General features: G+C 41.0%; 4 protein-coding genes and 1 pseudogene across 5 annotated transcripts in view; 3 read left to right on the top strand and 2 right to left on the bottom strand.

The window, feature by feature from the left end:
- Positions 1-1,653, top strand: part of ostn (osteocrin) — a 7,722-nt gene extending 6,069 nt beyond the window's left edge. The window contains exon 3 of the mRNA XM_030067739.1: positions 1,569-1,653. Within this exon, the coding sequence (XP_029923599.1) occupies positions 1,569-1,653 (85 nt within the window). The remainder of the gene's footprint in view (positions 1-1,568) is intronic.
- Positions 1,654-19,785: 18,132 nt separating this feature from the next.
- LOC115369824 (flotillin-2) lies at positions 19,786-32,439 on the top strand. The gene is made up of 11 exons (XM_030066497.1): positions 19,786-19,986; positions 22,160-22,241; positions 23,326-23,416; positions 23,813-23,936; positions 25,212-25,330; positions 26,902-27,015; positions 27,109-27,228; positions 27,668-27,882; positions 28,210-28,393; positions 29,015-29,164; positions 30,586-32,439. The coding sequence occupies exons 1-11, from the start codon at positions 19,938-19,940 to the stop codon at positions 30,622-30,624; spliced, it is 1,287 nt and encodes a 428-aa protein (XP_029922357.1). The 5' UTR covers positions 19,786-19,937; the 3' UTR covers positions 30,625-32,439.
- Positions 32,440-33,613: 1,174 nt separating this feature from the next.
- LOC115369823 (protein FAM222B-like) lies at positions 33,614-38,831 on the top strand. Of its 2 annotated transcripts, none has more exons than XM_030066494.1 (3): positions 33,614-33,739; positions 35,793-35,920; positions 36,037-38,831. In XM_030066494.1, exons 2-3 carry the CDS (start codon positions 35,839-35,841, stop codon positions 38,088-38,090), a joined length of 2,136 nt encoding a protein of 711 aa, XP_029922354.1. In that variant the 5' UTR covers positions 33,614-33,739; positions 35,793-35,838; the 3' UTR covers positions 38,091-38,831. The 2 variants fall into 2 exon arrangements, with proteins under 2 accessions (XP_029922354.1, XP_029922355.1); XM_030066495.1 differs by lacking the exon at positions 33,614-33,739 and adding an exon at positions 33,961-34,151.
- An 8,972-nt stretch (positions 38,832-47,803) lies between these two features.
- LOC115370152 (transient receptor potential cation channel subfamily V member 1-like) lies at positions 47,804-61,338 on the bottom strand. The gene is made up of 15 exons (XM_030067037.1): positions 61,065-61,338; positions 60,516-60,670; positions 58,064-58,216; positions 56,211-56,348; positions 54,744-55,048; positions 53,027-53,203; positions 52,188-52,343; positions 51,978-52,073; positions 51,770-51,840; positions 50,244-50,409; positions 50,056-50,122; positions 49,247-49,551; positions 48,595-48,719; positions 48,068-48,180; positions 47,804-47,951 (listed from the first exon to the last, which is right to left on the bottom strand). The coding sequence occupies exons 1-15, from the start codon at positions 61,238-61,240 to the stop codon at positions 47,872-47,874; spliced, it is 2,283 nt and encodes a 760-aa protein (XP_029922897.1). The 5' UTR covers positions 61,241-61,338; the 3' UTR covers positions 47,804-47,871.
- A 10,149-nt stretch (positions 61,339-71,487) lies between these two features.
- LOC115370461 (uncharacterized) overlaps positions 71,488-71,567 on the bottom strand; it is a 5,611-nt pseudogene continuing 5,531 nt past the window's right edge.

The following is a 71,567-nucleotide window of genomic DNA, read 5'->3' as shown; positions in this document are numbered from 1 at the left end:
GGAAATCAGCTTGAAGAGCGGCAGTTTTGCAGGGAAATCCCTCTCGTAGCTCCCATGTACCGTTTTAAAATGCCGCTCCAGATTCCCTTTCTTTGCCAATGCCACCGTTGCATTGCAGATCAAACAAACAGGCTTTGAATGAGAATAAACAAAAAAATAATCTTCCTCCCATTCAGGGTGAAAATGGTAGGTCTTGGCTTGTTTTCCCTCAGCCATGTTAACGTTTAGGAGTGCGTAACCGCTCTGATCGCTAGCTGCTAGCTACTGTTGACAGCTGTCAACTTTCTGTCATGCATGTCACGCGCTACGATAGGTTAAATGTGACCTACTTTTTTCTTTTTCTCTTTTTTTAATACTTTTTTTTGTGGACGTGTTTAAGAGACTGATAGGGTGCGCAGGCAAGGACTCATGATAGGCTGTAGTGTACATTTAATACAAAATATAACACACACACACACACCCAAAAAAACACTTTTTTTTATATACAGAACACAAAACAACATATATTTAACAACATAAAACTTCAACAAAGACAATACATATCCTAACAACAAAAACTTGTTAAAACAATAAAACCACACATATCCAACAACATAGCACAAAACAAAACATATCCAGCGACGCATAACTACAACAAAACAAAACATACAGTCAGACAAAATTACTCCCTTGCGCCCTTCCCTGCCGTGGACCGCCATCCAGGTGCCTCGGCCCCGCAGGGACCCTGAACAAATCTGATCATCATTTCAATAACTGCAAATAGAGCAAAAAAAAAAACAAACAAACAAACAAACAAACAAACAAAAAAAAACAATTTCTTGTAAGATATAGTTTTTTGCTCATTTTTTTCCTCTAATTTTTGTGAATTATTTTATTGCAACTTTTCTTTTTTCTTTTCTTTTTTAATTTTTGGTTGGCATTTATTTTTTAAATCATGTTCCAGTAGTAATTTAAATAATTAGTGAGTTTTGTAAGAAGTTTTGCTCATTTTAATCTTTTTTTTCTAATGGTCTTGAATTCTTTTCTTCTGTTCTTGTTTGCTTTTTTGTTTGTTCATTTTTTTTGTTGTTTTTGTTGGGTTTTTTGTGGTTGGCATTTATTTTCTAACTAATGTTCTAGTAAATTTTTTTTAAGATTTTTTTTTTTTTTTTTTTTTTGGCATTTTTGCTTTATTTGACAGTCACGGTAGAGATGGACAGGAAAGGCAGGGGAGAGAGAGGGGATGACCTGCAGCAAAGGACCTGAGGTCAGATTTGAACCCCAGTCGCTGCAATTGGGACTAAGCCCTGGTATGCACTCTTAGGCGTTGTGCCACCAGGGCCCCATGTTCTAGTAATTACTGATCCAGCATCACTGATCTGACCTTTCAGTGTATATAATTAGAAATATAGTTTTCGTGCAAGTTTAAAAAAAAAAAAAGTTTTTTTGCTCACTTATTACTTATTTATTTATTTTTGCTTGACATTTATGCATTGAAAATGTTCTGGTTAAAAAAAAAAAATCAGAGTTGGACCATGTGACACAAACACAGCAAGTGAATGTGACTCGGGGTGTGTTTGTGTGTGCAGGAAGGCAGCGGAGATGCCGCGGCGACGGGTCAGTCCACCCATCGACAGGATCGGTGTCAGTCGTCTACCCGGCAGCCAAGGATAGGCCCCGCCCCCTCCTCCCAACAGCCCACCCCCCCACACACAGCACCTCCTCTTGGCAGGTACTGGACTGCAGACACACACTTGGGGGAGGGGATGGCCACAGCGCCCCCTATTTGCTTTTTTTAGAGATTTTCACCATCAGCCATCTGCTGCTGCATGAAAGCTGAAAGTCCACAGATCGGCCGGTCAATGTCTGACGACCTGTTTATGTGAAGTAACTTTCAAAATTATTGAATTATTGCTGCTGCTGTCTGCAAAACAGATTATTCTGATATGAAGCCAATCTTTATCGTTAAACAATGTGTTCATTATCAGAAATAAACAAAGCAAATGCCCTGGAAACGGGGGACGAGCTGAGGTCTGACCTGGGGACGGACGTCCTACCTCTGTAAATAGACAGGCATTAGGGGGGTGGAGCTACAGCGGCAGGAAGGACAGCAGGCAGACAGACAGACAGGTCAGTCAGAGAGACAGACAGACAGGTCAGACAGGCAGACAGACAGGTCGTACAGAGAGACAGGTCAGACAGACAGACAGAGGCAGGGCTACAGTGGCAGTTGAGAAAGCAGACAGATAGCAAAGAGATAAAATGCAGCTGGTAAACAAGTTTTATTCTGTAGAGGAAACACATCACCTCGTTTTTTTAAGTTCTGTCTCTGCAGTGGGACGACTTACTACACACACATACGCATACACACACACACACACACACACACACGAGCCTGAATCCAAAGAGGAAGTTCAGTGGCCCAGACCACTATGTAACCTGACAGGTGGGTGCGTTGAACACAGACTTCTGCGGCATTACGCTGCCGTCCAAGAAATGACAAGACATGACCACAAGATGCATGGTATTATAAGAAAAATGATGTTAAAGAAACCAAAAAGCTTAAAGCTACTCTGTAAAAAACAAACTTAATGAAAGTAAAATGTGATTCTGGCAGTAAAAGAAGAAGACAGTTTCATTTAACTGAGATAATTAGAAAGGCCCATTTTTCCCCCAAAGAAATTGCCCAATAGTAAGTGAATATCCTGAATATTAAGAGATATTAAAGTGAAAATCCACCCGTAATGCTCACCATGTGCTGCCTTCACCTCTCAAGCCTTCATTTTGGGTGAAGTGCTCCTTTAGGTCCTGATCCTGTTTGTGTTTTTCTGTTCTCTGCAGAGGAATCACTTGCAGTCGCTTGGAAACGCACAGCAGCAGCTACCAATCACCAGCCACCTGCCGAGCCCCACCCACCAACTGCCAATCACCTGCCTGCACCTTGCCAAGCCGCCTCCCATCACACCCAGCGCACACAGACACACACACACACACAGACACACAGAGGGGTGCATGCTGGTCCTCAGACAGGTCAGAGCCGTGCACGTGAGCAGGAGACGGGACATTCAAGCTTTAAGATTTTAGGAAAAGAAAATTGTTAACATGAATCTGACTCATATTTTTGCTGATTACAAAGTCCAGTGTGAAAACCTCCAACATACATGCATTCCTCCTACACACCATGACTTTTTTTTTTTTTTTCTTGATCCAAAAGTCTGGAAAATGCAAACAAACAAACAAAAAAATCCAAATGCTGCTGTCAAGGCCGTTAAACGGCAGCAGCAGTCGCCTCCAGCGTCCAGCAGCACAGAGGCTCGCCTTGCCTGGCAGAATGAGCATCTTCAGCTTTGGTCACTCCCCAAAAACAAGACACTGGCCCCCGACAGTGGGCAAGAAAAACTTCACTAAAAAAACAACATGATAACAGTCGACAAAGTGACTTCTCTAAATGTGTTATAAAACACCTGAGAAATTAGCTACAGCAAATTAGCAGGCATTGTCACCCTTCAAAGTCTGAAGTTGGGACGTCCCGTGTGCAGTCTCTGCTCACATGTGCGGCCCTCACCTGCATGGTTTCATCCTTCATCATCATGTGTCACGTGCACCTGGAGCTGCTCCATGTTCTCACCTCGCTGACGGGAGGCCACCGCCTCGACGCTCACGCTCAGTCTGACACGACTTGACTTGAGTTTTTGCCCTGTAGCTTTTCTGTTAGTGAAGCGGGTCAGAGTTTACACCAGGACGGAGCATCCAGACGGGGGTTCCACTGCACCAAAGATGGCCTAGCCCAGGGGTCACCAATCATGTGCCATGGAAGGCCGAGAGGCTGCAGGTTTTCATTCCAACCAAGACCTCCACCAGGTGACTTCACTGATTAGCTCCTCCTTTCTGATACAAGGTGAGGTGATCAGTGAAATCACCTGGTGGAGGTCTTGGTTGGAATGAAAACCTGCAGCCTCTCGGCCCTCCATGGCACATGATTGGTGACCCCTGGCCTAGCCCGACCCAACCCGGCCCAGCCCAGCCCAGTGTGGCCTGGCCTGGCCTGGTCTGGACTGGCCCAGTCTGGCCTGGCCCGGTCTGCTGTAGCTGAACATGAACTGAGCATGAACTGAGCTGAACTTGAGACCTGAGCAGATTAATTTTACTTCTCTCAAAGCCATGGGCAAAAGGCAATGAGCAGCTTAACCCTCCTATTACCTTTTGGATATTTCATTATTTTTCCTAATTGAATGGGGTCAGGTGGGTAAATATGAAATGAACATGATGTTTTCATTGTCCCTGGCACATTTTATACCCACAGTGTTTCTTTCAGTTTGATCTCCAGGCTGTTTCAGCTGCATAAGAAATGTCAAGACTTTACACACATTTGTTTTAAGTGTTTTGGACACTGAGGAGCGAGAACATAACATTTATAATCTGCAAAAAACTTCCCTCTGCTTTAGAGCCCTCACCTGACACAACACTTGTGTAGAGACACAACACACCTGTTACATTTTATTCAAAGGGCTGTTTAGGTCATCAACATGACAGATCAAGTATCTGACCCTTAATCTTTTTTTTTTTTTTTTTTTTTTTTATTGTAATCATTTTCTGGAGGTTGACCCCAATTGATTAAAAAAAAAAGTTAGTTAATTTGAGGGTAGCAGCAGGCTTAACAAGAAATGACTCCAAAATTAGCAAGAAATTTGCAAGTTACAAGAAAATAATCTGAAAATTTAAACATATAATTATAATTGTGAATATAGTTTTCTTGACATTTCCCCCTGTGTGTTTTTTTTTCTTTTTGATAATCCTCTAATAATTTTCTTTCCCTCTGTCTCTCTCTGCTCTCTGTTGTTCCCTTTTAACTCGTTACTAATTCCTTGACAATTTTCAGGTCATTTCTTACTGAGTTGCTCGGTGCCTCTGTGCTCATGTTTTTGAAGGCAGTCAGGTCAGTCCGTTCAGGTTTGAAAGGGTTAAATGCCAGAGGCAGAGGTCTGGCCAGGGCTCGGTGATGGGACGGCCGCTGTCCTGGAGGAGGTGTGGGACAGAGCACGGTGGGTTCAGTCTGCGTGGCTCCTGTGGTGTGAACTCAGTCCTGTTCGTGGTTGTTTTCAGATGCTTGTTACTGCCTGAACTGAGACTCACATTAAAGAGTAGAAGCGCTCACCGTGTGGAAGCTTTCATTTTGTCCTGACACAAAGCTCAAAACTGTGCAGCAGCAGCCGGTGTTTGTCCACAGAGTCCAGCTGGAGAAAAACTGTCAACCACCCGAGCACCGACACCACCAACAAAACAACAATAAAACAAAAAACAAAAACAAATCAGAGGAAATGTAATTATGCAGTTAGTGTCTGCACAAGTCTGATGTAAAGCCACTTCATCAACATCATGTGAGTGTTTAAGCTTCAGCCTGATAAAGATGAGCTGAAAACATGAAGAACAAAAGAAAGAAAGAAAGAAAGAAAAAAGAAAGAAAGAAAGAAAGAAAAGAAAAAAGGAAGGTAGAAAAAAGAACAAAAGAAAAACAAAGTGAAAGGAACAATGACAGAGTGTTCAGTGGGACGTCAGGCAGAGCAGAGCCAGAGCTGCTCGGCTCTGTGGCTGAAGTGATGGGCGAGGAGCTGAAAGGTGTTTGCTGCAGTTTCAGTGGCCGAGGCTGCAGCTGGTGCCCAGACAGACGGCAGGCCAGTGAGGCTCAGCGATGCTCGACTTACTGTCTGTCTGAGACTGTAGAGCAGGGGTGTCAAACTCGTGCCATGGAGGGCCAAGAGGCTGCAGGTTTTCATTCCCACCAACAACTCCACCAGGTGATTTCACTGATTAGTCCCGCCTCTCTGTTTGGAGGTAGGGTGATCAGTGAAATCACCTGGTGGAGCTTTTGGTGGGAATGACAACCTTCAGCCTCTTGGCCCTCCATGGCACGAGTTTGACACCCCTGCTGTAGAGGCTCAGTTCCACAGTTTTAGAGTCCAGGTCCTGCTGTCATCTGAAATGAAACAACCTCATCAACTGATGTCCAACATGTCATGCTAGGTTGTCGCCAAGCACATTAAACTTCCCTCCAAAGTTCAGCTAAATTTTGTTGAGGGTAAAAACTTTCATGTCTGTTTCCAGCAAGGTCCCTTGACCTCTGACCTCCAGATGTGTGAAAGAAAATGGGTTCTCTGGGCAGCCACAGCTCTCCCCTTTGCAGACATGCCCACCTTCTGCTAATCCCATGCAGTTTGGGCCACAAACCCTGCAGTCCACGTGTTCTTGTGGCCTGTTGTAAAATGGTGTGTTTGTGCAGACTGGGGCCTAAACAGTCTTGGAGTTGTATCAGTTGGCTTTGACTGGAAAGCTGAGACTCTTGTGGATTCAATGAGCCACATTTGATTCATGTGTGATGATGTTTGCCCCCATTTCACTGCAGGCACAGCATTTTGTCAAAATAGACCTCACTGTATAAAATGACCTCTTGTGACCCCTAGGAGAATCACAGCCTCATCAAACTTTACAGACACAAACTAGAGAGCGAGGCCGTTCAAAGGATGTCTGGTTTTCCAGGTCAACTGACAATAAGAGCCAGTTTCTGACACATTTACACAACACAACGCTCAACATCCAATCACTGGGAAAAAAAATGCAGTTCTTACAGAAATCTCCAAATATCAAACGTTTTTGACACCAAATCAAAGCCTGAATTTTTCTGTGGTGTTCCTCAAGGTCTTGGTGTCCTAATGTGGGATTTTGGAGGGATTTTGACCATTTTGTATTAATTCTCCAGTAGCCTGGACCACTCAAAATTTAGTTTTGAAGAGTAGTGTGAGAGCTTTTTTTAGGTGACTGTTTTCTATTGGAGGCTCTTTGAAGTGCTTTTGTGTTCTTGGTCAGTGAGGTGGTTCACCGTGTCTGTTGCCTTCCTGTGTCACACATACTACACGTCACCAAACAGCAACTGAAAGGGACCCAGGTCTGATCTTCGGACAATCAGTGTATTATGAAACAGATGTGAGCACGCTCAGTTGGAAGAAAACCACATGAAGCATCTCTCTGCTGGATTGGAGAGTCCACACTGCAGACTGGAGGCTCTCAGGTCAGGATTCCTCAACCTGCTCAACACATGACCAGTTAAATCCTGATTTACATGCAGCTTCATGTCACTGAACAGATTCCTAACCTGTGTAGGTTTCTGTGAAAACACAAAGCAGATGATGTGGTGGACTGATTGTGTTTGTGATGGTGTGCAGGCTGTCAGGTTGTCTGCTCACACAGGAAGGCTGTGCTTCTCTGGCCTCAGATCTCAGCTTCAACCCCTCCCATCTGAGAGAGCTGGACCTGAGCTACAATCATCCAGGAGACTCAGGAGTGAAGCTGCTCTCTGCTGGACTGGAGGATCTAACCTGGAGACTGGAGGCTCTCAGGTATGGAGAGTAGGGGTGTAGAAAAAAATTGATTCAAATACGAGTTGCGATTTTCATTCACTATGATTCAGAATTGATATAAAATTTACAAATATCGATTTTATAACAGAAGTAAAAAACAGCTCCACTGACTGTTGTCCTCCGTTTCCATAAACCAGCTTGGGCATCGTGACGTCACCACGCAGCATGTATGGAGGGGGGCGTCCGCAGTAAGCACATGAAGGTAAACAACAAACATGGAGGAGAAATAGATTCAGCCTGTCCCGTCGTCTTTGAAGGGAAAAATATGGACTCACTTTGGCTTTAACAAACTAGATGGGAAGACGGAGCTTGACATGAGTTAGTCGGTGTGCAAAGTTTTCAAAATGAGAGTGAGGTACTTTGGGAACACCACAAATGCCCGGTTTTTGATGTCACTGGCCTGGCTTGTTCGTGGCTTAACTCATACTTATCTGAAAGAACACAGTGTGTCTTCTACAACAATACTACATCTAAATTTTCCAATGTTAAATACGGTGTACCTCAGGGCTCAGTTCTTGGTCCTCTTATTTTCTCCCTGTACATTTCGCCACTTGGACAAATTATACGTCTAGTCATGGTATTAATTTCCATTGTTCCATGCAGATGATACTCAGCTATATTTGCCTATAAGGGCTGATGTTCCCACACAGATCTCTAGATTAGAGGTCTGTCTGGCTGCTGTGAAAAAATTGGGTGTCACTAAACTTCCTGCTATTAAATTCAGATAAAACTGAATTTTTACCCCAATTCTTGCCTTCCTTCATTGGCTTCCTGTCCATATTAGATCAGACTTTAAGGTGCTTCTGTTAACTTATAAAATCTTAAATGGGCTTGCCCCATCATACCTTTCAGATCTCCTTAAACCTTATATTCCATCTTGGGCTCTCCTCTCTCAAAATGCAGGGCTCCTATGCCTACCCAGAGGAGTCAGCAGGTGGCCGGGCCTTTTCCTATCATGCCCCGCTGCTATGAAATAAATCCAGACTAAAAACTCATCTCTTCTGCTTAATTTATGGTTAGACAATAAGTGGTATGGTGGGCTGGTTCTCACCTGCCGATGAGATTATTGATCACTCAGAACCAATTATCGATCAGTCTTGTCTTTCATATAACTAATGTTCCCCCTTGTCTCTGTGTGTGTGTGTGAATGGTTGATGTGAGTTTTCCAAATGCTTGTTTAGTCTTTTATTGATCCAGGTCTCCATGGTGTTGGTGGTTGTGGGGCTCAGGTTCCAGGCTGCTCCAGTACATCTGGCTCCTCTCGGCATCCTCGTCTCATACGCCAACTGTGTACACTACTACTCTTATATTATAATTTTTGTTGTACTGTTGCTGTGCATGCCCTATGTTATCTGTGTTTTTGATTTCTGTGCTTACAACATTCATTGCACGTCTGTCCATCCTGGGGAGGGATCCCTCCTCTGTTGCTCCCCTGAGGTTTCTTGCTATTTTTCTCCCTGTTAAAGGGTTTTTTTAGGGAATTGTTCCTCATCCGATGTGAGGGTGCAAGGACAGAGGATCTTGTATTTCTTTTAAAGCCCTTTGCGACAAATTTGTAATTTGTGATTCTGGGCTATATAAATAAATAAAATTGAATTGAACTGAAATTTTGTGTTTATTGGTCATAGGGTTAGGGTTAGTACCATAAAGGTGGCTTACTTTTTATCGGGCTACGTTGCCGTGGTAACATACGCTGAACACCTAACCTGCTCCGGAGCAGGTTAAGTTCAGGATAAGAGCTCAGCAGGTAGAAAAGCACCACCTACTGACCAATCAGTTCTCTTGGAAAATGGCCTGCCCGTTGGCTGAGAACCCAGTGGATCTAGGTACACAACTTGTCAGTGTTAATTCCGTTGGCTATTTTTCAATTTAGTTTAGTCTGAGTCTTGTGTCAAATGCCCTTATTAGTTTTAGTCATATTTAGTCAACTTGTATTCTTTTTTGTGTAGTCACATTTTAGTCAACGAACAGTCTTGGCATTTTAGTCTAGTTTTAGTCAACTAAATTACAAAGTATTTTAGTCTAGTTTTAGTCAATAGTCTTTTTTAGTCTTTGGCCTGCATCATGTTGGCTTTTTTTAATTTAACAATATGTTAAATTATTATTATTATTTGAAAATGTAAAGTACTTATCAAACAGACCTAACAATTCAGCTACAAATGAAATGAGCAGTAGTATGCATGTGATAACATAGATTGAAAAATAAGTCGAAGTGACACCTCTTCTCTGAATAGACAAGCTAAGCCAGTGTGCTGCTGTTAGCCAGTGAAAATAGAGCAGAGTGGCAACTCTTCGCTTTGTTACACAATCTATGTCAGTGCGCTGCTGTTTTAACTTCGTTCTCGCCGCGCTATGCTTCAGACAGCGCCGGTGGGTGTGTGCTCCTCAGTTGTACACACACACACACACACGCACACGCACACGCACACGCACACGCACACGCACACACACACACACACACACACACACACAAAGAAGACTGAGCTGCACTCCCTTCTCTGGGGTGCAACTCCATCATTCATCATCATCATCATCATCATCATCGGCATCAGTAGGGAGTTTAAGCAACGACGGATTTTGCGGCGGCTACGGCAACCGGAAATGGATCTCTCCCGACGCTCTTGCCGTAGCCGTCAAATCCACAGTAATCATTAAGCAAACTGCCGCGACAGCTGTCAGAACAGGTCAGCTGAGCGCTAACCACGTGACAGTATGAGAGTGTAAAAAGAGGGAGGTGGGATACCTCATCCTTTCCACGATGTCGTTTAAAAGAGCCAGGGATGAGCTGCTTCATGCGCTTGATGAAAAAATAATCGTAGAGGAGGAGTTTTTACTACTTTATGATATGCACACATCCACAAACTTGGATCTACCCAGCAAAACCCACCCGCGTTTCAGCCTTGAAGAAATGCAAGAGGATGAATGTCTTGCTGAGTTCCGAGTCAGAAAGAACGACCTTCAGCTGCTGGCAGATGTCCTCGGGATCCCCGAAAAATTCGTGTGTGAGCAAAGAAGTGTCGTGGGAGGGATGGAGGGTCTGTGCATGCTCCTGAGAAGGCTGGCGTATCCATGTCGATACAGCGACATGATGACGCGATTCGGTCAGCTGCAGGTGCCCGTCCTAAGCATGGCTACAAACACCGTGCTTGATTACATCTATGACCGACATCATCATCGTATCACAACCTGGAACAACACCATACTTAACCCTGCAGCCCTGCAACTCTATGCTGACCGCATCCACCACAAAGGAGCCCCCCTAGACAACTGTTTCGGGTTCATAGATGGTACCGTGCGACCCATTGCCAGGCCCGGAACCGATCAACGGACCCTGTACAACGGCCACAAGCGTGTCCACAGTCTGAAATTCCAGGCCATCGCACTGCCCAATGGATTAATAGGCAACATCTATGGTCCAGTAGGTAAGTCATAATGGTGACTTATACATGATAAAGGTCCTCTGTAAGATACAACCAATAACACGTGTGTGCTGTGCGTACACGCACACTTTATGTAATGTAATAAGTGTGTGTGGGCGCGCGCCCGCCCCTATTTAGCCTACAGTATATGAGAAATAAATTGATGTTTTTGCCTTGCAGAGGGGAGGAAACACGACTCGGGCATGCTTGCAGACTCTGGATTGCTAGCAGTCATGGAACAGCATGCCAGGTCTCCAGGTGGTCAGCAGATGTGCGTATATGGGGACCCTGCATACCCGCTACGTGTGAACCTCCAGGCCCCGTTCCGTGCTGTCCAGCTTACACCTGAAATGCAGGCGTTCAACAAGGGCATGAATGAAGTCAGGGTCTCTGTGGAATGGCTATTTGGCGACATAGCCAACTATTTCAAATTCCTGGACTTCAAAAAGAACCTAAAAATAGAGTTAAGTAGTGTGGGTAAACTCTATGTTGTCTCTGCTTTACTGAGGAACGCCTTGACATGTCTGTACGGCAACCAGACATCAAAATTCTTTGGCCTTGACCCTCCACAGATTCAGGAGTATTTCAGTTAAATGGGGGGTGGGGTGATTTTTTTTTTTTTTTTTTTTTTTTTTTTTTTTGGTTGTTTGGTGTTCTTTCTGTGACAATACTGAATTATTGTTTTTGGTATTATTATTTTTGATATGTCATACACTTTGACTGGGGATGCCCAATAAACAACATCATTTGTATTTTGGATGTTTATTCTTTCTTTGTCTTCACAGCTGGTTTTCAAGGTGTAGCCTACAAAACCAGTCCAGTCATTTTATGAAAAAACCTAGGACAAATTGCAAGAGAAGCAAACTCAACTGATTTTGGATCCTCAGTTTGTCCTGAGTGAGGGAAAAAAAGTCCCAAGGAATCCCATTGGTGGAAAATAATGAAAATCACCCATATATGACCATATAATACCAAAAAACAGCCTTTTAACACACAGGGGAAATGGGTTCCAAATTATACTTTCAGATATCACTATAAACAAATTCCAAGTTGATTACACACACACACAAACATATATAGTAACCTATATAGTAACCTTCTAATTCACCGTTATATAGTAACCTTTTAATTCAAGCCTACTATATATATAGTAACTTTTTAATTCACTGTTTAAATATCTGTTCTGGCATTTATTCAAATTAGCGCATATCAAATCAGATAATGTGATATGCATGTGTAAACAGAATAATTCAAAGAACTTGTAATTAACTTTTTTTCTTGTCTTTGTGTAATCAACTTGTTAATTTTTAGTGATATCTGAAAATAAAATTTTGAATCCATTTCCCTGTGTGTTAAAAAGGGTTTTTTTTGTTATTATATGGTCATATAGAGGTGATTTTCCACCAATGGATTCCCTGGGACTTTTTTCCCTCACTCAGGATAAACTGAGGATCCAAAATCAGTTGAGTTTGCTTCTCTTGTAGTTTGTCCAAGGTTGACCCCAATTTTTGGCCTAAAATTACTGGACTAATATTTTGGTGTATTACTCACAGCCATTTCAATGCACAAAACATAGTTGTTGGTTTTTTTTTTTTTTTTCAATTATTATATATAGCTGGTACTGTTACAATTGGCCGTATAGTTCAATGTTTCTTGCATTATCCAATGTATTACATAGTTCAGGACAGCTTGGCTGCTAAGCAGAGGATAGACACAGCAGGAGCCAGATGTACTTTCTCTATCTTGTTATTTAGGTCTGTTGCATTAGATACACGCCCAGGCAACACACACACACATAGCATCACACATTCCGGAAACAAGGCATGGACAGTGGTTGGCCTGTCCATGTCCGGGTAACTGGCCAATTATTCTCGGTTGCGTTTAAGTCCAACCTTTGTACGGGGCAGGCCCAAGCCCAAGAACAAAAATGTGTATCATTTCCTGATATCGGGGCTCATTCTGACTGAGATCCTGCAGGAGCTCTGTCACACTGAGACCAGCGCTGCCTTGCTTCATATGTGACCATAATAAATATTGCATCAGAAAATGGAAGACTGACTCCGGTCTGTTCTTGGGCTTTCAACAAAAGAATCGGGAGCTAACAGTACTAGAACAAAAAGTTTTTTAAATTATTCACAGCTGGTAGGCTTATTCATGTACAAATATTTTAAATCATACGTCACAGCTTTAAAGCATTCAAAACATTCACAGCTTGTACAAACAAATGTCAACAATAAATGAAAAAGCAGGAAAAATTTTAGTCCTTTTTTTTTAGGCTCTGTATGAGGGCGAGCAGAAGTTCTCCTTGTTGTTGCTGCTGCTGCAGCATCATGGCCTGATTTTGTTGGAGGAGGGCCATCATGTCTGAGTGTTGAGTTTGTCTTTCCTGGGCTCTCCTTTCTTGGGCTTCTAATTCAGCTCTTTTTAGTTCTAACTCTTTCTCTCTTAGGGTTCTTTCGGCCTCCCCTTTTTCTCTTAAATAATCAATGGTCTCATTCCCAGTTCTTCTTTTCCTTTTACCCTCACACTCTTCTCCATCTTCACTTGTCCTTCTTTTTGTTTGCCCCATTCTCTCCATGGCTTTCTTTCGTACTTCTTCTGCTTTCGCCCGGTCTGCCTCTATCTTTTTTGCACCTTCCTCGCTCCCTCTGTTCTCCTCTGCTGCACTCTCCTTTTCTGTGATCTCCTCCAGAAGTGTATCGAGTTCTGTGATGTCTTTTGAGGTTCCACTGCTCATCTCATCCTCTTTATTTTGTGATTTGTATTTTGTTTGGAGGGTAGCAAATTTCTCCCTCACTGCCCTCTGGGTGACTTTAAAATGGAGCTCCCGGCAGCTGTTTAGGGAGTCTGCCACCTTGCTCCACATCTTCCCCCGTTCTGTGCTGCCTTTCTTGAACTTGAAAGGCTCTGTTACGAGGACCTCACGACAGAGGAGGATGTGGTGAGCCTCTGTCCACTCCATTGGGGATCTGCAGATTAATGAAATGAATAATGAAAGTTTGTTAGCAAGATATAGTTCGTTCAGTGTGAACTGTAATTGTAACTATAACCTACTGCGATCGCTTGTTTGTCCCACTCCCACTGGCAACAGGGTCAGATGACATAGCTTCAAGGAAAATTAAAAACGTGATATTAGATTAGATTACTTAAATGTAGGCTATTGAGCAGACTTTGCATGCTCAACTCAGAAGTTGAGGAAAGGTAAATAGGGTGCTGGTACACAAAATCACTGAAAAGCAAACAAAACCTGATAGCTCTCACTATAAGTGTAGAACTTTATTAATAAAACTGCACAGCAGCAGACAAACGGCAGTGCAGTTTTATTAATTAAAAGTGTCACACTCGTAGTGAGTGCTTTCAGGTTTTTTTTTTTCTATTCAAATATGTTGTCATTATGCCAAGTGCAGGTAGAGAGCATAAAGGAAAGAAGTGTCTATTTCGGACAATAATTGAAAGATTTAATTAATTGACAAGCACACACCTGATCGGAGTGTGAAGGGATAGTTCAGTGCGTGACCTGCATGACGTGCAAGAACACATTTAATTTCAGAAATACGAGGAAAACTATTTAACTGACTCACCTGTACCACGCGTTGTAGCGACTACGTGAGACTGGTCCTTTCCTCTTTCTCTTTGTGACATCACACCGCCTCAAGCCATTGTGACATCATCAACCAAACATCACATTTTCTATCAATGTGTAAATGAAAATTGAATTGAATTATACGTTGTTCTCTCTTTGACGTCACAGAGTGACACATCACAACATTAGCAGAGATCATAAATAGACCTTGAGTTGTGTAGAATTTTGTTCCACACTGAACCGACAAACCAGCAGGCTTGTTGGGCGCAATGTCCGGGCTCAGCCGACGGGCTTCACTGTCCGGGCTGAGCCGACGGGCTCGCGCCCTTACTGGCCCCTACTTGTTGGATCAGTGTGGGACCACACTCACTCTTTGTGCTTTATCTTTCAGATGGAGTATTTGTGGGACCCCCGCCCATCGTGGAAGCCGGAGCCGGAGCCCGAGCTGCACCCTGGAGAAGGACGAGTGGGACCGCCGCCCATCGTGGGAGGCGGAGCCGGAGCCGGAGCTGCACCCGGAGAAGGGAGTGCAGCTCAACCTTCCTTTGTGTGTGTGTGTGTGTGTGTGTCCAGCCTGATGTCCATGCTAAGGAAACCTATAGGACAATAAAATAAATAAATAAATAAATAAATAAATAATAATAATAAAAAAGTTACTGAACACATGAAACCTGATTCTGACACACACACACACACACACACACACACTGGCATGACCACACAGCAGTGCAAGAGGAGAAAAACTAACGCGCATCCAATGAATGCGCTTTTTGGATTGTAATTTAAAAGTCTATGACGAAAAGGGAAAGACACATTTGATTAAGTTTTTAGTTAATGAAGTAGATTTCGTCTCGTCTTTTTTCGTCAACAAAAAATGCATGTTAATTTCGTCACAGTCAATGTTTAAGGGTATTGATTTGTCTCGTACATGTTTGCATTCTCTTCCAGTTAACAGCATTGAATCCCATAGATTAAATCTGGCAACTACTCGTTTGCTAGCGAGGGCGACGCTGCGACAGCAGAGGGAGCGCTTAGCTTTGTGAATGAGAGGAGAGAGAGAGAGCCCGCCAAGTCTGGACGTCTTCTTCTTTGTTTTGTGTTAGTCTGGACTCTTCTTTGTTTTGTGTTATGGCGAGCAGAAGTCTGATCAATGTTATGCATTCAGCTCCGATGCAACGTTCACTTAACATTATTACACATCGTTGTAATTGTGTGCGGGAATTGCTCGCATTATCAGATCGGAATTTGCGGGAATCAGTGTTAATGTGCATGAATCCCGCAATCCCGCAGCCAATTTCAGGCCCTGACCTATTACCAAAGATCCTCAAGTCTTTGATCAGCCTGCCAGGGAGGCCTATTATTTCTAGTAATGAGTCACTCCTCTAGCCCTTAAGCCAGTTTGTCGATTGTTACATAAGAGATATTGTTAAAGCACTTCCATTTTATGTCGCAGACACTGGGGATGTCCTGAGGCAGTTAAAGGACATAACTTTACCCGAACAAACTTTTCAAGTGAGTTTTGATGTTGAAAGTTTGTATACAAATATCCCCTGCGAAAGCGGGATCGAAGCCATGTATCAATATCTTAAACATGTTGAACATGCTCCAGTAGACTTTCTTATGAAACTCACAAAGTTTATATTGGAATCAAATTATTTCATGTTCCACAGTAAATTTTATTTACAGGCCCATGGCACTTGCACTACTATTTTCCATAAGGAAACAGATAGAAATACTATCTTGCATGCCCAGAGTCACCACCCCAAGTCTCTTAAAGAGAATATCCCTTATGGACAGTTTCTCAGATTAAAGAGGATTTGTAACAAAGAAACAGTCTTTGACTCTGAAGCCAAAGCAATGGGAGAGAGATTTATCCAGAGAGGCTACAGGAGAGAAACCATAGAGAAAGCATATAACCGAGCCAAAGAAAAGGACAGAGAAAGTCTGTTGACACCGAGACAATGTGAACAAAAAGAAAACTCTGTCACCTTTGTATCTGAACACAGTCATTTATCTAATGCAGTGAAGGGTGTCATTAAAAAACATTGGAGCATGTTAAACAGTGACCCAAGTCTAAAAGCTCTAGCCCAATGCAACCCTAGATTTTACTTTAGGAGGGGCAGGAATATTAGAGATACTGTTATCTCCTCTATGTATAAGGAATCCAAGCCTGCTAGCAATAATTGGATAGCCCAAGAAGTGCACGGATATTACAGATGTGGAAGGTGTACGCATTGCTCCCATACATATAATACCAAAGTGTTCAGACACCCTCAGACGTGTGAAAAGTATAAAATCAAGGAGTTCATAAATTGTATGTCAACACATGTAGTATATGTGCTAAAATGTCCATGTGGGAAGATATACATAGGACAAACGAAGCGGAACCTGAAATTGAGAATAGCCGAACACAAAGCCGCAGTTAGAAATGGCAACATGGATTATGCCATCGCTAGACATTATAGAGACAGAAACCATGGCTCGGTCTCTACCCTTAAATTTATTGGAATAGAGAGGCTTCTTCCCAATCCAAGGGGAGGAAATCAAGTTCAAAAGCTTAAGCAGGAAGCATACTGGATTTATACTTTGAACTCCATGGAGCCCCATGGTTTTAATGAGTCATCAGGTCTTAGCTGATATTTATGATAATGTATGTGTTGCTTTTCTATATGCTTGAGTCCTAACATTTGTCTCTCTTGCACACAGGCACTAGGTGTAGGGAAAGGACAGGATATTCCCTCACCCAAGTCTGCTCCTGTTCCCTTCCTCTTTACATAGGGACAGAGTTGGGTATTTTTAAGATAATGTACTATATTATGATGTGATCTAGATTTATTGGAATGTATCCGGAATGTAGTATATATTGTATCTGCATATGTATTTGGAAGTAATGTAATGTATTTGTATTTGGAGTTTATGGCCTATTATATTCACGTTTTTTTCTGTTTCCAGATGACGCCATCTGGTGAGGAGAGGCAGGACTACACCCCCTCCCACACTTTATCCTCCTTCACCACCCTCCTTCCCCTTAGAAGTAGATTAGAAGTAGGGAGGTTTATGAAGTGCTTTGTAAATGTTGGATGTTTTGTTGTTCAGCTTGATATTTGTATTGATTGAGCCTTGTGATATTCTGACATCTTGAAATCACAAGATTAAACTGATAATGTGTATGTATTGATACTAATTGGCTCCCACTAGCCCCTTGCCAGCTGGTGCTGATTTCACTGATTACAGAAGCAGCCTATATAAACCAGCTGATTTGGACTGACTGAAATGCCTGATGAAGCCCATGCGGCGAAAAATGTTGCCAAACTTTTAATCAATAAATGATATTAAAGTGACCACATTGTGTGCGGCGGAACCTCTTCTTCTACTATTATATGGACTTCCTTCCTGACACCACCAGCACAAATGTGAAGTTCTGAGCTGTGCAGGGCAATCTACCTTGTTCTTCCTGAATTGCTGAGAGCCTGTTTTTTTTTTTTTTTTTTTTTTTTTTTTAACCCTTGTCATTTTTATTTTTATTTTTACTACATTCTTTACTAAAATGTTATTACTTTGAAATGTTCAGGAACTGAATGTTTGATTGTCTTCAATAAATGCTAAATGTTGAAAAAGCCATCTCTTGTCTGAGCCATTTCTATATAGCAATTGTCAGGGTTTTTTATTTTGAAATGTAACATTTTTAAATCATTAGCTTCTGGCAGTGTTACAGTAAAGATCACACTCTACTTTACTTTAATGCATTTACAGGAATAAACTATTAATGGATAGTTCTTCAGTAGGAACTGTAAATTAACTGTAACAAATTTCCCGGAGAAATAGGCCTAACGGTACTGGCATCTACAGTTGCCAGCATATTACCGTAAATTATCTTAGAGTTCTCATATTCTGCCCGAACCCGACCCGACCCGACCCGACCCGACCCGACATTTTCGGGTCGGGTCGGGCCTAAAATTTACATGAATTGGGCGGGTCGGGTCGGGCTTCGGGTTCTGTGGGGGATTTTTTTTTTTTTTTTTTCGGGCTTTATCGGGCTGTCGGGCCTAAAGTTCGGCTAATTAGTCGGGTCGGGTCGGGCCTCGGGCTGGCCCAGTCAGGCCCGGGTCGGGTCGGGTCTTAATTTTCAGGCCCGATAATATAATATAAACATATTACGGTACCGTGCTGTACAGAATATTAACTTTACAGTAATATACCGTAAAAATATTACAGTAGGCTACACTACCGTAATATTTTTTACGGTAACAGAACAACCATAATAATATCTATAAGAAATTCATCAGTTTTTCCCTTTAGTAACTTTCAATCGAAAATCTTCTTTGGGGAGCATGTTGTAAGTGGAAGAAGCTCTATAGAGAACAATAACACAGAGGTTACACAAAAATGAAAGAATGGATGAAATGGTCCTTAGCTTACTGGCTAAGTCTAAATGCAGCTGTCGTGGGGCTGAAGGATGTACTATACGAAGCGAGATTAACGGGTTAGCGAGGTATGGTGAGTCTAAATCCAGAGTTTGCAGTGTCACGAACGCGGCTCTCTTTTGGCCCGGCTTCATCACCATGGTAACAGATGCTGCGAACGTACCCTGGTCCGGAGCAGGTTACGTTCGGAGCATCTTTTTTTCTGTTCAGAGTTTTTTTGGGGGGGCTTTTTTCCTGTTTGCTTCGGGGAATACATCTATTAACCCTTAAAGTTTTACTCTGAATATCATCCACAAAATAACAAGCCATAGCAACTACATTCCACTCTGAATGATACTTAATGCTTGGTATTTGCTGCTCAAGTTCATTTGACGCTGCGGGTAACACACCGGTTAATAACACCGGTTAAAAACCAAAGTCTATTACACATATGCCTAATATTATAGTAATTAAATTTATTTCACTTGATACTGACAAAAATACAGTGTCTTATATATGTAATATATATGTCTTTATATGTCCTTATAGGATAGGGCGAGTCCTAAAAACAATTCTTGAGTGTAATGTTTAATAGAAATAAACTGGAAGATAATTTACGAATGTATTCGATCCGCAGTTGTCTGCGAACATTAGTCTTTGGCCTTATTTGCGGCCACAGTCATATTTTTTCATACTCCTCATAGCCCTCAATAATGACAACTTGTTCCTCTTGAGTGGAGTAGGCGGCAGGCGATCGGTCCATTTTGCGGAGAGGATAAGTCAAATGACGCACCGAACGCACACAGAGCTCAGAGAGGAAATCCGAGCTTCACAAAGCCAGTTGATAACCACCTTCGTGATATCAATTATCTCTATTTGGGGCCTTAGATTTTGTCGAGTCAGCTCACACAAAGAAAGTCTTAGCTCTTTTGAACTTGCGTTGTAGTGCAGCCCTGTGGCCTGGTGTTGACAAACGTTACGTCACTGTCAGTAACATAAACTGGGGCGGGGGCTTTGTATGTGTCGTCGTGCGGGACTGATGAAGAAACAATTTCATCGTGTTTTCGTGTCCAGCTAACGGAATAACGCTGACATACTGCATTACAGAGTGACGCTCTGCTGTTATAATCGTTAAATCAAGATGGGAAGCTGCCTTACTGTTGGGCCAAATGAAGCCTTGGTGGTCTCTGGTAATGTTTCCTGATTCTTTCACATGCTAATGCTGCGAGCTAGCCAGTTGCCAGCTGTAATTAGCTAACCGAGCGGCAAAGTTAACTGCCAGACCGAGCCAAATTCATTTGTAAAATTTTGTACGTTACCTCGTTATCAACTGTTGTCGCTTCATATGAAGTTTAACACTGTAAAATTGTTACTGTAAAATGGAAGAAAGGCTGGTTCTCACCACAGCTGCTAACGTTAAGTTACTAACGTTAGCTTAACTGAACGGTATTTCAGTATATAACGTTACCACGGGGATTTAACGCAAGTTTAATTTTAGAAGTATTATATTAGCAAGCAACAAGCAAGGCTGAAAATATTGATCTGGCCAGGATGCTAGCTAAGGTCACATGATTGTCAAGCTTTGTTTTAGTGACGATAGTAACGATGGGCGTCAGCTACCTATTTTATATTCATACAAAACAAGGCCGGTGTGTTTGTGTGCAAGTGGACAGCTCTCCCTTGTCTTGTTGGTAACTAAAATCGGGAGAGGGGAATACATTGAGCAATTATCTAAGCTCGTTGGAAGCTACCAATAGCTGAAGGAAGGTCCCTGATATTAATATTCCCTATGTAGCGTGCTAGATGTGAATATGGGGCGGGGAAGCTGATTCAGAATCAGAAATATTTTATTGATCTCTGAAGCGAAATTAGGCCAGTTGCAGTTGTTTAAAATTTATTAGCATAAGTGAAATTATAAGCAATATAAAGCAGGAAATACGAATTATAAAAATGTGTGCAATAGACTATGTAAGAAAACGTGAAATAGAACTTGTTAAAAAAAAAAAAAAAAAAGTGCATTAATCCCATAGGAATATTACAATATGTACAGAGTTTAAGAAAAAGTGAATATTACAGTATGGTTGTCGATTTACATGAAAGCCTCCACATGATTGTTCTGAATAGTGAAAGAAAGAGTATTAGAAATTAATTGTGGAAAGGGCAGAAATGATTAATGTGCTGAGTTGGGCATTATCTTTGAGGTAGGTCGTGGATGCCTTTACCCAGAACAGCCAATGCTACCAAACTGGCAGAATGTGTTCAAAGTTGTACTGAATTCAAGTTACTTACAGAACATGTTAGTTTCACATTCTAGTCTGAAAACCTCAATTTACCTGTAAAGAGAGAGAAAAAAACATGTCGTGTTTTTGGTACTGTGTTGTTGGTGTGCATTGTGAATATGTCAATATATGAACTATTGTGCCCTCACAAGGTGTCACTATACCTTTATGAGCAGGTAATTGTGTACACAAATATTGGTATTGGTCTGAAATGAACATTTCTGCCAATATGACATATTGATATGTGAAATAGATAAAATTTGGCCTGGTTATGGCTGTTCTTAAGCTTATCTCAGTTGGAGCACCATCTAAGCCTTTAAGTCAGATGAATCTTACAGTTCTGTTTGACAGCAAATGATATATAAAAATAAATGTGCAAGTTTTACACAATGTAAGATTAAGTAGTTCTCTTACATTTCCCAATGAATGTGTACATTTTGAAAAACATTGTATTTTATGTCTGCATCTGCCAGTGAGCCATCACAATAAGAGGAGGCATCATCATATGTTAATTCCTTGATGATGACTTAATGTTCTCTGCAATTAGGTGAAAAAAAATTCCATATAACAGTACTGGCATCGGCTATTGGCCCAAAGAATTGAAAAATATTGGCATAGCCCATTAGATATCAGCAAAAAAATCCAACATCCACATATAAATTGATATCTGAAACTAGTATGCTTATTGAGCTGGTGTGGCAAACTTACACCATTTTTTCTGGTTTGCATTACACCTTTGTTTTTATGTGGAAAGGAGTCCTGTCTGTTTGAAGAGGTGCTTGATTCATCTGTCACATGTTCAGTGACATGACTAGTAATTGGCTGGATGTGTTTATGAACTTTATCTCAGGCTGACTTTGTTTCCACAAAAAAATCAAAGGTGTACACTGTTCAGTTTAGGTCGGCCGTGTGCTAAATCCTTTGAACTCCATTGAAATCCATTTTTATCTTGCCTCCTTACAGTTATCTACAGCTACCGATGAATACATGTTGTTTCAAGTGTTGCACAATAGTTTCCACTAGGCATGCATTATTAATGGAATTTTTGCTAAACACCACATCCGTCGTCCTCCTCTTCCCTCAGGTGGCTGTTGTGGCTCCGATTCCAAGACTTACGTGGTAGGAGGCTGGGCCTGGGCATGGTGTCTTATCTCAGACACTAAAAGGTACTGCAATATTGTTTAGATCAATTCATGTTACACAGAAATGGAGTCGCCCTTTTGTAATTTCCTTGTAATGTTTATGTCCCTTTAAGAGCTGCTCAGAAGCGAATTAAATGCACGAAGCACTTAGATCAGGCTCATCAGGATAAAAGGGTTGAGCTTTTTAGCTCACACCAAAAATGAGTTTCTGCCATCTTGAGTTTCCACAGTGAAGTCTCAGTCCCTATGTAATCAGCACCAGGCATCATTAGAGGATGAAAGCTGTTTTTTGAGTAATAAACATGTGTTAGTGATTTTAGTATGTTTAAATGGAAAAAGTTTGATGGTCATTTGGCTTACATAGCTTACATGCACTCACACCCACACATATTTCCACATTTCTCAGTTACGTAGTGTGTTGGTTTTGTTGATGGGAAAAAAAACAGTGCACTATCCCTTTGTAGAGATGTGTCATGAGTGTTTTTTTTTTTTTTTTTTTTTTTGCAGTAGGTGTTGATGGTTAGTTCACATGGGTTTGTGTTTGTGTTCAGAAAATGTTTGAGCAGCAGAGGGTATGAGGGCCAAAATACTGCTGAGCAGTAAACATCCTCAATGGAAAACTTTCATCAGTGTAACTGGTCTGTACACTATCCTAAAATTTGATGTCATTGCTTTCCAATACTGTCACAATCAGTGTGTTGGATTGTTAAATATTCTATTTCCTGTGCTCCTCTGGTGCTCTGTAAAACAAGGAATTACTGTACTGTCACATTAATACAAGCAAAATTTAATATAATATACATTATAATCAAAATATTATTGAAATCACAACCATAAGACCAAGTGCAATATCCAAATCACAGAAGCTGTATTAGGGAACTCTCTTATCTAAAGTGATATACAGGGAATACAGCAATAGAATAAACCAGGATTCCCAGATCAATATAGTGAGCCACAAGTGATAAGGAAGATAGTGGTAAAGCCACAGCACCCTGACAACAGTGTCTGTAACATCACAAGGAGCTGTCTTTGATGCTTTTACCTAAACCACGCTCATCCTGCTTCATGTCCTGATCTGCATGGCCTTTATTTTTGTTCATCTTTGCAGGATAACCTTGGAGATCATGACTCTGCAGCCCAGGTGTGAGGACGTGGAGACAGCAGAGGGGGTGGCCATCACTGTCACAGGTGTGGCACAGGTAAAACCACATTCTGGTGTCTTCTCTGTACACCTTTTTACACATGCCTCTTGTCATCTGCTTGTTCTACTTTGTTTTTGTTTTTTTTGTTCCTTGTTTTTTGGTATCTTGTATGTTATAGTATGTGTGTCCATTTGTTTTTTGCCAAATACATTTTGTGAGAAACCTGTGTGTTTAAAGAAACTTTGATTGGAATGATATTAAATATGAAACAGTGCTAGATTAAGTTTTTCATCAGCAGGTAGCAAGTAGCAATTTGTGATATAATGAGATCATGGTAAAATCAGCACAGGAGCACCAGCAACAGCAGAGTGGAGATCTTCAGCACACTTGGTAAGAGTGATTTTAAGGTAGTTTTGCACCAGATTAGCAGAGCTCTATCTTTGTCCTCCTCAGGTAAAAGTCATGACAGACCATGACTTGCTTGCAGTGGCCTGTGAACAGTTTCTGGGTAAATCAGTGATGGAGATCAAAGCCGTCGTTCTGCAGACCTTGGAGGGACATCTGCGCTCCATTTTAGGTATGGATCAGTGTGATGGGGTGTTTGTCCTTCTTAACTCACTTGATTTGTTCAAGCCTTTGGTACTAAATTTTCAGTTGGTCAGATACACTTTTTCCCACTTTCTGCGCTGTCATGCCTTCATCAGCTATGCCAGTCACTACAGTGGTGTAAAATGTTACTTTGATATTGTGATCGTATTTGTCATGCATATTGCTGTTGTCATGTGAAAACCTTGTTGCTCCTGTCTCAACAGTGTTTGCGATTTAACCCAGTTGAAAGGATTAAGAAAAAAATGTGAACCTGGTATGAAGAGTGAATATAGGGCCAAAATATTTGAAAGCAAAATTTGTCTTAATATGTGAAACCATATTCATAAATGAGAAAACTAAAACCTGAAATCAAATAACACTGTAAAAGGAGAAATACAACAAGCCCAAAAATAAATAGTAAATGAGGAATAAAAACTCGAAATGCGAATTGCAAACAAGAGTACCGTCATGAAATCAGTTGTCATTGTTTGATTATTTTTAAAGTTATTTTCACTCTCAGATCCATCATTCAGTTTTACATACTGTAATTCTTGTACTGTCATACTCAGTTAAGTATTTTCTCTCTCTCAAGTATTTTTGTGCCGTTTTTATAATGGGGCAAGCGTTGAGTACCATTGGCTGCTTAGCATGTGATTGACATGTCAGTTGGGTCACCTCAGATTCACCTACTTAGTTCATAATTCGTGGAGCTTTCATCTGAACTCAGAACTAGGATTAATCTAACTTCTCACATGGAAAAGTGCAAAGAAATGCCATTTACAGTCCGTTGCATAAGTTTTCACCCCCCTTGAACAACATTGTAGTGTTACCACCTGGAATTCAAATTGACTTAAATGGTCTTTTTACCCTTTGATCAACACAAAATGTACAGTGCTTTGAAGGTGCAAAATATATTTTATTGTGACACAAACAATAATTAGGACAACAAAGCAGTTGTCCCGTGGATACGTAAGTATTCACCCCCCTAAGTCAATACTTTGCAGAACCATCTTTCGTGGCAATTACTTGAAGTGAAACTAATTCAGCACGGATGTGGGAACTTGTAACTGGGAATTAGACCCGTATTGCCTTCATATCTTTGGTCTTATGAAACTTCTCAAATCTCAATGGATAAACTCAAAAATCCATGGTGGCCAAGCTAAAAACACATTTGCTTTTACTTAGTTTAAAAAAAGTCAGCATTTTGGAGATGAAAAGTTTTCCTTGGATGAATTGAGATATTCAATAAATGTCCTCTCTGCAGGTACCTTGACAGTGGAACAGATTTACCAGGACAGGGATCAGTTTGCTAAGCTAGTGAGGGAGGTGGCAGCACCCGACGTGGGCAGGATGGGCATCGAAATTCTCAGCTTCACTATTAAGGTGGGTAACAGGGACTGGGTGATGCTGGGGCTGTTGAATTAAATCTACTGTGTGCTGGTGTAAGTAAGAATGTTAGCAGATATTGCCAATGTAACACACTTCATTCACAGTGGTAAAGACTGCAGCTTATTGGTGTGAAACAGTTCACAAAATCACAGTTCACTGTTCAGTTTTAATTGGGTTTTACACACTAATGTGTCAACAAGCTGATCTTAATTTTTACTTTTTATTTAGATTAGCGTGTTAACAAATCTTTTAGTTCCACACAGTGCAATGGAAAACAATAATGGATGCAGCTGAAGCTCATGTTGAAAATATCACCCTGCGAATAACACTGTTTGGAACGCATCCAATCTGACAACAGGCAGTTATTTCAAGAAAACATTAGCCGTTAAAACTTGTTTGTACTGCCTTCTCTGTCATGTTTTTGTTGTTATTGTTGTAGGAAACAGAATAAAATTAGATGGCAAGCCAGTTTTAAAAGTATCATCAGTGTGTGCTGAATGGAGGAAGGAACCCATAGCTTTTGGACAGCAGCTTAAGACATGCACTGTGAGGTATATATTTACCATATTTGCCAGTGAGCAAGAAAACAAACAACTAAAAATTTACAGCATGGATTTTAACACATTCTCCTCAGAACAATGAGCAAAGGGGTATGTACTGTGACTGACGTAAATCCATCCCAGAATCCATATAGTCAGTGGATAAATGTGTGGTTGATATCTGAAGAGCCTGAATTCCTGTATTAATACCTAATATTGTATTGGTTATAGCTTCTTTTTCTGATTACTTTTCTTAAATCTCTGCAAGCAGTGATGGTGTATTCCTTTCAAGACAGAAAGGATTTTGCCCCGACTGGTTTGACTGTTTTACATCTAAGCTGATACTTTACTTATTATTACATTGTGCCTTTGTTGGCACCATAACAGCGGCTATGTAGGCTAAACACCGAGGTACTGAGCCGACTTTACTTCCTTAGAAGGCTCAGGTTCTTTAACAACTGCAGTCGGTAGTGGCCAGTACCATCTGTTTTGCTGTGGTGTGCTGGGAAGCCAGAATCAGGGTGAAGGATGCAAACAGGCTGAACAAACTCATAAAAAAGCTGAGTCAGTTGTGGACACAAGGCTGGCTCCATCGGAGGAGGTGATCAGAGACACAATGCTGGGAAAGATCAGGGCAATTATGAACAATGTCTCTCACCTCCTCTACAGCAGTGGTTTCTCTCAGAAAATCGCAACAAGTCCATCTTTCTTTCGTTGGTCCAGCTTTTTTCTTGCTGCTTTTTAGAAGCAAGTTTCATATTTCAGTCATTAGTTTTGATATGTTGCTTCCCAGCCGCAGAAAAGATTTCTCGTCATTTTCACTAGATTTTATTCTGGGTAAATACGGTTGATCTATAGCGTCTCATACAGGGTGAGGGGGGTGCTCTTCTGTTCCTGCCTCACTTTGTTATTTAGGCTGATAAGACAACTGTATTTGTACATAAAAATCTTGCCTCTTGGAGCTGTAAGTTGTGACATTTTAGGTTAGGTACCTAACAAGCAAATGCGTGTGTCTGTCTGTCACAGGATGTTTATGATAAACTGGATTACCTGAGCTCCCTTGGGAAGACCCAGACTGCAGCTGTCCAGAGGGATGCAGACATTGGTGTGGCTGAGGCAGAGAGGGATGCTGGGATACGGGTAAGGAGGCCCCAGCTGGTAACAGATTCTGTAAAGCGGATTCAGTTGAGTGCGCATGATGCAACTGAATACTGCTTCACTTCTCTCTCCTAGGAGGCAGAGTGTAAGAAAGAGATGATGGATGTCAAGTTCCTGGCAGATACCAAGATGGCTGACTCCAAACGTGAACTAGAGCTGCAGAAAGCCTCTTTCAACCAGGAAGTCAACACCAAGGTGGGTGCTTGAGTTTTTTTATGCTATTTTAAACATCACTTAATGTGTGCCGGCCCATTGGCTCACCAGATAAGAGTGCATAAAACTTGTAAGACTAAGTCCTGATTGCAGTGTCCTAGGTTTCAATCTGACCTCAGGCCATTTGCTGCATGTCATCCCCTCTCTCTCCCCTGCCTTTCCTGTCTCTCTCTACTGTGACTGTCAAATAAAGCAGGAATGCCGAAAAAAATAATCTTAAAAAAAATAATCTTTAAAAAAAAAAAAAACTCCACTGACTATCAAGCAACCAGCCTAACATAAATAGACATTTAAATGGTCTCAGTTGAACTTAAAAAAAAAGAAATGTAGGCATGTTTAGCTGTTCGAAAAAAATGGGGATGTTGCCTCAGCTGTCTAAGTTCTGTAAATGTGACTGTGTATGTGTTTATATGTGTATCAGAAAGCTGAGGCGCAGCTGGCATACGAGCTTCAGGCAGCCAAGGAGCAGCAGAAGATCCGCCTGGAGGAGATAGAGATCGAAGTGGTGCAGAGGAAGAAGCAGATCACCATTGAGGAGAAGGAGATTGACCGCACGGACAAGGAGCTCATCGCCACAGTGAAGAGGCCCGCTGAGGCCGAGGCCTACAAAATGCAGCAGCTCGCTGAGGGCCAAAAGTGAGTGAGCCCCTGTCAGTTAAAGGGGCTTAAAGTAATCTGTGAGACTTATTGGCCTCTGTTGGCAAGCAGTAGAAATTGCAACAACTTGAGTAGAGCTTATCTTACCAATGTAAAGTGTCTGGTACAATCAGCACCTCATCTGTCCCCATGAGGCACAGTTATTCAAAGTTATACAAGCTACAGCTAGTTATACAAACTAGCTAATTAGAGCAGCAGTCCAACAGAAATGTCTTGCAGAGAGGCAGTACCACAATGCAAGATACAAGAAGTGATGGATGAATCGGCTATCAGTCTTTGTGACACATGTGCTTTTCCTTCTGTCAGGATAAAGAAGGTGCTGACTGCCCAGGCTGAGGCAGAGAAGATCAGGAAGATTGGTGAGGCGGAGGCCGCCTCCATTGAAGCAGTGGGAAAAGCTGAAGCTGAGAAGATGAGGCTAAAGGCTGAGGCCTACCAGCAGTATGGAGAGGCAGCCCAGACTGCCCTGGTCTTGGAGGCCCTGCCCAAGGTAACACATAAATCTGTTCAACCACATGTACACTACATTCAGATGCAGAATAATGTAGTTCCAGCCACTATAATGACCAGCGTCCAATTTTTATGTGCTTAGGAACACCTAAATAAGAGTTTGGGCTTGGGCTGGTAATACCTGCAATGCACAGTGCTTAGTGGAAAATCTGGTATGAGATCCTCAGGTTGCACAAAGCCCAGAGTGTCCTGTATTAGGGAAATACACAGGGTTCCCCCCATCCAGGCTGTACAATAGAAGTGGAAAGTGCTGACTAAGGCCAAAGTAGTAGACACAGTCTGCTGCTGTGTAATGAATAAGCATTTTAACACATTTTGTGAGTGCAGACATTACTTTTTAGACTCTGTACAGGAGCAGTTACACAAGCATGAGCCAGTGCTTTGCTAGTGTGTTGTACATTCACATACCAGAATGTTCAGTGATTTTCCACCTGCACTGGTGACACATGAACATCTTGTTGAACACCACTCAGTGCTAGATTGGGAATACCAGGATTGCCACATCTTGAATGATTCATAAGTGTGGGACATTGCACACATGTGATATGAGTGACTGTGATTATTTCCTGCTCACAGTAAACCCTCCACCTTATCTTTACAGATTGCAGGCAAGGTTGCAGCTCCATTAGCCAAGACCAGTGAGATTGTGATACTGAGTGGGGAGGGCAGCCGTGTGACAGGCGAGGTGAACCGCCTTTTGGCTGAACTTCCTGTGTCAGTCAATGCTCTCACTGGAGTGGACTTAACCAAGGTAAGCACACAGAAGCTGTAACGTCGAGGGCAGAGGTGTCGAGCCCTGTGCCATGGAGGACCAAGAGGCTGCAGTTTTTCATTCCAACCAAAAACTCCACCAAGTGATTTCACTGATTAGTCCCTTCTCTCTGCTTGAAGGTGAGATCGCCAGTGAAATCACTTGGTAGAGTTTTTGTTTGAAATGAAAACATGCAGCCTCTTGGCCCTCTATGGCACATGATTCAACACCCCTGTTCTAGGGTTTCCCAGCACACTAGTGACCTCATGACACCTGTGATGCTATATTTATGGTAGCAGGGCAAAGACAAACATTATTGTGACAGTTAGTTCAGATTCACCAGCCACTTCTGAAACTTTACCAGTTTGTAGTATCAGCAACTTTCCCAGCAACAACCAAACATGTTGTATATTTATTGTGTGATTACGCTGAAGCAGTGTGGCCCCTTGGCTACTATATGTTGATACAAGGAATCATGACATTCCATTCTGGTTGACTCCTCTTTACAACCACGCCCTGAGGAAGACCCAGTATGGGTCAAAACTGGTTGGTGTTCTCTTGACCTTACTTTTGTGATTTTGTAATTTTTAGATATGCCTTAAACTAATAAAGGCATTTAACTAAATCCTTGGCTTGGAGTAACTGAGACTGAATTAAGCCCAAGCTACTCTTTTCTATAGCAAAGAGAAACCAGAAAGGCTGATGGTTGGTTACACTGTCTCACCCTGTGCTTAGTAACATATGGCATCAATTGATGCAGCATGCAAGCAGAATTGTGTATAGGTTTAAAACAGAAAAGGATGAAAATGGGGCCTTTTACAAGTGTAATGTCCCTGGCTTTGAGGGATCAAAATGGGCCTGCTTTCATCTACATACTAACATCTGAAATGCAACCAGTGTTTAGAATTGTGCTTATACTTTTGTGGTTTTCCCACTGGTAAAGGAATTTCAGGATGATATTCAAATTTTTTAAGAGGTGTATTTTAGACACGTAAAAACTTTATATAAATAAATATAATAAATATGAACCATATAATAAATTTGAACCAGGGGTGTATCATAGAATTTTACACAAGTCACTTTACAGAAGTATAGCAGAATGTGTTTCACACCTGATTTCATACTTTCATTGCATCAGATGGGGGCTGTCAGCTGTTTTTCTTCTCCGCAAGCCCAACTGTAGTGGTAACCAGACTGTTTACCCCTTTAGAAAAACAGCATTAACAAACCAGGGAGGAATTAAATTTTTAGATCATGGACACACTCCAACTTAGTTATGGAAAGTCATGGAAAAGTAATGGAATTTTACATCAAGGAAACAGTGAGAACATTGTTAGATGCTCAAACATTGGAGTATTGCCATAGAGCAACAAAGCTATAAATTCCTGCCACTGTTAATAAACTCTGTGCTTCCTCAACAGATCCCTTTACTGCAGAAGATGACCGATGCTCAAGCCTGAAAACAGCTGACTCCACATGACTTCAATATCTGTTTTATGCACTCTCATAGACTGCCTTTAATACACTTGAATAATTTTGTTGTTTTATACATATATATAACAGGTGGATTTTGAAAACCTCTGGTGCCTTACTTTATATAGGACCAGAATATCTGCATGTACTGCTGCTCCTTTAAAAGAGTCTTTATTTTGTTGTAATATGGGAAGTTCCTTGTCTTTTGTTCTGAATTTTTTTTTTTTTTTTTTTTTTTTATCTTAAATCCTGGCCTATTTGTACAAACTGACACAGGACAGGAGAGCTGATTTAAGACGAGTTTGGCTCTTATCTATCCACTGATTTTCTGCCACCTATAATAGTTTAGTTCATATCATCATTTGATCTGACAGCTAATCTTGACGCATATTATTTAGTGTTTTTATACATAGTGACCCTTCTTTTGGGGCAAGGCATCTACACATCTTCTACACTATGTACATGATGTAGCAGGCCATTTTATGAATTCACATACCTTCACCTCATTTATCTGAGACTAAAAAGTACCCTCATCTTCTCCCCTTGCATAGATACAGATACTCTGTATTACCACTATAACTTTAGATTATCTCTCTGATTTCAAAAGCTTCCAACTTTACCTCACACAATTGCCATTTTTTGTTTTTTTTTTCACATGTGATTTGTAAAATTTTATTTTGTATATATTGTAATTTAGATTTGTTTTGTAATTTGTTGCACTGATATTTTTCAGTGCAACAAAGGTGCTCACAATCCATAAATCAGCCCCTTTTGTTGTGCAAATCTCCACTTTAATTTATGCCTGTTCGTGGAGTTTTGTGCATTAGTTATTCTTTTTTTTTTTTTTTTTTTTTACTTATTCACTTTGTTTCTCTTGCCAGAGGTATAATTTCCTCTAGACTGTTGTTGTTCAGGCATGATAGGTATCACTGTCCTTTATGTTCAAACAAGAAGATGGGAAGGAAATTATAATCTTATGCTAATATAGTTGGCTTGTAGTGTAGTAGTTATGTAATTCTTTGTCTAGGGGTTACTGAAATCTTTAGCTGTTTTGGTTTTTATTATAATTGGAAAACGGGTAACTTGGTGTTCAAAAATAAGTGTGTTAATGTAGACACGATTTAACAGGCAGATTGTGAAAGACCTGTATTGTGAACTGTTTGAATACTGTGGTGGAAACCTTGCTCTTGCAAGAGTCTGAAAGTAACTGGCCAAATAGTAATTCCAAATAGATCTTTTTTTCTTGAGTAATTTTAGTAGAGAAAAAAAAAAAGAGGAACTTGTGATATCACACATTCTAATGTTTGATTTCCTATTACAGATACCTGTAGATCCTAAGCCATGTTCGACAGTACTTCTGACTCTGTCAACAAACCAAACTTTTATACTTGTGTCTCGAGAGACATGCATTCTTTTCAGCCAGTGCTAGTAAATTTCTTTGATTTGTTTAAATAATTGTGAAATGGGTTCTAGAAGTATGCAGTTGCAGTACACTGCATCACCTCTCTATCTATGAATTTAGGTTTGCGTGAAATTAAATTATTCACATTAGTGGTCATTCCAGTACTTTGATAATCAGTCTATTCAATATTTTGGCTGTTTCTTGGGGCTATTGTGCTTTGTAAATGGTCACAATGCTTGATTTTTTTTTTTTTTTTTTTTTTTTTTTTTTTTTTTTATGGCTAAAGCCTTCCAATACATTAATACATCAAACTCCAAAGCAGAACTACACAGGATATGATGTAACTACCCCAGGTTTATAAAAAACAAAACAAAACAAAACAAACAAACAAACAAACAAAAAACAGCTTGAGGGTGGGGGGTTAGGGGAGGGGTGGGGCGTGTTGCAGGTATGTCATTGAGTTTACCAGGTGGGACTGTCTCATTAATTTAAACAAGCTCCAGAAGGGTGACACTGCCCTAACCGAAATCTACGTTACCCCAACAGTAATGTCCAGTGTGACCCTCAAATCTTAATGTTAGGCCAGCAGGACGGCTGAACCTGCTGGCCTGAAACGAGCTGCTCAGCCATTTAGAAACCAAACTGATTCTTTTCATTTGTGGCATAAGAGACAGCCAAAATGAACATATTGACACAGAATTGACAGAAGACTGTTAATGCTGTTAATGTCTGTTCATTGTGTCAGTCTCTCATATTGAATTGATTTTTTTTTCTTTTTTTTTTCTGTTTGAATGCTTTGGTCTTTGCCGTTGTAGTGACTTTACAATACTGTGAAAATATTGATTTGTTTTTGGCAAGCAAATTTTTTGTTGACAGAAAATCCACTCAAATATGTTATTGTATAGATTTAACAATGTAATTCTTGTCTTTAATGTTTTTGTGAAATGACCACTTCATTGTGTTGTCAACAAAATGTTATTTACACCATTTGTATCAATGCACATTACAAGTATGTCTGAAATGGTCATAGAAGTCCTGTATGCCATTACTGCATGTCCTTCATCTGTACTTAATATAATACTATCTCATTTCACTCTTTTATGTGTCATTCTAATAAATTTAAATGCCAAATTTATTTTGTAATTCAGTTCTCAGAGAGACAGAGAGAAAGACAATTAACATTTTATAGACGCTGCTACCCCAATATAACTGTCTTACTGTTGACTTGACCTCTCGCCCCTCCCTTCCTCTCTTTGTTCATAATGGTGATGTGACTGAATTAATAGAAACATGACACCTGACGTCGGTTTTTCTAACAGGCAACATCCCACCTTTTGTTTTATTATGACAGAGGCCAAACTGAAAAGGATTTTGTGTCAAAACAATGTTAAACACATTCCGTGAAACTATACATAATATTTTACACGACCTCTAAAGGTAAACTCCTTATTAATGTGAACTTATTCTATGGTTAATTGTGCATTTAGGGTGCAATTTGTACATGCTAATGGACAGGCTTCTAACAAGACACCTAAAAGAGAGCCGCGGTCCTAGGACTGCGTGTCTTCCGCGCATGATCGGCAAATGCTGCTGCTGTAGCCAGCAGCACAGAGTGCAGCGGGGATGGGCTCTTTATTATGAGAAATATCACCCGTATATCTCCACAAAATGAAGTTTCCTTACTCATAAATTCGCGAGGAGTAAGTATTTTTACGATTACTAAGGCTTGCCTCGTTAAATCCTCGCGATGAAAGGCCAAAGTTTGGCTAACCAGCTGGCCTGGTCACAATAAGCACAAAGAAGAAGAAGCGTCCGCTGCTTATTTATTGTACCTCGAGCTAACCCGTTTAACGCTTTAAATTTGCCAACCAGGTTTCTCCATTTGTTACTTCAGTTGAGTCGGAGTATCTTCGCTTTGCTGTCAGTCCAGTTGTTTGTTTTCGTCTTGATAGGACCTGCATTTATGAGAACGGTACTAAGCTTAGCCACTTGAATCAGACAAATGGCTAAGTTTAGCTACAGCCTGACTGTCTGAAACTATTTATATGATACGTAACCTTCAAAAATAATTACTGAAATACTATAATTTCGAGACAAGGGCATGTATTAAAGGTAGGTTTGATCTTTTTCTGTTTAAAACATCTTTTCCCATCGTGGTGTGACTCGTATGGTTTGGTTTCCACAGGAAGAGAGTCAGGGGACTGCGTGTTGGCTGCCTGTTAAATGCCATCTCATGATACTGTGTTGTGTACTCCCTTAATGCTTTTTATAAACAGATTTCAATGACCGTATATCTCTTTTAACCCTCATGACCCCATTCAATGTTTAATTCTCTTTTTTTGCTTCATAGTTCATGACTTCTTCTAATTTAATCGGGACAAGTGGGTAAACATAAAATTAACATGGTAATAAGTTTTTAATGTCCTGAACACATTTCGTACGCAGCAGTGTTTGTTTGGGGTTAATTTGACCTTAGGCTTTTTTGCTGTATAAAGCATAAGAAATATCAACATTATCCACACCTTTGTTTTAGTTGTTTTGTATGACACTCAGGGACTATAACATGCCATTCATAATCTTCAAAAAATTGCCTCCACTTTAGGACCATACCTAAACATAAATGCACCTGTAGTAGTGCGAGAACCAGTCCAGCTTATATGACATCTGTGAGGGAGAAATATGACTCACACAAAGGAATCAACAAGGTATTCAATCAAACACATAAAATACCTGACACATAGACTTGGGTAACAGTTTTTATTATAATCATTTTCTGGAGGTTTATATTACTGGGGCCATATTGACCCCAACTGATAAAATTTTTTTTTAGTAAATTTGGAGGTAAGAGTGATATGTTAACTGCTTAGTCAGATTTTAGGTCAGATAGGCTCTGAGTATTGGCTAAACAAAATGTTGAGCTGTTGAGTATTTGGATAAACAACCAAACCATAACACCCAGTTGGTCACATGCAGAATGCTAGTTTATTAACATTTTCCATTTTGTAAAGATGATTGTAATATGAGCACTGCCCTTTAAAACCTCCCCTAAAATCTGAATAGGAATAAAGCTGTCTTATTATGTTACCATGCATCAGATTTTCACCAACCAATGTGGGATTCATTACCAGCGCACTGCCCCGTGTGAAACAAGAACTGGCTTGTTTTCCTGGTGCAGTCTTTATGGCCTAATAACCTATCGGCTTTGGGATTGGTCTATGTGAATTAGTAGCTGAAGCACTGTCATGTTCAGCTGATGCTTTTCTTTCTTCTTGCAAACAAGTTTTCAGCAACACTGCTGGCTTCACTACTTGATCAATATCAAGGTTAAGGTGTTTTTCTGTGGACTGTGACAGAGCACCAGTGCTTTCACATTGATTTTTATCTGTTTTCTCATAATATGACCCACCAAACCATGTACAGAAGAGGAAATTGTGCCTGGTAACGGACTATGCTTTGGGCAAAGCCTCACGTGAGATTGGAAGAGACAGCTGGACCGCTTGCAGTCTGCCATCATCCCGTTTATGTGCTGTTTTGTTCTAGAAAAAGAAAGGCATTTGCCATCCATGTGTCAGCTCTTTGCTATCTGCGGGGTTTATGCAGTGGGCTTTTACAGAACCAAGATGTCAGTTTATTACAAGCTGCCATTTGCAAAAGGTCAAACTGTAATCTGTGTGAAAAGAGGCCAGAGCAAAGTCATTCACACTAGCACAAGTGTCTGTTGATGACTGACTTTCCCTGCTCTTTCTCTCCCAGTATGGTGAGGAGAAAGTGTCCCATGCTGCATTAGTGGAATAGTGACATGCTGGCCTGTCTGCCAGCATCAGATGAACTTACCATCCGACTTCTTTCCCGTACGCAGATGAACACTGGACTTCAGAGATGTAAGTGCTTCCTTCCACCATTTTGTGGTTGTAGTTCTGATAAAATGAGTCATTTCCTGATTTAGTCAGTGCCCTTTGCTCAGCATTCCTTGTTGTCTAACCTCATAAATTTGCAGGGGAAACTACACAGAAGATGAGATCTGCCAACTACCCAACCCCAGCAGAGTTGGATGCCTATGCTAAGAAAGTTGCCAACAACCCTCTGACCATCCAGATCTTCCCCAATAGTGTCAAAGTACCTCAAAGGAAACACATTCGTCGAACAGTCAACGGGCTTGACACATTCTCATCCAACCAGCGCCACAGTCCCTACCCCTCTCAGGTCAGCGCCAGAGCGGGCCTCCTGGCCGTCCTCCGTGCCCCTGCCAAAGGCATCATCAAAGAGTCGAACGGAAGCCGAGCCCGAGTTTTTCACAAGGCCGTCATGAATCCTCACAGTGGGCCCTACACCTCTCAAAGCACTTTAAACGTCCCACAGCCTGCTCCTCACCTGCAAGGCCCGTCTCAGCCTCAGGTCCAAGCCTTGGCTGTCCAAAAGCAGGGCATCGTGCATGCACAGGCACTACAGCAGCAGCAACAAAACATGACTCATCCAGTGACTTTACAACAGGCCCAAGCTGTGCCTCATCAACAAGCTTTACAGCAAAGGAACATGGCTCATTCACAAGCTCTGCAGCGGCAGCAGAGCCTGCCCCAGCTGCAGACTTCACAGCAGCAGCAGCAGCAAAGATTGGCTCACCCACCAGGCATTCAGAGACAGCAGAGCCTGCCACACACCCAGGCTCTACAGCAACAGCAGAGCCAGCCTTGTCCGTCAATTGTGCCGCCACCGCCACAGCAACATTTTTCTCATCTGCAGACGCTGCAGCATCAGACAGCTCCACATCAACAAGCTTTACTTCAACAACAAGGAGTGACTCAGGATCTGCGGCACATGTCTGACGGAGCTCAGCTTCCAAGCCTACAGCATTCCCAGGGTCTAACTGGCTCACAGCCGCTTCCCCAGTCTACAGGTGCAGGACCCCCTGTTGCACCCACTGGCCTCCAGCAGCCCCCACTGGGTGGTTATGGACCACGGAAGCTTCCTGACACAGATGCCCCACCAAACGTTACTGTATCTACCTCCACCATTCCGCTGTCCATGGCGGCCAGTCTGCACCAGAATCGGCCTGGTGACCTGAGCAGTATCGTGCACCAGATCAACCAGTTGTGCCAGGCTCGGGCTGGCATGGGTGCCACCTCCGTTTGTGAGGGCCAGATTGCAAACCCCAGCCCCATCAGCCGCAACCTGCTCATCAGTGCCAGCTCCAGGGTGTCCACTCACAATCCAGCCCTGGGCTCTGTGCCCAGCTTCCTCATGATGGGGCCTGCAGACAAAACTGCAGCTCAAGCTCCCACTGCTGCTCTCCATTCACAGTCCAGTATGGCTGCTGTTAACAGTATGCCTGCCTTTCACACAGACACAGAAAAGCTACAACTGCAGCAGCAGCAGCTTCAGCACCAGTTACATCAGCAGAAACAGCAGCAGCAGCAGCAACAGTTGCAGCAGCAGCTACAGCAACAATTACAGCAACAACATCTACAGCAGCTGCAGCAGCAGCGCTCCTGGGCCCAACACCAGCTGGCCCACATGCAGCAGCCACCTGAGGGAGCCCACCCTTGCAAGAACCCAAGGAGGGAGCCGCCCTCTGGGTGTGGATTCCCCTCTGAGAACCTCAGCTACCCTCGCAAGCTGCCCAGCACCGCCCAGTCTTTTCCTCTAAAACACCCAGCAGAAAAACCACGATCTTTGTCACCTGTTAATGGCCCAGCAGGCTCCATGCCTTACACCAATGGCCACTATATGCAACCACCATGGGGCAGCATGCAAGCCACAGCTGGCAGCAGCAAATCAGGCCCTGAGGACCTCCCAGTGTCTTTCCAGGGAGGGCAGGCTGGCACCTCCACAGACTGTGTCCCAGGGGCAAAGTACAGAGCAGGGAAAGGAGGTCCACCTGGCCAGTCAAAGCTGATGCAGAACGTGGATTTCCTCGGAGCGGACTTCCAGTTGCCCAGCTTCCAGGAGCAGAACATAGATGCAATGGATAAGATGCACAGGCCAGCCATGGGCCAAGTTCAGGAGCCGAACAGTGCCGGAGGTATCCACAGTAATCACCCAGGCTACCGATAAAGCTTGAACTCATCCCCACTTGATGTGTTTTCAGTTTGTGTTCCCACCAGGTGTGGTTTGTCCTTCAAGATCTTGCAAGTGATCAGTTTATTTCTCTACACGTTTTTTCGCTTCAGAGCTTGATTTCCAGATGCACCAGGTTGTGAAGTGTTCCTCAGGTTTTAAGCCATGTCTTACCTTTGTTCCAGATGAAGGGTTTTTGAGATTGTTGTTCCACTGTTGAAGTGTATTCCTGTTTTCATCACTGGCATGGATGTGCTGCTCTCTGTAGCTATCTTGTTCTAAAATTATAACCACAGCTGAGAATATTTACCTGTCACATATGATTGTCACAGTGCTATTCCCAGTTTGAAGTGGAACAACTCCTCTTTTCAGCATTCGTGGCCTTACAACTGCCCCAAAGGCAAGATTTAGGATGTCCTTCTGTTGTGTTTATATTTGCATTTAATTATCGTCTGACAGGTGATCATTTTGAATAAGATGGTTACATGTTTATGCATCTAATAAGACTGTTTGAGTCCTTGTCAAGGTTTTTGTCCCAAAAGCTGAGGTGTGTGCTTGTTAAGGGCCAAAATCATAAAAAGGCCTCTGAACTGCACCATAAACAGTTCAGGTCGTTTTTGTACCACTTTATGGGTGATCATATGGCACAGCTACCCATAACTACTGAGCAGACTATTGGTTTAAAAAAAAAAAAAAAAAAAAATAAAGCAAAGCCAGCACTAACAAAAACAGTGGAAATAATCTCTTTCCGAGACAGCTTCTGAACTTGCAAGTATTTTCTCTTAACCCTCAGTAGGTCTCAAGTGCCCTGTCACATGTATGGTAATGCCGTATGTAAAGAAGTACATTTGAAGTAGTTATTTTGTTTGTGTTTAGTTTTTGTGGTGTTATTTTCTGTAGATTCTTGAACTTGAACTGTAGAGATGACTTTAAGGAGCTAGAGCAATGAGAATTTAAAATGTGCGCAACTTTGTTGACAGGAGCAGAAACTCCACTACAACCCCATTCTTCTTCAGCTGTCGTGAACAGAGTGGTATCCCATTATTTTGGAAGTGGTTTACATAGTGGTTGTACATAGATAGGCATGTGAAAACCAAAATTGATCACTTGCAAGCATGCAAGTACAACAGATAATGCAAACTGAAGGGATGCTTCATCTCCGCACCAACATCTTTTCTCACCACTTTCCTGCTGTAATGCAAGTGAGCTGACTTGGTGTGGATGTTGTCTGTGTGGCTTGTGGTGAGCTCTTCATCCACTTAATCACTAGCCTTACCCTGTGTTGTATTTCTACTACCTATAAAGGAAAAGTAAATGTCCAGCCATTGGATGCAGATTATCTCTTGCTACATCATGTATAGCATGTGCTCTGGCCCCATTTTCTCCTCACGTACTTTGTTGGGTGGATGTTGTCCGGGCAAAACACTGCTCTGCTAGCCTCAAGCCTTTTGGAAAAAGCCTTAAATGTTACACTAGTTATCCTCTACTAAATCCTTACCTTAAATGTTAACTGACTTTCTTTGTTAAGATTTTAAAGGAAGTATGGTTTAAGTGTGTGAAACGGATAGTCTCAGCTTTTTATCTCAGCATTTGTTCCTTTGAAGTTGCTGTTAAATTTTAATGTCGGATCACTAGGCAATGTTACATAAGCAAAATGTATAGGCAATGGAAATGGATAATAATTGTTTGCATTGGGAATAGGAGTTTTAAGATGATACTACTCATAGCTGCTGGTGTCCATCTCTATTGTCTCAAATGTTGCCTGTCTGTCATGGCCTTTAGATGATAATTTTTAAGTGGTAAAAATATGAGTAGTATTTAGCAGAATTTATAGGTGTGTAGAACTGGGCTGTAGCAGTTATATTAAAGTTTTTGGACTGTTTCTTTAGTTGTTAAACTCTAATAAATAGACTGATATAGTTTTTTAATTTATTTTTTGGACCACTGCATCCTGAAGCCATAGGTGTTTTCCACGATAGGTGCCATAGGTGAAGCATATTGACGCAAACAGCATAATCTGAACTGTTTTGAGGCAAACAAGAGGTTTGCAGTCATGCTTTAATCTGATGTCTCTCACAAAGCCTAGCATTCTTCCTCTCCAAATCCTCCTCTGAAACCACAGTGCAGGTCAAAAAGGAGAAAGAATGGTGAGAATAAACATCATCTCCAAGGAAAAACAGTTGAGATGCAAGATGTACCTTTTCTGAATTTGGGTCTTCATACTTGATTGCAGTTGATTTTATTTGTATTTTTTCCTGGCTCTCATTTTTGATGTGCCTGCCCCTTGAAGCTGCTATTGAATTTTAACTTAACACACACGTGTGATTTGTGTGTGTTTGTTGGTGTGTGCGTGTGTGTGCGTGCGTGCATGTGTGTGCGTACTTGTGAACGAATAGTCATGATGTATGGGCTGTATCAGTGGAATTCATTTCCTATTCATGGATAGGTGTGACGGCAAACTCAAACCACCTCCAAAATTGCTGATAAGATTCAGCTGAAGCGGTTAAGTTTTGCATCCCCAGCAGCCACTCTAACGGGAGGCTATTTGCTATTCTGAAACTGTAATTGGCTGGAAAAACATTCAACGTGAACCGGTAATATTTGTTACTTTAAGCCAGTGTGGCCTGTCGACACCAAAGTTAACATTCCAGACTGGTGTGGGTCCCTTAATTTCTTTTGCAGTGCAAGGATTTTCTTATCAGGGTGGACCAAGACTCTTGAGAGACACATTTTAATCAAACTGCCCTGTTACAGCCCAAGAAAGTCAGGTTTCACGGTTTCATATGAAGTGCCTCCACTGGGCTTAGTATGGAGAATGGCTGTGTGTGTGCATGTGCATGTATGTATGTGTGTGTGTGTTAGGCCTTGGTACTTGCACACAGGTGTGCACGCTCACAAAGGTGCACCGAGTTAATCTCTGACGGGGGACCAAGCTAACTTACTGTAACTACTGATACTGTGTCATGGACTGAGGTCCTGAAGTGTGCCACGACTCCTAGACACTGTTGGGATGTGTGAACTGTTTGCTGCTGACTCACTGACCAAAGTGACCAAGCACCCCTCTCTTTAACCACCCCGGCCCAAAGCCTTGGCAAGCTTGTATCAGGAGCATGTTGTTTCGTCCTGAGCAGAAATAACTGACAAGATGGTGATATTGTTACCGGGGGCTGCTGCTCTTGTCTGGACAGTTACAAGTAAAATCTGAAGATGTGAATAGAGCATAAAGAGAAAAAAATATCTAGAGTGAGTAGATCATGTCTGCACAATTACACCCCTTTTTTGATCCTGCAAGTAAAATTTAGAAAGCTGTGGCTCCAACCAAAACATTGTACTGGTTATTTGGAGTTCCTGTTGCGGGGAAAAAAACATTTGTACATTATCGAATCAGACTCAGAGTATTTTTCCACAGCAGGTGGTGATATGCACTGTAAGAATCAAATCTACTGAAGCACACTGTAGATCGTCGTCTCAGTCGACTGCCGCTCGGCTCTGATGGCAATATTCTTTGGGGCATCGCTGTATATGTCATAACATAACATAACTCTAGATTTGTTTGTACTCCAAGGGATGTGATTGTCTTTGATCCTCAAAGGGCCGTCACGTCATGAACAGTGGTGGAGGGGAGCTCACTTTTCTCAACCCTGCGGAAATGTGATATTCCAGTTTTGCCTATTCTTCAGGAACAAAATGTCTTGCACAAACATTCCCCCCCTAACCAAAATAAAGTTTGAAAATGTAAAATATTAACGAGTGGCCATATCTTTATTTTACATCCAGATGCTGCTGAATGTGTCTGTCTGCACAAAGCATGTTTACTGCAAGGGTACCGCACGTCAGGGAACTGGAAAGTCATGGAATTTTGAAAAATCTAACAGAGAGAGTCAGGGAATTCAATAAATTCTTGAGATAAGCCATGCAGTGTAATTTTGTCTGTCTTATTTTTTAAAATAAGTATTCAACTTAATATTGATTTTACATTGTTTTCAAACAGAACAAAGCATACAAATAAACTTCGACGTCGACGTTTCAACGGGTCGACATTTAGGTTAACGCCCTGCTGTGTATACAGTAGTAGTAGAACATTTTGATCTCTTCTGCATGGGGAACTGCTGTTGCAGTGTAACCACATTGGAGGGAGAACAGTAAGAGAACAAGCTGCAATGTAAACACACATACACATACAAAGTATCAGTAGCTATCAAATGACTGCATTCTAAAACAGGTCTTGCAAATATGATCAGAAGTAGCTGGTCGTGTCAGTGGTATCATAACCTGAGGGATGACAGACTGTTTGGTTCTGTTTTTCTTGAAGGCCGGGGTCAAAAACCCTCAGCCTGAGGAAAGCAAAACAAATTCTGCACACAAGGGCTGAAGGGGGTCACACAAAATTTGCTTTGTCTGTCCAACCCAGCTGGTTTAACTGATGTGTCCCTCCAACTTTACCAACTACATTTTATAGCTTTTATAGTGAAATTTGGAAATGACAAAAAGTGCAGCTATGAAGTAGAAGCAGATTCTTCTTCTCATCTTTGCTGTCTGAGCTTTTACTGTGAAAGATGCCACAGTATGTCATTGATCATTTGTTCTCCCTAATGGATGTGATTTAAAATGTAGCAAAGTACAAAAACTTAATCAAAAATGTATTTAAGTGAAAGTAAAATTACTGACTTTAGAAAATACTGAAAAAAGCACAAGTACACAAAAAGCTACCCAACTACTACTCGGTTTGATACAGACAGAGCATATTAATGAACATCAGTATAAAATACAAAATGTAAACATGCCGGACTTAGTGCTAATTTAGTGCAAATTTACATCTGTAGTCCCTGGGCAGGAGACAAAAGACACAAGCAATATCAGTAACAATAAGCAAATATGGATATACAGATGCACAAATTGAAAGAGACAAAGTACATGACACATATGCTCAGTAAAAAGTGACCACAGTTATGATTTGCTTGAGCAATTATTTGAGATGAGTCTTAAAAGTGGGATATATAGGGCATCCCCTTCTTGCAAGTGATGTAATTCCAATATTGACTCCCCTGTGCCGATAGCACTGCCCTCTAGTGGCGGTTCTGGTGCTATTAGAGTTATTTTGTGATTTACTTTTTTTTTCTTGGCATATCCACTTTGCCCTAGCTTGCTTGTTAGACTTCTAACTGAGCAAGTGGTTTTCCTCTCTTCTTTTAAAACAAACTATGCATGTATGCATGTATGCATTTATTTAAACAAAAACAGAGCACACAAACCAAGGGATAACAGGCTGGCCCACCATAGTAAAAAGCTTGACACCATCTATCACAGAAAATCAAGGAAGAAAGAAAATAATTAGAATAAGGATAAGGATAAAAGAGCTAGTGATTCTCTACATTTACAACAAGTCATTTTCCTGACACTCTGAGATGGGACAGCAACCTGTTTTCAGTAAAGGCAGGTGATCTTACTAGGATGATTTTAGAGAGGAGATAAATAATGATGGCAATAGCACAGTAAGAGCAAGACAGATTTTCTAGTGTCTGTATTGCATTACAGTTTACTGAAGCTTCTGTCAGAGGAGAATTTAGTATGTCAACTTTTTCTACAGTAGATGTCTCCCTGTATGGTGGTGGAATTTGGGTGCAGACTGATGAGTTTAGAAAGCAGCTATTTGTCTTTGATTCTGGGGGACTGACATCAAATTCTCACATTTACTGTTGATGTTTTATATAGTTGACAATGTTCTGCCATCAGACTCGGTTCTGGGAATGTTGCATATATCTTACAGTGATACCATGTCCTCTGTGTTTGGCCAGGTTTCATGGGATTAAGAGAAACACAGCAAAGCAACAAAAATAGAAACACCTGATTTTAGAAGTGTTAAAGTGTTTTGCAGTGGATTTTTCCTTTAAGAGGGAAAACAGTCAATCCCCTAAAGTCAAATGTGTGATAAAATTCATATTTTTGATTCAGATAATTGCATTCATTCAACATTCTAAAAGGCAAACTGAGAATGCAGTAAAATATGTATAAAGTCAACTGTTTCAAGGTCTCACAGCAACTGAATTTGATGTGTTCAATCCAGCGTCTAAAAAGTAAAGTTCTATAGAGCTGTTCATATTATAGGTGAAATAAAGTTATTTTGCTTCATTTGTGTTTCTCCCCTCTGTGATAGCTGGCTGTCATTGTAGCCAAATTCTTAAGCGTGAGATGAGGCCTGTCCAGGCTTCTGATTTTGAAACTCGACTCTAAGTCGAGTCAAATTTCTTAACCTCTTTTACCACAAACAATAGTTGGTCATGTGTGGGTTTACATTAACTTGATATGGTCATGTGAAATGGGCTATTCAGAGATTTATTTACTTATTTTATAGGCGCTTATCCAACGCAATGTACAGTGAAGTCCTACTGAGAGCATAGGTTTCAGCATTTTCCAGCAAAATACGCGATCATTTTAAGTCAGACGTTGTGAGACTTGATTCAGATTCACTGGAACTTTTTTAATTACCAGCTTTTCTTCAAAAATGATATGCTGTGCGCACATGAATTCTGCTATGCCCTCTCAGTTCACCTGCAGTCATGATGATGCATCCAAAACACATCACAGTGCTTCAGGGTGAATACCCTTAATTGTTGATCGCCTTGAATTTTTGAGTTTTAATTTTCAGTCCTGACTTACAGCCACTACAATCTATGCTATGCTATTCCATTTTTAAAGCAAATATATTTTTGTGAAGGAAATGAGAAATTTAACATCCCAAATTGACTAATAAGACATCATTTTCAAGTGAGGATGCAGGTAAACAACCTGACTATTGCTAAGACTTCAAGTTTTTTACTGTTTGAGGCACAAAGAGCTCATAATGCTACAAATTTAGAATATCTGTCAGTATAAATTGGTTAAATATTGTCTACCCTGATCAGTCCAATCGTGTTTTTTCTGAATTTGTAGATACACATTTATGTTGTTGTGCTTTGTTTCCAGGAGGCAAACTGTCATATTGACCAAGAGGTAAGTGAGGGTCAGTTTAGCTGCAGTGACATGGACATGAGGGATGAGCCAAACCAGCCTAATTTAAAACACACCTAAGTACAGACTTTCAAATAGGGTCGTTTATTGTCTTTTTAAATATCCAGATTTTGGCAAGCTATATACAAGCTCTGGATAATGCAAATATAAGAGCAGAATCAAGCTCTTTATGTGTGTATGTGTGAGCATGTGTGTTTTTAAGAAAATGAGAGTAAGTACTGGTCATCTGACAAACACTTGTCCCTACCACTGTGAAAAGCAAACTACGCCCTTGGTGAAGACGCTTTCCTAACATCAGCAGTCATTACCTTGGGAATTTGTGGGGTGAATTTTAGGGTGGTGTCATCAGCAAATTTAATAAAAAGCATGAATATGAGCAGGTCTAGACACAGCCCTGTGGGGAAATGGTGTTGGTGAGGAGTTTCCCTAACAGATGTTTGTCAAATATTACCAGCTGTGTCCTTTGACTTGGGAAGTCCAAAACATCAGGCCACCATCAGCAGAAAACTGCAGACAGTCTCTGAGCTAAAGCAGGTGGACTGTATTAAAAGTAGAGGAAAAAAATCTACAAATAAAATCTTGGCATGAGCCTTGTCTTTCTAGTTCAACAGTCAGATGAATTCAAGAGAACAATCTTCAGCTGCTTAGTGTTGCAATGTTTGTTCTCACTCAAATGGCATAATCAAGCAATACTCAAAACACTACAAGGAGTGTGACTGTATTTAGTATTTGTAGTTTAATGACAGACGTACAGCACTGTATCACAAGTATCAAAATGTATCACAAAATAAATTAACAAAATTCACAGTTATTAGCTAGTTTTCTAGGTTCAATCCCAGATGAGCCCCCAATATGTTACGGCCTCTCAACATAAACACAATAGGTTCAGAGAGAACATAAACATGTACACCAAAACCAAAAATGCCATTTAACAAATTGCAATCAATGAAATCTCCTCGCACAGCCACGGGTAGTCAGGTGCTGGAAGGCAGCAGGAACGTGCGACAAACTTGGACAAACAGATCCTCCGCACCCTGACGCAGACTTTACTAAATCACTTTATTTGAGGGAACAATGTGTTTCGCCTCAGCGTCTTCAGGTTCACCTCAGGTCTGACCTGATCATTTCCAGGTGTGTTTTAAATGGTTGTTGGTCACCTGACGAATTTGCTCTTTTGAGCGCGACTCAGGCAGAGAACACATCAAAGTGTCCAGTGACAAATACAGGGTATAATACAGTATATAAGAACAACAAACAAGAAACAGAAGAATATGAGTCTGAGGAAGAGCATTTTGGCTCGAAACGTCACTTTTTGCACTTGTCTTAATAAATTTTTCTGAATGGGAGCTACAGTGTGCAGGATCTCTATCTTCTTCTATGGACTATTATGTTGATTCCAGCACCTGGCCAAAGTGGTTTTTGGATGTGCGCACCTTATCTTTTCTCTGATTTATAATAGAAATAAAACATTTTCAGAATAAATACCAAATTAAAAAAAAAAAAAAAAAAACGAACCAAGAGGGGTTGGAGGTCCCAGACGAACAAAACAAAAGGAAGGGGAAGCAATCAGATCAATCAGAGCAATCAGTTTGCACGGCCACACAAAGGGCCGTGCAAACCCAGTGCTTCCCCCTAAAGTACCAAACAGGAAAGGAGGGAACTAGACTATCCCAAAACAGAACCCGATAACTACACTCCAACCCAAACTAAAATAACAAGACCTAACACACCACAAGGGTGTGCTGAGGGAAGAACAAAAGGTAAAACAAAGGAAAACAAATGAGGCTGCTGGCTGCGGGGCAGTGTCTGTGTGTGAGTTGCCTGCAGGTGTCAGCAGCTCCACCCGCTAAGGGTGAAGGCAGGTAGGAGAGAGAGATACTGAAGAGAAGAGGAAGGGAGGGAAAGAGCACAGCACCCATTACAGTTCCACTACTCATTTTTTTCCCCTGGTGGCAGTAATCAGTAGCGGTTTTAGGCACGGGCGAAGCGGGCAGCCGCCCGGGGCGGCATGTTTTCATGTCACGTGGGGGGCGGCATGAGCGCAAAAAAAAAAAAAAAAAAATCATCCTCGCTGCAAAGCAGTTTTCTATTACCGTATTCATCTGAATATAAGACAATATTTTTTCCATTGAAAATGCCCTGAAAAAAACGCCCTCGTCTAATATTGAGGTCTACACATGTATTGTGCTTGCATATAAACCAGTAGGTAGGCTCGCCTGATGCCGCAATTACCGGCGAATGGCCACATTGCGCAGTCAATAATCAACCATGTTGTCTGTGTCATTGTCCGTTGTGCTGCTGCAGCCGCGTATGAATAAAAGTTGATTTATAATGAGAGGATGGCAGTATGTGTGTGCTGCTCACCTGTCAGATCCGGCAGACCTGACTGGGTGGGCGCGGCACCTGTAAGCATCAAGCCGGTGCCGGGGCCGGCCCGCCTGATGCCGACCAGTGGCTGTTTTTTTATCCAAACAAGATTTTGTCCATATAAAAAGTATTTTTCCAAAAAAGGTATTTGTGCAGGTGTTGGCGCCCCTGCTCTGGGAGGGGCGCGTGTAGCCGCCAGAGGGGCACCGGTAGCGGCCGTTATCGCTTGGAAGTCCTAGCCGTGCGCGTGCGCGCGCGCGGCTAGAACAGAAGGGCGCAAGGCAGTAATTTCGCCCAGGGCGGCAACATGGGCAGAACCGCCACTGGCAGTAATTTCCCTGAGACTTGATTCTGAACGTCCAGCTTTTAAATTTTATCCCTGAATCTTGATGCTTTGATGAACTCAGAGGATGCTCATGTCCTGCGGCAGGTGACGTCTGGCACGAAGCCTCGTCAACAGAGGACTAAGCTTCCATGCACTCTCTGAAAATAATTAAACATGCAACTGGTATTAGTGTTGGTCTTTCCATGGAGAAAAAGCTTGCATGTGTGTGTGTGTGTGTGTGTGTGTGTGTGTGTGTGTGTGTGTGTTGACATACTGTGAGGTGCAGGAGTCTCTTCAGGTTGTGGTCTGATGATGTTATTCCCAGGATCTTCTTCCTGTGTGACCCCAAGAACTGACCGCCATTTTTTCCAATTCGTTTCCTCCACCCTACAGTTTCACATGAATCCTCACTCGTAAGATATTATATGCTGCTACATGAGAAATCATTCACCTGATCTAATATTTTATATTGCCATTTAACAAGGTCTGCACACATCAAACTTCACATCAAAATTCTACTCTAATCGATTGCAGTTTGTGGACAGTATTCAACAGGTATACTCAAGAAGGCCAAATCTGCTTAAGATTACTCCTCACATTAGAAAACAGGCTGGCCTGTTTTCTAACAGGCCAGCCTGTTCTTACATTGGATCTGGCCTGTAAAATTGCCGTTTCCTAAAACATCTAGTTTGATGCCCAAACTCTACAAAACCTACAAAATCAACAAATTTACATTCCTTTTAAGTTCTCTAGGCATCACAGAAATCCTCTTATCAGAAGCAGCCTGTGAGCTGTGGTTACCTGAGAAATCTGCGAGATTCGTCTTGCCCACAGCTGAAAAACAGTGTCTTCACCACTCCTGAGTACAATTTACTCCTCAGGGCCCTTGGCACATTTCTCTCCATGTCCAAAATGGTGAGGGCCCTCTGAGGATGCACATCACAATCTCTGGTCAGTTTCAAAACGACTCACATCCTTGGTGTTTATTTCACACCACACAACACGTGCCTTCAATAACATTATCAAACAATAAGTAGATCTTTGTAGATCTGCATATCTGTGTGATTGAATCCTTTTGTTTACATTTTCAGACAAACATTTTTTAGATTTGTTTGGCATTTCTGCTTCATAGCAGATGGCGCCCTAGGCAATTGCCTATATCGCCTATGCCAAAAGCCGGCCCTGGTTATATTACATTACATGTGCAGCAACTATGACGGTTGAATGTATTACTGTAAATACAGTAAAATTAGTTTTTTTGTGATAAAATTCCATATCTGGTGATGTTGATTTTGATTTAAGAATGATTTTGCCCGTCTTATGCAGGTTGGTTTTTGTTTCACACCTGATGAATGAGAATAATCGTGGATATTTGAGGTCAGCCTGATCCTGGGTAAATTAGTTCTGATGCAATGAAAGCAAATACTAGCAGAGCACAAGACTCTCCTGGTACCTGCAGCTTCCAGATGTTTTCACTCTCTCTGTTGATTCTCTCCACTGTGTCGCCCATCAGAGCGATGAGCATGTTGAGCAGCAGGATATAGGTGAGCACAATGTAGGAGATTAGCAGGATGTAGAAGACCTCCTTGTACTGAACATGATCAGTGAACTCCAGGTCTCCCATTCCGATGGTGAACTTGAACAGCTCCAGCATCGTGAAACGGATGTCGTTGTAACTTGGCTTCTCGCACTGAAACGAACGGGTGCCAAATTTCCTCGCTTGCTCAGGCAAGGAATCCTCTATAAGAGCAACCACAGCTACATACAGGGGAAAATATTAAACTCAGAAGTCCTTCGGCTTGGAAAAGTTACACAATCTTTTTCACAGTTTTGTCTCATGTCAAAACATGCTATATCTGTTTTGACTAGTTTATGCTAAACTTGCTGCATTGACAGATCAGAAAAGCCAGGCTGCTCTTATTCCTGGCTTGACAAACTTCAGTGTCTCACCTTTATTCTCTCATCTTTAAACAACCTCATTAATGTTTTTAGTTTTTGTGTACCTACAATCTTTGGATTATTTGTTACAAATAAAGTAAAGCAAACTGCTCTTTGAGTTGATGTTATAGATTTACTATCTAGGTCAATGGATCCTTTTATTTTTGTGCTAAAGTTTGTATGTATATCATATTTTTGTATGTGTGTGTGTACAGGAACCCTTAAAAAGGGGGCAATCCTCTCTGTAAATTCAAATTTAACCTCTGACACACAAGAGGCTGCATTTGATGAGTCAAGGATGAGACCATGTTGGACAAGTCTTACCTGCAGAAAATCCAAAGAGGAAGACAGCGTAGACAAACAGGAAGTGCAACATGTCACCCAGGATCATCTGAGAAAAAGAAATCAACAGCATTTTTTTTTGTTTGTTTGTTTGTTTGTTTGTTTTTTGGTTTTGTTTTTGTTTTTTGTTTTTTGACATTCAGACTGTGTTCACTGCTCTGAATCCTTACTCTCTGCATCATGACGCTGTACATTCCCATTTGCTTGGAGCCTCTTGCATAGTAGAGAGTATTGATCCAGGCAAGAGCCAGCGAGAGCACCAGAAGTCCTACGTACTCGCGCCGGCCAAAGCCATACAAAACTGCACAGAGCAGGAGGAGAAGAGCCTGCAAAAAGCTACAAGAGCAGAGCCAGACAGCAGACCAAAGTTATTACTGTCAACTAAAACTAAACTAAAAACTAAGACTAGGTGTGGAAAAACTTTTAATTAATCAAAATAAAAATAAAAACTTGACTTTAGACCTTTAAAAAACAAAAACTAACTGAAACAATATTGTGTACTTACAAAACTAACTAAAATAAAATAAAGATAATTAGAAAAGGTGTTTGGTTTTAGTCTTTGTTAGTTTGATCAAATTTGTCAACACAACAACTGCCTTCACAAAGTGTTGTGTTTGGATTGTAATACCTTTTCAAAAAAACACAAAAACAAACACCCCATAATAATAATAATAATATTAATACTACTACTACTAACAATAATAATAATAATAATAATAATAATAATAACAAGTCAAACTAATAAAAACTCAACTAAAACTAAACATTTTGAAACAATAAAAACTAAACTGCAACAAGCAAACTCAGACTAAACTGAACAGAAAACAAAAAATATGAATAAAAATAAAAACTAATGAAAAAAACAGAACAATAATAACTCTGCAGCCTGCGGGTTTGATATCATTCACTGGATTGTTTTGGAATACAAACTGCATTGTGGAACAAGTGATGATGTAAAACCAAAATGCTTCACTGCAAAAATCTCCAACTTAACAAACAAAATTGTTTTATGCGCGCAGCGCGATTAACTGCACATCGCTGCGTTGCACAATCAATAATCAACCATGTTGTCTGTGTCGTCCGTTGTGCTGCTGCAACCGCGTATAAACAAAAGTCAATTTATGATGACGTCAGGCCATGCGTGTGTTGTATTTCAACATGATGACAGACATACTGGAGGCAATCGCGTTTGAGTGCAGTTGGGCTTTGGGTAATGTGAGTGCAGGCCAGCGGGGGACTGGGGAGGGGGGGCATTTCTGCTTCAGCACAATACAGAGCAACTGGCCCTAATGTGAGTAGGCCCTTAGTCTCATAAAAGAGTTTTAAAATCTTGTTTTTCTTAAATCAAGTGAAAACATATACCAGTTGAATGAGATAATCCTGCTAATCCAATGACAATCAACTTGTTTCTAGAATTTACTTCAATTAAGTGGCATTTTGTTGATCCAAGTTGACTGATCTGCCTCACTCTGCCTTGTTTCAACATAATTATACCTGAAAAAAAAAAAAAACTGCAAGTGAAACAGTATTGGAAACAAGTGAGATTATCTCAACCCACCAACAGATATTTTTCACTTGGTTTAAGAAAAACAAGATTCTAGAACAATGTGAGACAACTTGAATCTTTTGCAGTGATTAATATTTATGCATTCTTTTATTTATGCATTATATGCTTAAGATTCAAAGATTTACTTACAACAGAATTTCACTGAATCCATCGAGGTACAGAGCTTTGAAATTTGGGGGGTTCCTCTTAAAGTTGATTATCTGTGGATTTTAAAGATAAAACATTTTAGAATGGAATTAGTTTGATTTTCATTTGTTTTTTTGTTTTTTTTTTGTTGTTGTTTTATTTTTTGTAGGTTTTTTTTTTTTATGTGAATTACCAGAAAACACTTTCTCACCGCTTTACAGAAAAAGTGGACTGCTCCCAGGATGCTTATGACCTCGCCAGCGCAACGAAGGCGGTCAAGCGGGTTGTCTTCAACAGGAAATGGCGGCTGAAACAAAAACGGTTCGCAAGCCTTGTTGAAGCTGGTTGCTAAAACAGATTTCCCGCTGTGTTGTTGTTTACAGAACAGCACCTGTTTGTGTGTTGCATTTTTCTGTCGTACCTGCCCTTCCTTTCTGTAGCAGGCCACAGCAGTGAAGATGCCCAGGTACACAAGATAAAACAGGAAATTCATCAAGAATAATTTAGCAGCAAACTTGTCCCACTTATCCTCGAGGAGACTGCGAAGAGGCTCAATCTGGAGCATCTGATGACGGTTCTGAGACAAGGTACAAAAGTATAAATCTATATTAAAAGCACTTGATTCCTGTTTTATTATATTATGGTGAAGATCTTTTTACCATTATATTTACAAGTTAACTAAGGCTTTCCATCACTGATAATTAATCCACTATTTAAAATCTGCTGACTTAATATTATATGATATTAGACTGACTGCCATTTAGATGACACGCAGCCTCACTGGCACTTTCATTGTGCAACTAAAGATTTCTTTCACTTTTGATCTACTGATATGCACCGTTTTTTTTATTGTTGTTTGTTTGTTTGTTTGTTTGTTTGATTAATCAATGAATCATTTAGTCTATAAAGTGCCAAAAATAATGACACATGTTCATGGGACTATTAATGTCATTCATAAATAAATAACCCCTTTTTCACATTGCATGATGAGGCCTAACTGTGTAAGTCATGGGTTTTGCTGCTCTGTTGCATATTTATTCTGTGCAAGCTCTGCCCTGTTCAGTGTACTTACTGATATTTTGGAGGTCCATCAACCATTTATTTTTTAGTGGTTTGGTGGTTTATGTTTGTTGTATGTGTTTGTTGTTGAAAACAAACAAGCAAACAAAAACCAAAAATAAAATAATCAATAAACAGCTACTAAACATCCCATTAAGTTTATCATCAGTGGTAAGTGAGGTTAAAATTAATTTCTTTTACCGGAATGTCACTACCAAAGACAACAATCTCCAGTACAGAGTTGTCCTCATTGGTGTCGATGGAGCTCATGTCGTACAGCGAGGAGTGGACCGGTCCGTACACCCATTCTGTGAACTTCCGGGACAGCGGCCTCGTCTCCTCCTCCATGAACTCGCGCTGCAGCATGTGTCTAAACAGCTGCCGGGCAAGAAATCACAGACTTAAGATTAATCTTGGGAGACAGGTCACACAGCATTATCCCACGCTCTGCACACATCTGGCAGGTTTTTTGCGTGATCAGATCTGATCGAGTTATTTCCAAGCTGTAAAGAGGCTTATGTTGATGGTGTGTGACAGTTCGTGAAACATGATTTTCATGTTGAATTAACAATGCAAAGAAAGGCAGCCATGCTATATTCCCTCTTAAATAACACATAGGCTCTGTTCCCACCAGGCATTAACATCAGTCCTGGGTGATCCAATCACTAGCTGACACCTCTGATTTATGGTGTGAATAGCACCAACACCGGCCAGACTATCACTTCTCCAAAAGAAAAAGTATCTTACCTGACTGCCCAGTGCAGCTGCACTGTCGGCTGATAGATCAAATGCAATTTGAAGTGCAGATTGGCTATAAAGCTGTGTTTAATGAATAAAAACAAGAACTGTCTACCTGATGCTGGCTTCACCTTCCTTTGGGTTTAGGTTTTGTTGTTGTTGTTTGTTTGCTTTTTTAATCTCATTTGTAATTTCTGAAACAGGTCACAGCCACGACTGTGGAAGAGTCCCCACCCACCCGTACATTCAAATATTCAAGCTCAACACCAGGTTCAGGTTGATTTATCCTCTGCAGCAGAGAACTTGACCCTCTCAAACGTGCCGGAATAATTAAATAATAATGAGTCTGAAGGAATGTGTTCGAGCCCGTAATAACTTACTGACGTGAACCATGTAATTGACAGCACATTAAAATGAGGCTGGGGGGTGAGCAAGGATGTCTCCTTTAGTCAAATGCCTCTTGCCTGTTAAATGCCATTTTACTTTTTATTTTTTTGTGCAGAAGGAGGACTATCAAAGTATGAATTTCATTGTACAGTGTAACTGTCTGTTGATAATAAAATTCTCTCCTGACTCAAAAAAAAAAAAAAAAAAAAAAAAAACCCTAAAGGATTAGGTCTTTGTAAATGGAAATGATTTGTGTGTTTATCTGCTAGGACTGGAATGATATGCTTATTTCCCAAACTGCATGAAATTAGTATAAGGTGGGCATCTCTGCAAAGGGAGACCCATGGGTGCCCAAAGAACCAATTTTCATTCAGATATCTGGAAGTCAGAGGTCAAGGGACCCCTTTGAATATGCGTTTTTCCCTTGCCAAAATTTAGCCAAACTTTGGAGCAATGTTAAGTCCCCTTGCAGACAACCTAGCATGAGGTCATTCCTTAGGTCATTGAATTGATTCAGTGATAAAAAAAAAAAAAAAAAAAAAAAGAACCTATAAAAAAAGAATTAAGATACTTAAGTGAATCAATATTTCCCCCATCCTGAATTTGCATATAGAGTGGCAAATTGAGCTCTAATGCAAAGTTTGAATGGCTGGACTTTGCTCTGTCCACTTGTGATTGGATCACCAAATATGCATTTTAATGCCAGGTGGAAACAAGACCATCATTACAAAATGAGAGGGGAATATATATATATATATTTGTACACGCAGGCCTACAAATAAATCAAACCTACCCCTGTCTTTCCCATCTTAGCTGCTAACTTAAGTGGAGTCAGCCTCTGGTTGTTTTCAATGGACTCCAGCTTCCCTTTCTTTTCCTTCACAAGTCTGTTGTGCTGAATCAGGATCATGTCATACATCCTTGTGATCAAATCCGTGTTTTCTGCTGAATTGTCCGCTATGGCCACCAGGGCATGCAGGACCGTGTTTCCCTGGGAGTCTTTGTCCGTCAGGTCGGCATTTCTGTATGGGTTCTCCATGAGGAACGACACCATGTTAAGCTGGTTGGTGCAGGCGGCCAGTGACAGAGGAAGCTCACCTGCGCGACGCACAGAATGTCAACTCAATAATATCATACTTTAAATCCTCTCTTAAAACATATTTTTATTGTAAAGGCTTTCACAATTTTAAAAATTTTCAGGGTGTAAAACCAAACTGTAAAAAAAAAAAAAAAAAAAAAAACATTCAATACAAAACGCACCCCAAAAAGTGCAAACACAAGTGCAAACATTTTTTTCACGTAAGATAAAACATACAAAGCATTGGAAATGGTAGTGTGTTTTATCCCTCCCTGATGTACAAAACAAACTGAAGCCAAACTGACTCAAAAACTGTAATAAAAAAAACAAACTGTGGGTTTACTGAACTATTAGGGTTAGGGTTAGGGTTAGGGTAATCAATATAGATTTATATGTTGAAGTACATATTATTATAAAAATGTATTCCACAGGGCTTGACCAAGTCTGACAGTTTCTGCCACCCATTGTTGGGCGTCAGTGATGGCCACGTAGAAATTATATCATAAATTATACATTATGAGTATCCATTTATTTTATATATACATTTTCTATTCTATAGATATTTTGCAGATATATGTAATTATACATACAGCCTATGCAAAGGTTTCAAGATAAAAGGTCTATAGATGTTCAGTATTTATATTTTAGTATATTTTGTTTTTTATTACTTATAGGATATGCATATTTTTTTCCTCACATTTTTTTTTTTTTTTTGTATTGTACCTACTTCAATTAATGTTATTTGTTACATGTATTTTTCTACTGATACATATTTCTCTCTTCTAGTGTAGATATTTTTGGTATATTTGATGTAGTCTACTGTTGTTCATATGTATTATCTGGACAACCTGCTGCTGTGTTACAAGAATTTCCCAATTTGGGCTCAGTAAAGTACATCTATCTATCAATCTATCTATCTATCTACCTACCTAACTGATGACTAATTTTATACTCATTACAATTAGTATTCTTACTTATTTATTGTCTTTGCTTTGTTTTTATGTTTCCAGTTTTTTATGTTTGTTTATACCGTTTTTACTTTCATTGATATGTTTTTACCTCTTCCATCTCGATTGTGAAGCACTCTTTTTTTGAAAAGTGCTATATAAATATGATATTATATTATACAAAGCAGCACTAGAAAGTGTAAATTCAGGCTATTTTAGAAGATGAAATACCCACCAAAATAAAAGCCCAGTCCTGTATTGAGCTGGAAGAAGGTCCCATTGGCTTTGGCTTGCACATCTGCTCCTTTCTGCACCAGCAGCTTCACATGAACGAAGCTCTGTCTCTCAATGGCGACGTGCAGAGCCGTCTGGCCTGCAGCGTGTTGTGTTGTTACACAAAACAGAACGGTGTTTTGAGTTATGAAAGGTTATGAAAGGTGCAAAAGGCATATTATTTTCAATAATGTACCCCATTTGAAATATTTTTTCCGCCATGTACCCCCTGACCAGTGTCAAAAATTTATGGTAGAAAAAAAAGGCCTATATAAAGAGGTATGATAGAGCTCCATCAGTCTGAAATAACAATCTGAAACTCCTTGTTTTCAACTCACTTACAAAGCTCTTAATGGTCAGGCACCATCTTATCTTAATGAGCTCATAGTGCCCTACCACCCCACTAGAGCACTGTGCTCCAATGCCAGCTTACTTGTGGTTCCTAGAGTATCCAAAAGTACAATGGGAGGTAGAACCTTCAGCTTTAAGGCTGCTCTTCTGTGAAATCATCTTCCAGTTTGGGTCTGAGAAGCATACCCTTTCTTTGTTTAAAAGTAGGCTTAAAACCTTCCTTTTTGATAAAGCTTATAATAAGGACTGTCCCATAGTTATGCTGTTATTGGCCTAGACTGCCGGTGCCCTCCCATGATGCACTGTGCTCTCACTCTCTCCTCTCTCTCATCTCTCCTTCCTTACAAATCCAGGGGATAACAAGGAGGAGCACTTTATGGTCTTTTAATTGCCCAATTCACCATTGTGAGGGATAATTCATGTGACTGGTGCATTTATGTGGTCTGTGTACTACAGGTAACTGAGGGACATGCTGGTGACAGCATAATACCACATTCAGGCAAGGAGGAAGCAATAAGCCACACAAACAATTTATTTCTTGTTTTTTCCTTGTTTCTTGTTTTTCTAATGGAAATATGTATTTAACAAGAGGGAAAGATAGTAGGAGACAGGATTGAGTACAACACTGCCATTTTTACATTCTTTATTTATTTTTATTTTTTTACTTTTGTCCTGTTAGATTTTTTCCCCCTTTCTTTTATTCTTGCAACCTTTTTGCACTTGTGTTAATTAAGCTTTTGGAAAAGACAACTCTTATCTTGCCTTACATCCTTTCCTCGTCTTATGAAGTCTCTTTCTTTTGTTAGATGCCCTTCTTCCCTTGCATTTGTTGTTATAATGATGTAACAATCAATTATTCTCAAAATCTGGCAAGGCAAAAGCAAAGAAGCAGTACGAGTCTGTCTGGTCAAGCGAAGCAGGCAAAATTTTAGCTGTAAGCACCAGTCGGACCAGGTTTAGCAGGTTAGGTGCATAGTGTCCCTGCCCAAACTGATGTACTTCTCAAAAACACTTCATCCATCAAGGAAACCCAGAGAGTGACTACTTAAAAATCATTATTGTTATTGACATCGAATTAACTCTGATATTCTAATGTAATTGGAATTTCAGCTAAAAAATTGGCAGATTTCATTCAAGATGGCAAAGGTTATTCCTACAAAATTTCAACAGATTCTGAAATGGTCAAGCGACCACCTTCTCTGAGTTGACACAGAATGACCCATTATACTATTGTTTTTTGCATGTCACTGTACATTCTCATTCTCACTCATAAATTAAAACAACAACAACAACAACAACAAAACAAGATTCTTGAAAGATTCGTTGCATTCTTCTTCACATTGCAGGTGAGCAGTGTGTTATTTTGCAAATATAACAAAAAAACAAAACTTTTGTTGCAATTTATATGGCCAAATAAATTTTGGCTTTAGAGCCTGAGCTGACAAATGATTTAGTTTTACCTACCTTTATAGTAAATGTCATTGTAGGATGCATTGATCAAATTTTCTAAATCTCCAGTTTTTTCAGCTATATCAAGAAAAACCTCAACGGTGTCATTTCTGCCATCTTTCAGGTTCAGCAGAGCTTTCAGGAGTGCCGTTTTGCCATTTGTTTCATCTGAAAATAATACAAAAAACACACTTTTGATATCTGAATAAAAATGGGTTCTCTGGGCACCCACAGGCCTCCCCTTTGCAGACATTTCCACCTTATGCTAACCCCATGCAATTTATGTTTTTTTTTATGCCATATTGACAATAAGGGGGAGTTTCTAAGACATTTCCATAACAGAGCGCTCACCTTCCAAACACTGAGTATGCAATTCATTCAGAAATCTGGAACACTTAATCTTAGCGGTCAAAGTTTTTGATTTGGTTTATATTACAAAATCAGAGCATGGATTTTTCTCTAGTGTTCCATGAGGCCTTGGTGTCCTAATGTGGTATTTTGGAGGACCTTTTGAGCATTTCTCCAGTGGCCAAAAATAGGCAAATTTTTGCACCAAATCTGTGTAGTAAATGGCATCAACTCAAAAATTGCTGACACAACTTATGTGCTGAGCTGTATCTCAAAAGTTACTCTAGGTTTCCAGCTCTCAGATGAAGTTTACCATCTCATTTGGCTTCTGCTGTTGACTTTTGTTGACTGGATACTGGACTCAGACCGGAAGGCCCTGCAGAGAGTGGTGAAGGCTGCTGAGAGGGTCATCGGCACCCCCCTCACACCCATCAAGGACATTGCCCATAGCCACTACCTAACAAAAACCATCAAGATCATCGCAGACCCCAACCACGGACCGTTCACCCTTCTGCCCTCAGACAGACGGTACCGCTCCACTCACAGCAGAACATCTAGGTTCCGCAACATCTTCTTCCCTACTGCAATACGACTCTTGAACTGCCAGTAATCCCCTCTCCCCACCCCCCTTCCCCCTCCCCACCGACATAAGGAATGTTTTACCCGCACTACTGTCTGTTTACATCTGCTTACAACTGTTTACAATTACAAGACCATTTGCACTAACATTGCACATCTATTTATTTATTATATCTGTTTCAGTGTTTTCTATATAAGGGTTTTAATTCTGTTTTATGTGGAGCCAGTGGCAATGAAATTTCGTTCCACTTTGCACCTGTTTTGGTATATATGTGGAATGACAATAAAGAAATCTTGAATCTTGAATCTTGAATCTTGAATCTTGAATCTACAATCAGTAGCCCCATAATGACAAAGTGAAAACAGAATTTTAGAAATGTTTGCAAATTTATTAAAAAGGAAAAACTGAAATATCACAAGTATTCCTTTGCAACCACACTTGAAATGTAGCTCAGGTACCTCCCATTTCACTTGATCATTGCTGAGATGTTTCTACTTGATTAGAGTCCGCCTCTGGTAGATTAAATTTATTGGACATGATTTAGAAAGGCACACACAGGCCTCACAGCTGACAATACATATCAGAGCAAAACACATGAAAGCCTGCTTGGAGCTTGCAAAAAAGCACCTGAAGGACTCTCAGACTGTGAGAAACAAGATTCTCTGGTCTGATGAAACCAAGATTGAACTGTTTGGCCTCAGTTCCAAACGTTATGTCTGGAGGAAACCAAAGTACAGAGATATCCTCAATGAAAACCTGTTCCACAGCACCTAGGATCTCAGACTGGGCCGAAGGTTCACCTTCCAGCATGACAGTGGCCCTAAGCACACAGTCAAGACAACACAGGAGTGGCTTAGGGACAACTCTGTGAATGTCCTAGAGTGGCCCAGCCAGAGCCCTGACCTGAACTCTATCCAACATTTCTGGAGAGACCTGAAAATGGCTGTCCACCATCGGTCCCCATCCAACCTGACCGAGCCTGAGAGGATCTGCAAAGAAGAATGGCAGAAAATCCCCCAATCCAGATGTGCAAAGCTTGTTGTGTCATACCCAAAAAGACTCAAGGCTCTAATTGCTGCCAAAGGTGCTTCAACTAAATACTGAGTAAAGGGTCTGAATACTTATGTCAATGTGATATTTCAGTTTTTCTTTTTAATAAACTTTCAAATATTTCTGCAATTCTGTTTTCACTTTGTCATTATGGGGTACTGAGTGAAAATTAATGAGAGAAAAAATAAATTTAAACGACTGCAGCATCAGGCTGAAACATAAGTGGAAAAAGCAAAGGGGAGTCTCAATACTTTCTGAATGCACTGTATTTCACCTCATCCATTTTTTTTCTACCAAAATATTTTTCTCTCCTACTTGTTCCCCATGACCCCATTTTTCTCTGCCAGCAGTCTCACTTTACATGAAAATTTACTTTTCACAAACATTTTGAGGGCAAATGACCACACTACTTCAATCAAACATTTTCACTGAAGACTGCGAGATCTTGTCAGTTGCAAACAAAATTAAGCAAATGAAAGTCCAACTTGCCTCTAAATTCTGGATTTGTGAGTCTCTTATTGTGAATTCGCAGGTAATTGAGCAGGCCGTGAAGCTGAGCTGCGTCACCTTTGGATGCAGCTTTGAATATTCTGTCTCTGGTAAATGCTGTGCTGGAAATCTGTTCAACAGTGGTGGAATTTCTTCTGTAATGGAGAACAAGAAACCGTTCAAACAATGCGTCGTGAAAGAACTTTGCTAAGACCAGCATTGCCTAATACAAGCGACAGATGAACATTTTGGGTTCTTGGGGTCTTGAGGAAAGACCACAGATCACCTCACACACAATCAAGGTGCTCTTTCTGCAAGCTGATACTTGTTTACCTGAAGCCCTGTCACCTTGGTAACCTGACACTCTTCAGTCCCAAAGGGTGAAAGGCAAATTTTTTCTTTTGTGGAATGTTAAAACACAGAGGCACCACAGTGAATCTCAATTCTACAGCTCCAGAAACCAGTTAAATAGAATCTGTAAATAATCTGAGAGGCAACTGAAGCTGTTTTTTTTTTTTTTTTTTTTTTTCTTTCTCACACTGATTTTACCTTGACACTGACACGTTGGTATCCATAGGAGCAGGGATTATCTCTGCTCCTTCCTTTCTGAGGAGCCTTCTCAGACTGTTCACCTCCTCTTCTTGCCCTTGATTTGACTCCTCTAGCTCTTCATTTGCACCAGCTTCGGTGTCAGGTGGGAGTCCGTCTTGTGTTGTGATTGTCATTGTATCCAAGTCTCAGGTATGAATGGTGCTGATCAAATGGCCCTTTCTGCTAGAATCAAACAGATTTCATGCACAGCTCCGGTGGATGTGAGTACTGTCAGTGAAGATGAGGCTGTGCAGGAGTAGAGAAAGAAAAAGGGAGTGCCAGTATAGAGGAAGTCCCTATCCAGGGGTCACATGACCTCACCTGCCTGTCAGGGGACCGCCCCCCGCCGGAGCAACCTGAATGAGAGGGTATACTGCCTTCTTTCCATTGTTCTTTATTTTTGACCTCAATCATGTTGTGTGCCTCCTGTGAGTGGCTCTCTTTATTTGATATTTGAATTACCATTTCTGTTTTCTTTTTGAGCTCATGTGCATAATCTTGATCTCTCTTTGCAGAGCAAGAACTGACAACAGCATATTAGGGTCACTGTAGAAAAAAGGTTATGAAACCTGGGGAGGGGGGGTAATATTCTGAGGGAAAAAAAAACGCTCCAATTTCCAAGATTAAAGTTTAAAGATTAAACATTTACGATTTACAGGGGAAAAAACTACTATGGCACTATCACATTTTTATCATCAGCATCCGGACATTGAAGAGACATTACTGAAGAAAACAATATTGTGATTCTGGGCTAAAATCACCAGGATTTCCTTCTTGTTATATCCTATTGCAAAATAGAATTTGATGAGGTCATCAACTGCAGGCGTGACACACAGCAAGTGGCAGTGTCTGCAGTGTGTGGTTGAGCCAACCTTGCAAATTCAAGACATGTGGTTTCCTTTATAAAAGTGCAAGAAAGATGAGTACTTTTTTAGTTTTCTTCTCTTCTTCTTGCATCTTGTTAGCCTGCGTGAGGGCAGCGAGGCCAGGCTCTAAAATTAGCTTTACATTTCCACCAACCTGCATCAGCGTTTGGCAGATCACTGGACGATGCTGCAGGAGTGGTTGGTAACACGACGGCTGGTTGAGTGTTCTTCTTGAACAACTTTATGTCCATTATGACTGATGAGCAGCACTCAATAACTGAGAGATTAGATTAGATTAGATTGCCTTCTAGCAGCCAAATGTGAAGCTGCACTTTAGCAAAACAAATGAACAGCACAAAGTTTGGATTAACTGATGTGGAATGAACAACTATACTAAAGGAGTTATACAATGAGTACAACGAAATGCTAGTACTCAGGTCGACCACATGGTGGCACTCAAACATCACAAAATATGCAGCATGAAACTACAAGTGACAAAAAAGGAGGAATTATTCTCAAACATAGACTAGAAATATTTATCATAACCCAGTCAAACAAACTAACAGCAATATACAATGACTCTGCACCGAAACATGGGCTTAAACTATTTTTTTTATTTTATTTTTTATTTTTTTACAGTTCAATGTGGTTTAATGAGCAAATAGTAAATTGAAAATATCGGGGGAAAAATGTATCATGAATTGCAAACCATAACACTTCACCGGTAAGGAATCTCCAAAGTCTGAATTTAGGCAAAAACAAAGGCTTTGTTTGGGTTAATGACCTAAACTAAAAAGATAAAAATGTGTGTTTAATTCAGGGAAAATAAGATCAGGAAGATGGTCCAATAAATAAAAATATCCCCAGCTGAAAGTGACTGGAAACAGTTGAGCTTAATGTCATTTACTGACCCAAAATGATTTAGAAAAACTGAGATAAATATGAGGGAGCCCTTCCCCTCAGTCCTCCCTACTACCAGAAAGAAAACACTGAGGTGAAACCAGAAAAACCTAGAATAATAAATAAAAACTGGCAGAAACCAGAGCTTAGTGCAACTTAATGAGCCGAACGAACGATGGAATGAAATTGAAGTAACTGCTTGTGACCTGACAATGAGGAGAATAACAACCGAAAGAGCTGCAAATAAATATTGGTAAAGTCTAGGGCTGTAGTCTCTTAGTCGACTGGTCGATTTATTGGTCGATACGTTCTTGGTCGACCAAAATCTGATTGGTCGATAATTTGCTGTATTAATTTTATCAGGAGTAAAGCACTAGGTGCTAATGGGGGTGTTTTTTTTTTTTTTTTTTTCAGAACACCCTGTTTCACAGGTAACAGTCTGTCTTCAGAACACCCCCATTGATTTCACAATTTTGGATTAGCCCAACCCACTGGAGACAGACAGGTAGGCCCGTATGTTCTGAATTGAAGAAAAAATTAGGCCTGGTTTTCCGAATATTTAATTAATTAAGAACATTTAATGAACATTTAGTCCTCTACCATGTCAAAGACGTCGTCAGTGTGGCAGCATTTTACCAAAATAGATGGAAAAAAAAAGTCGAATGCAAACTTTGCAAACAACAGTTTGCATATCACTGCTCGACGACCCACATGGCATATCACCTAAAACAGTAAGCTAACATGTCTGTGTTAGGTTGCTCCGTCAGCTTTGAGTATAAATATATCAGAATTGGCATATTTCAAAGTTTTAGTCTAATAATCGTTTTGTAACTGCAGGCGCACACATCCACGACGATGGCAGCTTGACATAGTACAATTTTCGGAAATTATAGGCTATGATATTGCGTAGGTGCACGTGATGCAACGCTGTCAGAGCCGACCGACTCCAGTGTGTCAAAATAATTAGGTCAAAAACGATTTAATAAACTGCACATACTAGATGTTTATGTTTATTTATAATTCGTTTAGGCAGACAAGGCTACCAGGTAGGCTACTGCCCATTTAATTAATCTAAAAATAGTAACTTTTTTTTTTTTTGTATTCCTGCCGCCCCCCGATTAGTTGACTTTTGGTCGAAATTTCAGGACTTTAGTCGACCAAGATTTTCTTTGCTTGACTACAGCCCTAGTAAAATCAGCATAGCTCATATTTGCTGATTGTGGCTTAATAAATAAATAAATGGGGGAAATTAGCAGGGATTGACAAACATGTTTAAAATTTGACGTGAAAAAGCAAACCAGTGGGATGGTGAGAAAGTGAATTAAAAGCGAATGTAAGCAAATGTTACTTAATGGCATTTTGAGAGTTAAATCATTGATGATCTTAATATTGATATGCACGCTAAGAGTCATGTCACAACTCAGAGGGACAAAATGTAACTGCTTAAAACATCACGTTTTAAACGTGGACAGAAAAAAAGCTGGAGCACGTGATTGTAAGTTTTTTTTATGCTCATATCATATGTCCCACAACATTATCACAAGCTATCTTCAATACTGATGTCCTGGATTTTGTAGGCAGTACAACTTGCATAGCAGGATCACCGCTGAATGCCTGTCCATGAGGAGCCCACGCTCTAAGCAAGAGGTCATCCTGAAGGAAATACCCCTGCCCAACCTTCCCTACCTGAGACAGACAAAACCATGTCATATGAGTCCTTCAGCATCTCCTCCCTCTGCTTCTTCACCATCTCTGCACGACAAACAGAGAGATCACTTGGCATCACAAATGTAAACTTTTTCACATCAGACTCTTCAGACAGTGCTTCATTATCAGCCAACACAGCCCGAGACACAGCACAGGTAACAGCACGGACTGGAGACACAGCTAGTTCTGGTTCTGGAGAGGATACTGCAAGAACCTCCTGCTCTGGTTCAGTGGCCTCTGAAGGTAATCGGGATGAAGCACATGCATTTGTTTGTTTGTAAAGACACTTCAGGTATTTTTTCTCTGTCTGGTCTTACATCACCTGGCCACACACGGCCACCTGACAGATCATTCCCTAAAATGATGTCCATTCCCTCAACTGGCAATTCTGGACAGACACCAGCCTCTGCAACCCCCTGTACCAAAGAACACAGGACAAACAGTTTGTGCACAGGCAGTTTGCAAACCCATGCCTCTAACTGGAACACAACTCCCAGTGTTTGTACCCACAGAAAAAGGCAGGATTGCCTCCCTTACAGAAGTATGCAGAGCTCCTGAATCTCTCAAAATTCTGACAGGAACTTTCTTGTCACTCCCAATCAGTGTTGGGCACGTTACTTTTAAAAAGTATTTAGTTACAGTTACTAGTTACTTCTCCCAAAACGTAACTGAGTTAGTAACTGAATTAGTAACTGAATTACTCCACTATAAAAGGACTAGTTACCAGGGAAAGCAACTATTGCGTTACTTTTTTTTAAAAAAGTGTAAATATGTCTAAGAATTTGGATTTTTTTCTGAGCGGGTTTCACAAGCCAGTTGCATAGAGTAGAACAGCATAGACAGACGGTCGTGGACAAACACTTCGCTCCGGGACATAATGTACACTTAACATGTACGTTCTTGCCTTTTACCTCAAGGAGGTGAAAGTAGTGTCTGTACTTCTACTTTGAAAACATCAACTTTCCCTCTGAAAGCTCCGGACTCGCCATTGCTGCAACCTACCTCTGATAGTTTGAGTGTGTGTGTGGCTGCTGTCTGCATGTGTGGTTTGTGTGTAAACTGAACACTGCCTCTGATTGGCTTACCATGAAATCTTACTCTACTGGCCAGTCATCACCACTTATGCAGTTGTCTCGTCTCGTCTTTTTTTTTCTTTTTCGTTTTTTCCAGTGAGCCTTTTGGTGACAATAATTACACAGACTTGGGTCACTTTTTGCAGTTTGCTGTTGGCCTAACCAAGGAGACAAAACCTCTGCTTTCTGGGACTTGTTTCCATTATAACACTCACCAAAGATGCGCCCGTGTGTGTTAACACACATTCATCGGTCAGTACTGCAGCCTCGCTGGGATATGTGACCTTGTGTTCATTAATGTATGTTGCCGTGTAACTTGGTATACTGCTTGAACTGTTCCAGAACAAGTAAATTGCATAAGCTTTCAAAAGTTTTCACACCAGATGAAGAGCACCAGCGATTAAAGTGTGACACCAAATCACGTGCAAATTCTCCATGTGTTTTGTTGTGTTCCCGAATTATTACTACTTTATACCGCTAGGTGGCAGTGTTGTAAAGCAGATACTGTTGAGACAAAATGTGATACAGAGGATGAGTGAACCAAGATGGCGACTACTGAAACGTATGATACTGTTACGGTCTGCTGATAAAGTTATGCTTGCTGTACTGCCAGTCTGTTTAGTAAACAGCTTGTTCTACACTCCGGCCTTGTTTTTGATGTCCCTACATTACATGTTTGGTTACCAGTTTTACGCCAGCTTTTGAAACGCTGGCAATATCCTTCAGGAACGGGAAGAGCGACGAAGAGGAGCGATTCTCCCGTTTTTATGGCTGAGAATCGTGTCACTTGTGGGTGTATTACTTATGACAGTAATACACATCATCAGTGACATCATACATCAGCAAATGTGCTGATGATGTGGTAAAAATAAGGACAGTTAAATCATTCCCTAATGAGAAAGCCTGGAAGAATGGAGAGGTGAGAGCTCTATGTAGAGCCAAAAAAGCTGCCTTTAAGTCAGGTGACAAAGAAGCCTACAACACTGCCAGAGCAAAACTGAAAGCTGGCATCAAGGAGGCAAAGCAAAGGCATCAGCAGAGACTGGAGAGAGACCTCAACACCAACAACAGCAAAGACTTGTGGCAGGCGGTCAAAAGTGTGACAGGCTACAAAAACAGGAGCGCTCCCATCATGTGTGAGGCCACGTTACCAGACGAGCTAAACACATTTTATGCTCGCTTTGACCTCCTCAACAGAGAGTCAGCTATAAAGTCTACTCCGCCTCCAGAGGACTGGCCACCGTCAGTATCCACAGTGGATGTGAGGAAAGTCCTGCTGAAAGTGAATATGAGTAAAGCTGCTGGGCCTGACAACATCCCTGGCCGTGCACTAAAAATATGTGCCAACCAGCTAGTAGATGTCATTACTGACATTTTCAACATATCGCTGTCACAGGAGAGTGTTCCCACCTGCTTCAAGACAGCCACCATCATCCCTGTGCATAAAAAGTCTGCAGTGTCTCATATAAATGACTACCACCCTGTGGCACTCACCCCCATCCTGATGAAGTGCTTTGAGAAACTGGTTCTCCAGCACATAAAGAACAACATCCCTGCCAGTCTGGACCCTCTGCAGTTTGCATTCAGAATCAACAGATCCACAGACGATGCCATCTCCACTGCTCTCCACTCAGTCTTCACTCACCTTGAGAAAAGCAACACCTACACCAGAATGCTGTTTGTTGATTTCAGCTCAGCTTTCAACACAATCTCCCTCATGAAGCTGATTGGAAAACTGAACACTCTGGGCATCAGTACCACTCTCTGCAACTGGATACTGGACTTCCTCACAATCAGACCCCAGTCAGTTCGGATTGGGAGTCTCTCCTCCTCCACTCTAGTGCTCAACACCGGAGCCCCCCAGGGCTGTGTGCTCAGCCCCCTCCTGTTCACGCTGTACACCCTCGACTGCAACCCCTGACATGGAGAGAACTCTATTGTGAAGTTCGCAGATGACACCACCATCATTGGCCGGATTTCCAACAATGATGTGTTTTCATATCAGGAGGAAATCAACCATCTTGCAGAATGGTGCACAGAAAACAACCTACTGCTCAACATCAGCAAACCAAAGAGCTGATAGTTGATTTTAGAAAAAAGAAGGCAAAGACACACAACCCTGTCTAAATCAATGGAGCTGAGGTGGAGCAAGTGAGCAGTTTTAAGTTCCTGGGAATCAACATAACAGAGAACCTGTCATGGACTTCACATATCTCTGACCTGGTTAAAAAAGCTCAGAAACGGCTGTATTTCTAAAGAAAACTTAAGAAAGCTAAATTCCCATGCCAAGTTCTTGTCAACTTCTACAAAGGAGCTGACTGGAAACATCACAAACTGGCATGGGATGTGCACAGCCCAGGACAGGAAGACTCTGCAACGAGTGATTAAAACTGCCCAAAACATCATTGGTACCCATCTACCAAGCCTCAGTGATATCGGGGAGGTGAGGTGCCTGCGCAGAGCCAAAAGGATCCTAAAAGACAACACCCACCCCAGCCACAGCCTGTTCACCCTGCTGCCGTCAGGCAAAAGATACAGAAGTATTCGCTGCCGTACCACCAGACTACAGAGCAGCTTCTTCCCTCAGGCTATGAGACTACTAAATGCACCATCTGCACTCCTCCATGTTTGATAATTTTATTTTTTATACAATCAATTAATCAGTCAAGAGGGAGCCACATTTTAATTTTATTATACAACCTGTTGCATAATGACCAATAAACTTCCTTGCATCCTTGTATATGCCTCCATATACAATACAGCTGATTTTACCTTCTCATAAGATGCTGAGAGTGACTGGTTTTGTTTGTTGTTTTGGGCTGTGCTCAACTCTGAGGAAATAAATAAATAAAATAAAATAGCTGCTGCTTGAGAAAACTGATTTTTGGTACTGGCTATCCAGTCTTGGAAGTAGGAAGAGTGAGAGCTCAACATCTGTTGTGTTCTGGTTTCACCTCGACCTGGGACATAACAATGTTAAAGTGCTAGCATGGAGCTACAGTCAACATAGTTTATGTTCAAGTGTTAGTGTGATGCTACTATCACAGTGTGAGTTATGAGGAGTGACTAGACATGATAAATAAGCAACTTCCTTCCTGATGTCCTGCGGTTCAGGATCTTTTGAGGAGTTTGCAGCCACGACTCAGGCTGCCTTTACCTGTCAAGGCTCAGCCTGCAAGGTGTGACCATGTCCTTGGAGTCCTCCACTGGGTGTGTCTAGTGTGGATCCAAAGCTGCTCAGGTGAGGAGAGGCCCCTCCTATATAGGCTCTGGCTGACCTCAGTGATGAGGTCATTACTGAATACTGAGAGCTGATTGGTCAGAAGGCTGTGACATCACACTCTCCAGCAGGCCTCCATTTTCTGCCACTGTGAAGCTTGAAAAAACACAAAAGCACCAGTGTTCCAACAAAGACCCCTATGACATCATAAACCATGATGTCATAATAGATGATGATGTCACAGGGCTCATGGCTGCTGGCTGGAAATGCTGTTAGAAGAACAGCATCTCCAGCTGTGGGTGATGTCACAGACTTCTGACCAATCAGCTCTCAGCATTCAGTGATGACCTCATCACTGAGGTCAGACAAAGCCTATATAGGCTCCTCTGGCAGGCAAAAATTTCACAGAATTGTCACATGCTCATTTTCTGGAAAGTAGCTGCTGCATCTCTCAGTCAGCATCACGGTGTGCTGCAAGAAATGGTCGGGTGACAAAGACACACGTTTCAGATGCGTGTAGTGGAAGTGGGACTCGCTAATATCCCTTCAGAAGGTGCAGTTTAGTATCAAATTTAGTTAAGTCAACACCATCAACACAGTCATCCGCATGTGCAAGTGGGAAAGAATCTGGTTTTGTGATGTTATTCACCTTACCATAATGATTAGAGAAATGCTGGGTCTGATCAGGTTTCTTATGTTATTTTAAGTCTGAAATTGATACGGGTTGATCAGAAGTTGCTATATTTATTGTTTATTTTTAAAAGTTTAAAAAGTTCTTGTCCTTGGAGTCCTCCACTGGGTGTGTCTAGTGTCTATCCAAGGCTGATCAAGGCTGCTCAGTGATGCGGTCATCACTGAATACTGACAGCTGATTGGACAGAAGGCTGTGACTTCCCCCACTCTGAATTGTGACATCACCTGCTCCAGAAAGCCTCCATGAATTGAGTCTTCAGCTGAAAGTATAAAGAAAGACCTCGTTTAAACATTCTCTCCACAGACTCACATTATAAAAGGCAAGGTAAAACGTTTTTTAAAAAAATACTGTAAAGGATTTCAAAAAGCTGAATACAAGCACACATCTCCTAGAGAATCTGAACATTTCAAAGTTTAGAAGGCACTGATAGCTCAGCAGCTGTATTTTCTACATCGCTTAGAAGAACATCTCCAGCCAGCAGCCATGAGCCATGAACAACCCCTTTTGCGTAGTTTGGTCCCGCCTGCATAATGATTTCGGCAAATAAAGTCATTGCAAGAGTTTGTTTACTCAGCACCGGGCCGGCCCTTGAGACGCACCGCTCTGCGGCCCATTGGTTATTTTTCTTCTCTGACACGGGGCTGGCCCAATCATATCATGAGCCTGTGGCTCGGTGAGCCGGTGTGCAGTGCAACATGGGTCGAACGTTATCTCATAGGATCTACTGAGATGGAGAGAAAACGCAAAAGTGGCGCAGAGAAACTGCGAGAAAAAAAGCGGCTGTCAATTTTCAAACCGATCAGACTTTTTCGCTTTTTCGTAATTTATCAACATGAATGAAGAACAAGCCCAAACAATGCCAGGGGAACACAATTCCCGATGGTAGAGCGGATAGTGCCCCCGTCTGCCATGCAGGAGATCTTCGGTTCAATTTCCCACCCGGACAAAAGTTGGATTTTACTTTATTACCTCACTTTGTTGTTAACCATGACAGTGAAGTGATTCTTATCATTCTGCCTGTCACTGGCTAGATGACACACACAGTGGTATTTAGGGTTTCTGTAATTTTCATTTCTGTACTCTTTTTGTGAATTTGTAACCCAGGTGCTAAATTATTATTATCATCATTATTATTATCATTATTATTATTATTATTATTTTGCCTTGTTTTGTTTTGGTTTTGTTGTTGTTGTTCTTGTTGTTGTTGTTTTTGCCTTTTTTAATGCCTTGTTCTAACTTTATGGGGAGATACCAATCGAATCAGATTCAGATTTAAAGGATTTGTGTGGTATACTTTGTTTGTCGCCATGACCTTCCTATGTACAGTTTGGGCTCATTCTCCATTCATGTTGATAGGCACCTGCACTTACTGATCTGAAGTAGATGCCCAAAAGGCGTTGGCCAGTTGTGGCCTGTTCAATAGAATAAAAAAGTTCAATTCCTATTCATCTATTGTATTTTATTGTTCCACTATAGTACTATAGGCCAGTATGATTGGGGCAGCCAAGTAATTTGACATATTTGAACAATTTTTTAAAAAGTAACGTAATAGTTACTTCTCCTGGTAATTAATTACTTTTTAGTAGAAGTAACTACTAACTATAATTAATTACTTTTTCAAAGTAACGTGCCCAACACTGCTGATGACAGCTAACTAATTGCATGGCATTATGGTTTTAAAGAGTTGCACAGTTGTTATACACATTTAAGAGAGCAAAAAGACCGGAAAAGTGTGCGTTATCGAATGTGGTGGGCCGGTCTGGTCCAAAATGCCCGGGCCGATTTTTTGTCCCAGTCCGCCCCTGGTTGTAGCGCATCATCCTTAACAGTAACCTTTGGCACCTCATTGGCACTGTGTGAAGGTCTTTACAGTTAATGAGAGGAATGAGGGGCTTATGATCGCTCTGTAGTGTGAATGAGTCTAGGCCATAAAGATATCTGCTAAATTTCTCACAAGCCCAGACTGCAGCTGACACTCCTTCTCTATTTGCGCGTAGCGCT

The sequence above is a fragment of the Myripristis murdjan genome, chromosome 13 (genome assembly GCF_902150065.1).
Source record: "Myripristis murdjan chromosome 13, fMyrMur1.1, whole genome shotgun sequence".
Lineage (NCBI taxonomy): Eukaryota > Metazoa > Chordata > Actinopteri > Holocentriformes > Holocentridae > Myripristis > Myripristis murdjan.
Note: the sequence above shows the minus strand (reverse complement) of the source record. Positions and strands in the feature narration are given on the sequence as shown.

Bases quoted from the DNA above. Each gene is read 5' to 3' on its own strand.
- LOC115370152 (XM_030067037.1), bottom strand. From the start codon at position 61,240: ATGACAATCACAACACAAGACGGACTCCCACCTGACACCGAAGCTGGT. The intron at 55,049-56,210 runs GTGGGTATTTCA...TGCGTCGCGCAG, and splicing joins AGGACTGGGCTTTTATTTTG to GTGAGCTTCCTCTGTCACTG. The intron at 51,841-51,977 runs GTGAGAAAGTGT...TAAAATCCACAG, and splicing joins TCCACTTTTTCTGTAAAGCG to ATAATCAACTTTAAGAGGAA.
- LOC115369824 (XM_030066497.1), top strand. From the start codon at position 19,938: ATGGGAAGCTGCCTTACTGTTGGGCCAAATGAAGCCTTGGTGGTCTCT. The intron at 23,937-25,211 runs GTATGGATCAGT...TCCTCTCTGCAG, and splicing joins ACATCTGCGCTCCATTTTAG to GTACCTTGACAGTGGAACAG. The intron at 28,394-29,014 runs GTAACACATAAA...TTATCTTTACAG, and splicing joins TCTTGGAGGCCCTGCCCAAG to ATTGCAGGCAAGGTTGCAGC.
- LOC115369823 (XM_030066494.1), top strand. From the start codon at position 35,839: ATGCTGGCCTGTCTGCCAGCATCAGATGAACTTACCATCCGACTTCTT. The intron at 35,921-36,036 runs GTAAGTGCTTCC...ATAAATTTGCAG, and splicing joins GAACACTGGACTTCAGAGAT to GGGAAACTACACAGAAGATG.